Consider the following 60,948-nt stretch of genomic DNA (forward strand, 5'->3'; position numbering starts at 1 on the left):
GTTGTGTATTTCCCACTTGGCAGCTGCAAAACAGGTTGAGCCAGACCATGCAACATCTGCATACTCGACCTTGGCAACACACACGCGGTATGCTTTTCCATTTCCAGCGCCTAAAACTCCTGCTTTGCTTGTCTTGTGTCCGTTCAGCGTCTGTTCTTCATGCAAGTGAAGGAGGGAATCCTTAATGACGAGGTATATTGTCCTCCAGAGACAGCCGTGTTGCTGGCATCCTATGCGGTGAGTGACCACCTAGAACTGTATGTGTGTGTGTGTGAGTTTTGATGCTGGATGCTACTCCGAAGCTCGTGTAGCCTCGTACTTGGCCACCGATACGTAACTTCAGCCAGCATGGTCACTCACAATTCACTTGGAGTGCACCCTGATGAAATGTATTGGCAGTACAATGTGGTTATTGTTGAGCATTTTTACTTGTCGAATGCTGGCTAGGTCTGGCTAGAGCTTAGTGGGTTCTTGCCACAGATTGATCACTTTTTGATATCATATGCAATCTGCGGACAGAACTGTTTCGTCCTTTGTGGACTCATCAGCACAGCACACGGTATCATATTCATGATCTTCTTGCGCTTGCTTCCTTTGTGTGTGTGTGTGTGCATCCAGGTGCATGTGAAATACGGAGACCATGATACGGTGAAACACCCATCAGGTTTCCTGGCCAATGACCGCCTGCTCCCACAGCGGTAAGTTGCTTTTCTCTTTCTGTCAGACTCAGTGGAGGGGTCTGGAGTGCTACTGGCCTTGTATGCGGTGTGCAGTATTTGTGATCAGCACTCTCGCACAGTACGCGTGGTGCAATTGCTACAAAGAGAAATTCTAGCTTGTACATCATTGCGTATCTTCACCTGCAAGGTGCGATTCGTTTTGCACTCTATGCTGGATGTGTATTGCTAGTATTGGGTATGTGCTGTTGCTTTTCTGAAGCGCTGTTTTATAATCGTTCACAAAAGTTGCTAGCCAGCACCAGCCCCGCCGGTGACCTGCCGGTTAGGCTACCATCTGCTGGTTTCGTCCCAAGCATCTAGTTGCACGCATGGCTCAGTTGGCGGAAGTCTGCATTCAACACCTGGTTGATCGGACCTATGCCATGGTTTTGAGTCCGCTGATTTCTCTGTGATTGCTTGCATTCCTGTGTATGATCTGTGAACTGTGTATGCAGTGTAATGGACCAGCACAAGATGACACGGGAGCAGTGGGAGGAGAGAATAGTCAACTGGTACGCTGAGCATAAAGGCATGATGAGGTAAGTGAAGTCTGCTCCGCCGGAACTTCGAACTCAGTACTCATGGCACAGGTACTGGCTGGTGGCATGAACCACCGATGGCGAAACAACTGGTAATAGTGTGTTGACTTTGTGTACTTGTACTGAACCTTCGTCTTCTTGCCACACTTCTAATTCTACGGCGAGCATGTTAGTCATGCAAGGTATGGTCATCGCAGACTTCAGTTACAATGGCTGTCATTTGGTGTCGTGCTTGGCCTGCAGAGACGAAGCAATGCTGGAGTATCTAAAGATCGCCCAGGACCTTGAAATGTACGGCGTCAACTACTTTGACATCAAGAACAAGAAAGGCACGGACTTGTGGCTCGGCGTGGATGCTCTAGGCCTGAACGTATACGAGCAAGATGACAAGTGAGTATTGTTCACGGCATGAATATCTTATGTGCCTTGTGCATACCTAGTGTGATCAAGTCGCTACGTGAGCTATTTTGTAGGGAACCTTTCTACCGGAAGAGCCTTTTGCACAAACGAGTGATCGGCTCTCCTTGGCTTGAGTTTGGCCGGATAGTAGGTGTTGTGGAATGAACATGAATTCCCAGCTTTGTGCCCATACGTGCATGGTGTTCCACAGGGGCATAGAACAACCGTGCCCAGTCACCAGAGTGTGATCTTGTGCTGTGTTATCATGGTTGTCTATGTGTCTATTTGTGCAGATTGACACCTAAAATCGGCTTTCCGTGGAGTGAAATCCGGAACATTTCGTTCAACGATAGGAAATTCGTCATCAAGCCAATCGACAAGAAGGCACCGGTAAGCCTCGGGTTAACCTAAAAAGGTGGCGGCAGCTAGGTACATTACCTAGAGATTTAGTACATTGCACATGTCGATGTTCCCTTTACAGGGCGTTAACCAGTGCCAGTACTAACTCAGAGGTTGCTGTGCACACATCTAGCTGTTCTGAATTGAATTGCACTGAACCACGGCCACAGTGAATCTGGGTACAATGCTGCGGGTGGTTGACTGCTTGTCCACTTTCCCTTCTTTTTGCCAAACTGCACAGGACTTCATCTTCTACGTACCCCGGCTAAGAATCAACAAGCGTATCCTGGCACTGTGCATGGGTAACCACGAGCTGTACATGCGCAGACGCAAGCCGGACACCATCGAGGTGCAGCAGATGAAGGCGCAGGCGCGGGAGGAGAAGTCACAGAAGGTCCAGGAGAGGTACGTTGGAACTGAACCGCCTTGTAGAGGATAAACACGAGTCGTGCTTGCATAGTATTAGTAAGGTAGCTGGCAATGATGCTTGCCAACAGCTGCTGGAGGCAATGGGTACCGTTGGCTTGACATCCCCCCCCCCCCCCCCCCCGCCAACTGTGCTAGTGACATGATCGACATGCGGGTGTTGCATGCTCTGCTGAGCTCTCCTCGAGTAGTGCTTCATCCTGCCTCGTGCATGACCAGGCCACAGGAAATTAGGCTGAACTTGCAAATCTCCTTCAGTGTGAAGCCATGCCTCTGGATTTCAGCATTCACAATATCCACTTCGTTGGCTCATACGACTATAGCTGTAAATCTCTTCTCATTCTCATTCTGACTAACCAGATCAGAAGGACTATGTAATTTTGAATTACTTGGACACATCCGGAAAAGTGTCATGCATCCTTCGGTGTATCGAGTGCCCCGGCGGTGGAGTGTCCCATGACACACTATAATATGCTGTTTTCTAGCTCATGAACGCCGCATCACATGTAATTACGTGTATTGTCCATGCTGTGTTTTGGTTTGGCTTGCGCCGAGTGCAGGCAGAGGCTTCAGCTGGAAAAGCAGGCACGTGAAGATGCTGAAAGGCAGCAGAAGGATCTCCTGGAACGCCTGAAGAGATTCGAGGAGGAGGCACTGCAGGCCCAGGATGGTTAGTTGCTTATCTCACGAGTTGGTCACAATTGTCCATCTCTTGTTTTTGAAATGTATCCACTCTATGTCCTTAAAAAAACCGCCATTCCCGCAACAGGCTCTCAGCTGCACCAAATAGATAAATAAATACTTTGCCAAAATTTCGCCCATTGGTCTCCACTCTATGTCCCACACTTATAATTGAGTTATAATCAACAACACTTAGCTGTCCTGGAATAGAATGAAATATGAAACATGAAGTGAAGTCCAAGAGTACTGACCATTCCAGTTGCGCACAGAGGCACGCTTTTTCATGGAACTAAAGTTCTAAGACACACAATGAAAGGCAACGGGGTACCGGAGGCTGGCACTGATTTTTCAAAGTGTTTGCATGGATTCAGATGTCTTTGGCCACAGCTGTACGGTATTTTGATACACGGCGTATGTGTTATACATGAGCTTTATTGGATCCTTATTCAAGTGGCACATGTGTTGAGGCTGATTTGCTAATTTTTCTCGCTTCTGCACAGCTCTGAAGAAGTCCGAGGAGCAAGCCCAGGCGATTGAAGAGAAGGCGCGCCGAGCGGAGGAGGAGGCCAAGGAGTTTGCGCAGTTGAAGAACGAGGCCGAGGAAGAGCGCCAGCGCGTAGAAGCCCAGATGAAGGAGGAGCAGAGAACCAAGGAACAGATGGTAAGGCCGGGCGGAGAAGCAACATGGGCCGGCTACGGGGCCGCTGCTTCACATTGCTTTTAGTGGAACATGTGACTATGCTGTAGAATCCAACAAAGTACCAGTTCAGTCGCCTGTGTTGCTGCGGACTTACTCAGAAAGTACTAGTAATATAATAAAGTAGTATATGTTATTCATGTCATAGTCTCGGTATGCATTTTTTTACTAGGCCATGTCACGAAACAGCATGCATCATTCAATGTGAAAAATGGCATGGCAGTATCCAATCTCGTAGGGCCCCGGAATGTCATTATACTTATAGTCATTTGAGCATAAATATCACCCAATGTTGCACCTCTTGCCGTCTGTCCTCATCGTTTCACTCTCGTCCCTCTCTCCCGTTGATGATTTTAATGATTTCTTCCAATTACTTAGGCGGAAGAAGCAGCGAGACGAGAAGTGATGGCTCAGAAGGCTGAGGAGGAGGCCCGCTTGAAGGCCGTTGAGGCTGCTCGGCTACAGGAAGAGGTCAGTGAAATTTGCATTGCCACAGTCAAAATTGCCGCAACATTTATATCATTGTTTTTATTTTGCATTGGTGCACCCTTTGCAAACGGATTGTCATGTTTCTATTTATGTCTAGACGTGACTTTGCCGGTATGCTCAGCGAACCGTATCACAGCCGCGGGGGGGGGGGGGGGGGGGGGCAGGCAGTGCGACTGTAATGGTGTAGTGCGGCCAGTGGGCTGTTGCTACCACCATGGTCCAGTGCGACTGTAATGGCCCATGGTTCTAATAATAATAATGATTATAGTTACAGTTTGCATGTCACTCATGGCAGGATCCATGGGCTTAGCACATCTGTCAATGAAATACAGGCAGAAGAGCCAACAAAAGGCATCTCAATATTGCGGCTCTATAACCACAACAAACCGATCCCAGATAATTATATTTCCATGGCTGCAGTGCAATGCTCTAAATGTAGCATTCATCATGCTACGCATGGCCAGCAATCGAGGACATCTGAGAGTTGTAATTTTTGTACTCCTCCCAGGTGTGATTTTTGGCATGCTGGGCCAAGCACAAGGAAGCCATCTGCAAAAAAACTGCAGAAAATGGTTGTTGTTTGATCCTTTGGTGTAATCTTTGTTTCTAGTCGAAGCTAGTTGCTGTTTGGAGCAGAAACGCTGAAATTGACTATTTTCTGCATGTACTCATACATGTACTCATGTACTCAGGCATGCAGTCTCACTCGTATTTTAGCTATTTTTCTGGAATGGATGCTGCTCTGCGCCCCTTGGTGAACCTTTCCTGCGCTCGTGGAGCAGCTGAAAAGGACCACTGGTCTGTCTGGTTCCTGGTTTGAAAGTGGAGAGTCGACTTTTGTGCCTTGAAAAAGGAGTAGAGAGCGAGTAAGGTACGTCTGTGGCTTATTTTTGAGTGCTCCTTGTACATTTTTGATCGTGATAGAAATTCTCAGACCAAAGTCAGACCAAAGTCAGCGCGATGATGGCCGTACAGTTTTCTTGTGGATTTTTTAGTTGTTTCATTTCGTATCTATGTCAGTATCGTGATGGTGAAGTGGAGAGGGTGATTTTCTTCCTCTAGGCTTCGTTCGGCCGACTTTGCTTCGTCCTCGTTGAAAAGTGATCCTGAAAAAAGGTCGATTCGCAAAATTATGTTGATTTTCAATGTACGTGGTGACATGCGATTGCTGGCTATGGTATTGTTGCTGTGTCTGTGCCGCACACACAGCTGGAGGCAGCCAAGAAGCAGCAGGAGGAGAACCGCATCGCCCTTCTGCAGGTGACAAGCACACCGGCGGCTGTCATGGTCAAGCAAGGACACGACGATCACGACGAGCAGGAGGACGAGAGGAAGGAAGGCCAGGGTGAGCTGAGCCTGGCGGCCGATGTCGACATGGCTGCCCTGCAGAAGGCCGACGATGACCGGTTGAGCCTCGCCGAGAAGAACAAGAGAATGCAGCAGCAGCTTCGTGTAAGTTTGCCATGCATGACCGGCCGGTGGGGGGGGGGGGGGGGGGAGGCACCAGCTACTGTTCTGCATTTGTGTACATAGGCTGCATGCGCAATAATGAAGTGTGTGCCCGTCCATAGGATAGGACAGGTCTCAGGATGGCTTCGGCGCACTGTTTTTAGATCCGTACTGCATGAATTCCAGCCTGCGAAATGTGTTTAAATGACATCACACACACACGCACTGTGTTACTATTACTTTGACTGCAGGCTACCCAGCTAGTGTGTGTGACTATGGCACTGTGATCGTGTGAAGCTGCATAATGTTATACAGGAAATAGCCAGTTACACACAAGCCTAAAGTTCATTCAGGCATACTTTAGATCTGGGCATTTCCATTCCGGCCTAATTTGGGTCGCTCCTCTTTCCATTTTATCTTTGAATGGACCATTGCACAATTGTATGCACCAAATACAAATTTGCATACGTGTGGAAGACTGCTTGGAGTGGACAACACAATTGCGTTCATGTACAAAAGTCTCACTGTTACGACTCGTATTGTTCCACTCATCAAGAGGATTGATGTTCAAGTAGGGCTTCGCATGATCATCAGGCTTGCTATGACACGCTGCACATGCAGTGGGAAATCACCTTCCAGAAATGCTGACTTAGAAATGGGTGGTAACGTTGCCGGGCATGTTTTCTCTACTTTTGTTTCCTCTTCCAGGAACTGGGAAGCCAACTGGCATCCACCAAGGATGCTACCAAGCTGACCAAGGAAGACAAGCTCCACCAGGAGAACCAGAAGGCTGGCCGTGACAAGTACAAGACCCTCCGTCAGATTCGCCAGGGCAACACCAAGACCCGCATTGAAGAGTTCGAGAACATGTAAAGAAAACACAACAAAAACATATATTCAACCACATCTAGGTGAGTCTCGTGTTGTTTACGGTGTTCACAGGACTGTGCGTATATGGACCTATGTGCCCGTAAGTGGGATCATTTCCAAGTCCACCCAGAGTTTGGGGATTTCAGGGGGGTTCGGGCGTTGGGCGGTTCAATAGCCGCTGATTGAGTCATCTTTCCAAGATTCGTGTTGGGTCTCTCTCCCCTCTCCTACGTGACCAGTTTTGGCAGTGAGCAAGTACGCTGAATGTGCACTGTGGATTGACACTGGTATGTCTGTGGTGCTGTGTCCCAGCTCATCTTATAATGGGTCATGGGACTGAGTAGCCTTGTATATGTACGACGAGATGAAGAGCTATCGAAAAAAAATGTAACATATCTGCCTGCATACATCAAGTACTTTGAGAAACTGCAAGCAAGACTATACCTCATGAGCCTGCATTTTCGCATTGAAATCCCAAAGTTTTCAAGTGAGACATCATTGACGGAGGTCATCAATTTGGTTGAACTTAGGTTGTGATTTGCCGTATTACATCCATGACGAGCTTTGTTCCAAACGTGGAATATCCAGGCATTAAAAAAAAACTTTTTTAATAATAAATTTACTTGGGGGGGGGGGGAGGGGCAGCAAAAAAAAAACAGGTTCATGTTAGGGGCCATCCGTAATTATCGATCTTTTTCACGAAACGAAAAAGTTTAGTTATGACCCACCCCCACCCACCCACCCCCCTGAAACGAGAAAATTAATTGACTGGAGACTTTGTGCAGAAAATGATCTTGATTGGCTGTTACAACACAGTGAGGCCACATTTTAATTTTGTGTGATTGTGCAAGTAAGTATTTAGTTACAAGTTTGTTTTCTTGGAAGTCTGGTACTACTTCTTGACCATGGAAACATTTTATTTTCACCTACCACAAAATGAGCACCTCTACGTCTAAACACGGGAATTGTACACTTGCAAATCGTCAGAGTTCCGACATTGACATGATGCTGCCAAAACAAGTCGACTTCGGAGCGGAAATAAACGCCATAGCTATCACAGACTTCAGTGGTCGTGCCTCGTTCGCAAATGAGAGCAGCATCGCCCCAGAATCGCTGTCGGAAAGCTCCGTAAGGTCGCACGCACGCCGCGCTGCGCTGCCGTCAATCAGGTACTTGCAGTACGTAGAAAGTCGATGGCCTAAATTTCCGTGTCTGGAAGACTGTCGACACGGGGATCACTCTCCATGGCTTCCCCACCATAAGCACGATCAGATTCTTCCAGGTACATTACGACGACATCGTCTTCAGCGGCTGGCGCTCCCCATATTTGCGTGAGAGTTTACTTGGCGTGCGCCCCGCTCCGTAATTTGAAGTTCTCTTGCATCGGCGGCTGGAACGAAATATTTATCTATCCGTCGTCGGTCCCAGAGTGAATGACCATGATGACTGCTTGGTCCTCGTCGGAGAAGTCATCCGAGGACGGGGACGAAAGGAACTCACTGCACTGAGTACAGAGTGGTATGCATGGGATCAGTGCATCCGCGCGACGTACTGAGTCTGTCGATCTACTTCAATGTAGATCAGGGAGTCGTAAAATATTTTACGACTCCCTGATGTAGATCTACATCCAGTCAGCGTTGATTTTTTCCGCTTTCGATGTTTTTTCGAAACGAAACCGGTCGCTACCCACCCACCCATAAACGAAACTTTTTCGTTTCGTGAAAAAGATCGATAATTACGGATGGCCCCTTATCATGTTATGATATTGGGCTTGCATCGAATATTATTTTGATAGTTTTGAGCATATTACACAGTGTTTTAGGTCCAGACATGTTGTGCCCACAGACAGCTTGTAGATTCAATTAAAAAAAAGGAAAAAAGGAAACAGGAAACAGATATGAAAATGAGGCATGTGAAAATCTTGAACGCCACAGACATCACCACGCAAGATAACTTGTCATGTTGCGCAATGATGTCTGCAGCTTTCCTACCTTTTCATAGCTCTAGTTAATTGTCCCTTGTTGCCTTGTATATGTACGACGAGATGAAGAGCTATCGAAAAAATGTAACATATCTGCCTGCATACATAAAGTACTTTGAGAAACGTAGGGTATATGGAACTTTGGTCCAATACAAGCAGTGTTTTGCAAGCAAACTGTTCATCTTCCCCATGTATGATGTACTGATTGCAATCTTGTGGTTGGATGTGCTGTTTGTGCCTGCAGACCAACTACCGCTGTGATTTTCATTCTCCCTAGCACTGCGGCGTTCTTGCATCCTCAGTTACTACTTGTCTTTAGGAGCTCTCTTTTTTTCATTACGACCCCCCCCCCCCCCCCACACACACCCACCCTTTGCACCATATGCCCAGCACTGTATCTCGGGTGCCAGAGCCTCCCCGGGCTGTTCACGACGGCCTGCTTTCAGCTTCAGATGTTCCTTTCTTTCCTATCTACCTGCTGCGCTTGTTTTGCTACCGTTCTGCCTCTGCTCCCCTCTTGAAAGGTCTTGTTGGCCTAGGCAATGCATGTAGGAAATTTGCTTCCTGTGAAGTGAATAATGTATAACAACTATTCTTTCATTTTTTTTGTTCTATTTTTACACGTAAATGCGCATGGCCCAAGGAAATTGCTTATGATTGTTTATGCTATTGACTCATGTGACTTTTCCACTGCGCTCCTAGTCAGCATATCTGTTTCCCTTTGTCTATACGAGATTCCTATCATTTACGTTTTCGAGGCTGCTGCATCCATTTTTATGGGCTTTCTCTGTATTTTTTTAATGACTAGTACTTGTTTTGTACTTGTTGCTTGCTGCTGAGAATGGAAGATGGGATAGATGATGATGAAGTGCGGAATGGCACAATCTTTTGGAATTTTCAGTACACCACACACACACACGCACGCACGCACGCACGCACGCACACACACACACACACACCTACTACTACTACTACTGCAGCACATAATTATATGTCGTAGGTAGGCAACAACAGTTTTAGTGGTGAACTGACATCATCACGGATATGCGTGTGTACGGAACTGTGCCTGTGGGGCGGGGATACTGCTGACGTTGGCTTTTCACACTCAAGGCTCCCAGGCCTGCAGGATGATCCGCGACGCTGTGACCCGACCAGAGCAAGTCGAAATAATAATCATCTAAAATGTCGGATTCTCCCATCGCAAGTATTGAAACTACTGTTGTGGACATGGAAATCCGTTCTCACGTCTAGCGGCCCCAGGGCGCTGGCCATGCAGCCGTGGGTAAGCAGTACACACATGCATTAATCCATTATGCGCTGTTGTTAGTGTTGCAGTTCTGGTCACATCGGATCAACAAGTTAGTTACATGACTGTGCACTGCATGCAACGAGTTACGTTCTGTACGCGCTGATGAGGGCGCTGGCCCCGGCCAATCGACAGGATTTCCATGTCCGTGACAGTAATTGCTTCGTGTTTTTTCGTGTGTGTACATTCATGTACATGTAAAGTGTATGAGAAATCAGGGCACTACTACTAGTACTACTAGTACAGACAGTGCAGAACTGAAGGGTCTACTGGTAGGTAGGCGTGGGAAGCTGGAATTCCGGAAGTGAAGCGGGGTTATGTCATCATGCATTTGCGTGGTGTAGCGTTGGGAAGGAAGGAAGAGAGCTTGTAAGTGCCACTGTGGGTATCAGGTCCTAGTCAGTCTCAGTGGAGCCAGGACTAGGAGCCAAGGCTCTTTTCAGCGGCTGAGCCTACATGCTTGACGCTCACGCGGGGCCGTGTTGAACGCTACAATCATCATGCAGTGCCGGAGATAGATAGGCTGAGTGAGGGCGCGTGTGGACTGTGGAGTCTCAGTCATAGTCCATAGGTGCAATGACCGAATGACGTGATAAGATTACTATACTTGTTATCATTTCTCACGCAATGAATGCCTCAACCTCCACTACATATACACAGGATCTACTATCATCTAGGACTAGGAGTGCAGGTGCAGTACTAGTAACAATGACTCAAGAGGCCGATGCTTGAAAGACCGACTGTTGCAAGTAAATGGCGACTGGGAGACTCTCCAGCGACTACCGTCCCTTGTTACTTTACTTCCGCGCATCAAGAAAACGTTTGGGATGTCCACTGTCGATTGTCATGTACGACAGAGGCGGAATCATCCAGTGCCCAGTGGCGTAGTGAACGCGCCAGTAGAGAGGGAACGAAGGCCTTGTCTACTGACTGATACTTACTCGCAGATGTGACAGAGCGGGTTGGCTGCTTACCATCGACGCCAAGCACTTGTTAGGGGGACGGACGACTGGCAGCCTTCACTAGACAGAATCAGATTCATCCATCAAAGTGTGGAAGATGATTGTCACGCACAGCTACAGCGCCGCGGAGAGTCGTTGTTTTCAGAAACAATCGCCGTCTCCGGTGTACAGTCATGACATTAGTTTGACAGCATGAAACAAGGTGGAGGGCACTGTGTTCGGAAACAGTGACCTTACTACAACCACCCACGGTTGGTAGAGCCCCGGTCCGTTGGGACCATCTGAACCATAATATGGTTATAATTATGGGTGTTGAACCCGGTTCTGACCCTCATTATGCTAGGGGAGTTTTAGACTTCTCCTAACGTCAATCGTGTATTCTCTGATTGCTCCTGGATGTCCATTGAATGCAATGAATTGAAAATATGGCCGAAAGCTCTGTCGCAATATTTAGCTCCTGGATGTCGTCCTGATAAAAATATTTAAGAAAAACAGGTTAAAGTAGCTACATGTACATGACTATCATGCTGGCTAATTGCTGGTCCAACCGTTTACGTCTCTTTCTTTTACAGCCACACAATACCGGCGTAGATCTACTAGCACCCGTACCCTGATGATGTCGCTTTAGACCTTCCTAACATTAGACGAACCAGAGGTCCTCAGGCTCAGATGATGGTGTGCATGTGACGTTGGCTTCGACGGTGACGTGTTTGCTTGGCTGCCGTCATTAGTGCTGTGGCTTGTGACACAAGCCACAGCACTAATGACGGCAGCCAAGCAAACACGTCACCGTCGAAGCCAACGTCACATGCACACCATGTGAGTTGTGCCTCGAACTGCATGTAACTAATACCAAGAGTACTGGGGTTATATACTCTTGCTAATATACCTACTTTAATTCAAGCAGAGCCACTTGTACAATGCATTCATGACATCAAGAGTACATGGGGGTTATGTACTCTTGATGACATGTAGTGATGTACCGGTACACGTAGATCAAGCACATGTGCACAGCAGACAGAGCAGCCAGCAGAAAGCGTGGCATGCGGGTACGTACTACACTACTACAAGGTAGTACAAGTATCTTATAAGTGCCACTGGCAACCACGCGGCCTTCACGTCTTTGTAATCATGAATTGTAGTGGACATCCCTGCGACACTATGTCCGGACCGTTTTAGAATCACAGTCATTCATTCCCAGTCGTTCTGGCCACATGTTTAGCTTGGTGTATATCCTGCGGGCAGACTAGAGCACTCACAGACTTCGCTCGTTGACTATGAATTATGATAATGCTCGGCAGGTCTACTAGTCTCTAGGTTTCGATTCGTTCGGCTGGACACGTAGCAGGTGAATCAGGACTAGATGTTGGCAAATAATGGGCAACTACTACATGTATACTAGTACTCCGAGTCCTTGCCCTGGATCATAGACTAGTACAGTAGTAGTAGATCTGTAGTAGTGGATGTACGGTCACACAGACGTCTTGGTGTCCCTTTTCACATTCTGAAATGGAACTACAGTATTACTAGTATAATAGTACTTATTTGTTTGGCCAGCTGTACGCCCTATGGAGTATGGTACATGGATGCGATCATTACTTGGAATCCGATACTACCCTGACAATCGAACGACGACCCGTAGAACCAAGAGCAGCCCTGTATCAGATACATGTACTGTAGTCGGTAAGACAGTAAAGACTTTTAAGTGTAGACGACTACGAATGACCGGTCATGTGGTACGGATGGACACGGAGTCCTAGTGCTGACCCGAATTTGCTAGCAATTCTTCTAGCAAAATATCGAAGAATTTTGAAAGGGAATTTGCTGGCAAAATGGAGCAAAATATCGGTGTGTTGGCTGGGAATTGGGAGATTTTACACATATACGGTGCACATGACTCATTTCGGCACAATTTTACCAACACGTGACTCACTTTTTCTCATTTTTGCCAACACGTAACCCACTTTCGGTCAGTTTTCTCACACGTGACACAAATTTTGGAGCAAAAAGGGAGCAAAATATCGAGTGGCCTAGCAAAATGAAAGCAAAATTTCGACGATGCACGAGCAAAATTATGCCGCAAAATATCGAGATTCAGCTGGCAAATTCGGGTCAGCACTAACACGGACATGACTGTCGACACGCCACCGCAAGTAGCCATGACATGAGCGGCTATTTTTGACAAGGGCAACAAAGCAACTCGGGGACGGCCAAAGTAAAAGTTGTCAGGTCGCTCACTAGTCACTGACGCTCAGCTGAATAAGCTGGGTGTGTCCATGATGAAGTCCATGCAAGACCTTTCCAGGTGCCGAAAGCAAGCAGCGGACGAGACGAACTGGAAGAAACTGTGCAGCTCGACACCCGAGGACTAATCACTTATCAGTATCATGGCTGATGATGTTCACAAGACAGAAGCGGAAAAAAACACTGAACTACATCATGACTGTACTAGTACTTGTTTGTTCTACCAAAAGGGGGTTATGTAATATGTACTCTTCTACTACGCGAAATGTGTAATTATTCATACCGGTATGATTATTCTCCCACTCAGGCCCAGTCTAGAACTACAGTGCTGGCAACTGAAATCCAACCCCCTTGGCGGCGCGGCGCTCCGCCAAGGGGCCGCCAAGGGGGTCGGATTTCAGTTGCCTGCACTGGAGTACTAAAAGAGCACGTCATCAGAGCTCAGCTCGACCAAGCTGGAACTGGCCATACAAAGACAAGCGTGAACTGAACTGACGAAGAAGCTGGATAAGGTAAGGAGTATGAGTTGTGTTTGGCATCTTGTCATTATGATGTATTTTTCCAATCTCTCTAGTCTTGTGTATTTGCAAAGTATGATGTCACTTCCAGTAACACTTGACTGGCGAAAGTGGCCAGATGCTTTCCGGAATTCAGGTCAGCATTCCTTCGTTGTTGTCTCTAGTCTACGAGTACGAGTCTCTCGTGCGACTACGAGTAGACCTACATGTACGTACACGCGTACTGCGACGGAGTAATGTACTTACAACAAGCGAGAGTGCTCTTGCTACAAGTACAATGTACAAGTATGCCGCAAAAGAAATGGCATGGATTGTATGATGAGCGCAGCATAGCACCACTGTAACAAGCACAGTACATGAACTGAGTGAGTAATCACTGAGTATGCTCCGCGTGCTGCGTGTAAACACTAAAAAAAGTCTTTGCGTGGAATTCCCGGCACCGTCAGACTGACCCTGTTCGTTCAGACGAACATCGACATAATCGTCATCACTCAATATGCATACTGAGTCATAGCATCACTATCAGCTGACTGTCGACGGTGGTCAGCTGAGTTTGATGTAGAAAGTAGAAACTGAAGCCGACCCCACAATGGCACTTATGCCGAGTTATGGGGATCAGGCTGCATTGATTCTTACATTGCTCAATATTCACCACTTACATGACATTGTACAGTTGCAATGTGGCCTAGGCCGCCCTAGCCTAGGTCTGTACTGTCCTTTGCCCATAATAGGATAACTGTCCCAAGAGCATGACATGATTGTGCTTTTAATAGACATGTTTGTTCAAACATGTTACGGAGTACAATCATGTAGTCTTGTAGTTCACATATCTGTCATCACCACTTGGTGACTCCCAGCATATGGCGGTGAGGTGCAAAGAAGTTACTTCTCTGGACTGAAGTGAGACGATAGTTGAGACTGACCACGAAGGAACATGGGAGTATATTGTACACGTCAGCTCTGCTGTTCTGTCCTTCCAGTTCGTCATCCCACGAAACAGTACTGAGGACGGTTCGCTAAACTGAAGCGGTACTCAACGGGGAATTCTCTTTGATTCCATTCGTACTCGGGAAAAGCGCACATTTCCTACTAGTTAGTTCTCTCTTCTTTCCATACATGTAACGTTACTTGGGAAACTTAGTATTCGCCGATACATGTACATGACGATTGTACATGTATATCAACCCTATGATATACTACTCGTATCGCATCACAAATGATCGGCGATTGGCACATCCTGGCGATAATACTTCCACCCGTAACTGTAGTCGTAGATCTACAGTACAGCGCTATCAGCGCTATCAGGGTGGCAACGATGATCAAAGCAAGTAGTTAGTTGCAGCTCAAATAGACCATAGCAGACAGCCTAGCTGACACGACAAGGCCTTAGCCTGGGTAGAGGACACTTTTACCAATGTTTACTTGCGACTTCAAGCAAGTTCAACAGAGTATCATCCACTGTACCGTAGTCGACTACAGTCTGTGGGAGTTCATGAGAACACCGAGCAAAGCCACTTCGCCAGTCACAGTTACGTTCTGGTGCGAACTGCATACTCATGTAGTAGCACAACGCGACTACGCCTAAAATGTAAAACTAAAGAAATATCAAATTGAAATACTAGTCAGTCTTGGTACGCTGGTCGCCGGGACAGGTGAGGCAAACAGAAATGCGATAGGACTATCACTATCACTCAATAATCAGGGCTATGTGCTGCAGTCTTCAGATGTCCACCAACGGCATTCACCCAGGAACCGAGCGAGCAATCAGCAGCAGCAGACTGCAGAGACGGCCAAGCTGGGAGGGAGGGAGAGAATTAGCCTACTACTCGTCTACAGTAAAGTGTTCAGGTACATGTAGTTCAAAGTAGGACACTACACTCTACACAAAGAGTACAACTACCACAGGCACAGGAGACTGGATTAGTGGATACCCGGCGAGATGAATCGCATAAATAGTAGTAGTAGTAGTAGTAGAATTTATTATTTTGATAGGGAAGGCCCTACAGACGTACTGGGCCTGAGGTCAGGGGGCGGTTCAAGAACCACACACACGTAGTGACGTAGCACACGCAGCTACAGTGTATAAAGAAATAATAACTTCAAAGAAGCCTTGCTTGGTAGTTCACACGTAGCTAGCTCGAACAAGCGTTGACCGTGACCTGGTGACAGCTTCTTGACCAGTGTTGACTGTTCTAGAAAGTGCGCTTTGCATAAATTATAAAGCGCAATCAGGTCTTGCCAGGTACATATACTACCGGTAGGTGGGTGCGCCAACATGCAACAAGCGAGGTAGACCTACTAATAAATAATTAAGCACTACTCGTAGATCTACCGACTGTCGACATGTCGGCGTACCCTGGAACTCCCTTCAATTTAGACTACGTCTTTGGGAAATCCTCAAATATATTATATAATAATAAACCCGTCGTAGTCCATCCCTGGTAGAGCGTAGCAAAGCGACCGCCTCGTGCTGGCCCAGACCAGGGAGCACACTGCAGTGACTGCACCCGTACACGGTTAACCGGTTATGATGACCCACCATGTTCAAGATCACGGAGATCCGACGATTGAAATTTTAGGTCTCCGCTGTAACCTGCGGAATAAAGATATTGAGCATCTAAAATTTCTGAAATTAGAGTAAACCAAAACACCTAGATTCAGCTCGGACTGATAGGCTATGCCTTTGGCCCCTTGGCTTGGGTTTGGGATATCCTTTAGATAATAATACTGTACAAATACAATGTATGGCGACTGCACAGACTGCATTCGATTTTCTACTGTAGATCGATCTGACTTGTAGGCGCAGTCTGTTCAGGCTTTTATTTGTCCACCATCGACCTGGCCTGCTGCTGGTGTAGTGGTGATAGTAGTAGAGTAGTACTGTAGCAAGCCAAGAGTAGATAAACAAGAGTGTGCAACTCCAGCTATGGGGTCTGCGACGGCAGAACTTCACATCACGTGATGAACCCGTGCACTCTAGTGCATGATAGATATTACTGGGTTGCATGTACGCAGCCCAGCTTTGGGTACAACTCTCTTGTGGTCACTTTGCACTGTTTGCCAGCATAACCTTTTGAACCATGTCACGTGATGTGAAGTTCTGCCGTCGCAGCACAGCATAGAGGTTGTGCAGGCAGTTGCACACTCTTGTTTATCTACTCTTGGTAGTACTAGTAGTAGTAGTACATGTAGTAGTAGAATTTATTTATTTTTGATACATGTAGTAGTATTACTACTACCAGGGAGTCGTAAAATACTATGTTCACGACTCCCTGCTAGCATGCTACTACTAGTACTAGTAGTACTACTACTAGTAGTACTAAGTACTGTACTAGTCAAAATGATTGTGTGAAGATGACGTGATGGTGATCGTGCAGGCGTCAAGCAGCTTGTATGGGCCCCGCGGGCCGGGCCGCGACTCCGCGAGCTGACATCACGTGATATCGACACGTCGACAGCAGCGAGTTGTATACTGAAAGCCCGATCAATCATGTTTTTGCAGGCCCGAGTCCATTTTGCCAAATCAAGTGGGTTGTACGGGTTCACGGTGGACGCGATCGCGAGCCGCCGTTGCCGTAGATCTACGAATGAGTACAAACTACATGCATCAACTCCGTTATCTCCACAACCAAACCTGTGCTGGCATGTTCCAAAAGCGGTTGTCACTCTTTCAAAGATCATCATTTCCAACTACTTTCTCTATCGTCGTATCGAAGTGCAGTGTAGATCAACGTCGTCGAGCTGCTCTCAAATTTGTTGCTGCACTGCTAGACGCAGCAGAAATAATTACCTGTGATTGCCTGAAGAGGTGTAGTGGAACTTGGGTTGTCTTTTTTGCTTTGACTCGTACTTCAACCGTTCTCAAGTGGTAACCTGGAACTCGCTCTGTTCCTTGCTTCTCGTGTTGCTGAATACTGCACCCGGAGCAGCAACCGTGTCTGTGGTGCTCGGAGGTGTGAATACTCGATCCCATCCCCTACCCCCGCCATTGCCGCTGTTACATGCGTGCCTGCGTGCATTCGCCACCCAAGCAGAAGTGGTACCTTTCTGTTTTGCATCTTCGTTTGGACAGTCTAGAGCCGAGGGAACAGAGGTGGAGGGCAGGCGTTCAAGCACTTATTTGATTATTAGCCATTTTTGTCAGTGTGAAGTCGCACTTTTGGCTCTGTGTGTGGCATGGCAAGTGTAGCTGCGCATGTCGCATGATACAGCTTGGTGGTCTACTGCAGTACTGTGATACTGATAGCAGTACGCACAGGTGATGAGTGTGTCAACAAACTTTACCATTCCCAAGAAAAGGGCAAAGGACCTCTTCGAACCCGTTGAAAATGAATCTCGAGAGGGCAAAGAAGTTTTGCGTCAAATCCATCTTTCCTTTTCTGACCCAGACTACTCAAGCCGATTTCAATTTTCTAGTATTCGACAGGTCCATAGCCCACGCCTTGACCAGTATTCTGCCTGGAGGAAAGAGAAACGCAACGAGGGCTACGGTACAGTGGAGATGGAGGAGAAGTACTGCTTCCTGGCTGTACGGTCCGAGTCTGAAAGCAAATCACTTTGTGAACGAGGGTTGGAAGTGTCCAAGTCGTCCTACCGTGGCCAGACGTGTTTGGGCGACCCCGTGTATGGAGTGTATCTACACAGTACAGTAGCTGCGGCCGTTGATGCTATTGGAATTCGCCATGGGAAATGCATGCTGATCATCTTCAAAGCTAGCCGAGGCCGTGTCAAGGCTGTTGCAGCAACTCTCGATGACTCAGGTAGATACCAGCGTAGTAGGCGGGCGCATACGGATCTGCTGCAGCCTGCTCCGAATTTCGACACTCACATTGCCCGTGCTGGAAGCAAGTTTGTACAGAACCTGCTGTACATGTACGAGTTTGACGACGAAGGTCTGCCGTCAAAGCGACCGCGGCAGTGCTGCCCTTTTGCGATAGTAGACTTAACTCTTTCGCCCGCTCCTGCTCCAGCTGAATCAGGGATGGCAGCAGCATCTCCCACTGGTCACACCACAAGACGCTTATCCTCTCACAGTCGACTGTCACAAGTATCAGCAGCAGCGACGCCAGTAGCACCACTGCCTCCATCAACGTGGACAGGCGGGGTAATATTCACCAGTGACAATCAGACCACTGCTGAAATCACTGTGCTGGATGTTGCCAGAGATCGCTTTTGCAAGCACCCGAATTTCGGCGAGGAGCTGAAGTTGACATGTGTTTTGCCACGTGCATCTCTAGCAGCTGTTATTCCGCTGGATGTCTTGGATCAGTATAGCGATTCGAGTGAGCCGCTAACGGTGGCCGGTGGTCTGACAGCGCAATGGCTTCATGTGTCGTTGGGTGTGCCGCACGAGTATGCTCGCCAGGTTTTGTGTAGCCTGCAATGCGTGCAGCTGGGAGCTGTGGGTGTTAGTGATGAGCTGCTCGTGCTCCTCACCGGTCACGGAGACAAGGCCGACCGCCCAATGGTGCTCTGGCTGATCGTCGACGCGGACGCCACCGTCAATGCACGTGCAATCCTGCAGAAGTGCTATGAGCACTGCTACCTGTTTCGAGAGGAGCTGTCCCGGACATCCGCTCCTGCGGAGTCGCCATCCTCTGCGGTGGACCCAAGTGGTGTGCAGTTCAGTGAACAGGCGACGTTGCCAGTAGCTGCAGGAGCAGCTCAAGAAACAGGTGATGCAAGAGTGATCTCCGAAACACCACCGGATAGTCACTATGCTGGAAGTGTGTGCGATACTAATGACGTACGATCCAGGAGAAACTCTTTAGAGCCTACACAGCATCTGTATGAGAGCCCCGGCTGCATCATGAAAGGGCCATACGTAGAGGAAGACGACTTCTCCTGCACCAACATGTACACCCCGCCGGATGACGAAGAGAACACAGGAAACCTTGGCTTGCAGCAGGGCTCACCATCTGTTCAGTCACACCACGAGTATCAGTATCAGCGAGACCAAGAAGAGCAGCAGTACTGCTCGGATGACAGCTACACTTTCCCAGAGCGGCCTCGGGACCAATACATGGCGCCAGTCTGTGAGGTGGAAAACCACCAGGTGTATCAACAGCATGAACACGAGCACGAGCTGCAGCAGTACTGCTCGGATGACAGCTACACTTTCCCAGAGCGGCCTCAGGACCAGTACATGGCGCCAGTCTGTGAGGTGGAAAACCACCAGGTGTATCAACAGCATGAACACGAGCACGAGCTGCAGCAGTTGCAAGAAGCTGACGATATCAGTGCGCTGATTTGCCGCAGTCCGGATATGGACTCATCTCTTGGTGACGCATTTGTCATCGATGAGTATGGCGATGCGTGTACAGATGACTATCAGGGCAATGAAGGCAATGACGCAGTGGATGATTGGCCGCTGCCACCGCCACAGCAGTCCGTTGTGTTCAATGAAGAGACTGGACAGTGGAATGATGTTGCCTTTGACCACGAGCAGGGTTTCGTTGCATCGGCATCAGCTGCCGAGGCACAGTTGTCACCGTCTTGTCTTTATGAGGAGTGGTACAGTGAACAGTCTGGACCGAATGCCTCGCTGTCCCCGGGCGAGCTCAATAGGAGGTCTTTATACCTTTCATCATGTGAGTCTGACTCGGGTCATGCTCAGGGTTATGTTGCCTCACCATCACCGCATCCCACATGCCCGTTGTCACCAGGCAACGATCTTGATGGTTTGCCTCTGGAATCGCCTGCTCCTACTGCTGTCTACTTCGAACCAAGTCTTGCTGTAGAGTTAGAACCGCCACCACCGCCTCCATCAAGACCGCCATTGCCGCAGCCATTGTCTCCTCCTCCTCCGCCACCGCCAGTGGCACAGTCGTCATCAGCAACTTCAATCTGTTCTGCACAGTACACTGCTGTTTCCCCAGTGTTGTCCCCGGTCACGCCGCCTGCTCTTGACTATCAAACGTTGTCATCAGCGGGATCTTCACAGCTCGACCTGGATCTTGATGATCAGCAGCCGTTAGACTTCCGCACCCAGTTGCCCAAGGAGCTTCCCATGGCCGTCAGCAACGGATTCATGCCACACGACCCGTTTGTGGGTATCCACGCACCATCTCCACTAGAGGTGCATGCTATCAGTCCGGTGCACCCATCCGCAAGTGGTGCCTACACCGATGGTCATGCTAGCAGCACGAATACCCAATGCATTGCAGTACTGGATGCAGCTACACTGGCAAATATCACGGACATTACCCCATCACACGAAATTGTGGACATGGATATTGACTCGAATGAGGATGAGCCTGTTGCTTCAGCGCAGTCGTTCAATGCGGTTCCTAGCGAGCCTCTATCCGAGCAGAATGCGCAAGCGTACTACAGTGATGTAGTGGCACGTCATCCCCATGCCAGCTTTGAGTTCAAGCTGGCATTCCTCAAGCAAACTGGAATACTAAGTGGGCTTGTTGGTGAGGACGTGGTCAGTGATCTGGTATCTGCGACGACTGCTGCTGTTGTGGATGCTGATCTGCTCGGTCAGTTCTCTCCAGAGGAAAAGGAGCGTTTCACCTTCCTGGTCAACAAGTTATGGGCCGGCTTGTATCGCTCCAGTAGCGCGGACACACCGGGCACTGACCTTGCTGCTGCTGCTACTGCTGCACCTGCATTAGCTGCTGGGATATTTCTCCCGGGATTCTTGCTACCTGCTGCTGCTGCTGCTGCTACACCGGTGTTGTCTGACTGCTCGCCAGTGATTGCCCCGTTGCCGAGCTCTCCTCCGCCTGTTACCCCACCATTGCCCAGCTCGCCCACCTGCGATGGCAGCAAACACCCCAGGCAATTCTTTCAGCTGCGACAATCCAGGCTAGCCAGTCTGGATGCTTCGTCCGCGTCAATGCCAGGCTCCCAGCAAGAGTGTGTTGTTAGCCCACCATCGGCAACACATGTAGAGACTGTAGCATCTTCACCTGAAAAACAGCACACCGTAGCCAGCGTATGTACAGTCGGCGAAGTGCCATCGCTGTCCACAAACACAGGGAGCTCTGCTCGCTGGCAGCCTGTCGCAACACTTGACAAAGACAGCAGGGAGCATGCCAGTTCTGCTAGTGCTGCTGCCACAACCCAGTGTGGAAGCTCTGCTAATCGAAACAGTACAGACCAGCCGGCTGCTGCTGCTGGCCAGCATGGTGCACATAGTGACAGTTGCAGTTCTAAGCGTGCTTCTCCGACCAGCAGCAGCGCTGACCGGTGTCGCTCACCACTAGCTGCACGCCGCCACTCACCAGTAGCCATTGCTGTTCCTAAGTCTGTAGTAGGTAACAGCCAGTCCAGTAAACCTGATAGTCAACACCGTAGCACTACGACTGCACGTGCACATCCGCCAAATTCTGCATCCAGTAACCATGGCAACAATGGTAGTCCGCTCTTAGGAAAGTCACGGCGCATACGAATAGCTGCACCATCGCCATCGTCAGTAGTGATGTCATTACTGACATCATCTACAGTGTCGTCATCTTCAATGACATCATCGACAGTGACAACATCGACAGTGACATCCGGTGGGACAGAATTGTCATCACTCACTAATGCAGTGCAGTCACAGTGCAGTGATACTCCAGCAGGAGCACCAGCCAGCAGCAAGCCAGCCACTGCGGGTTCCTGTGAGCCAAGTGAACTGTCTAGTGCCATATCCAGTGTATCATCTGCTTCTTCTGGCATCAGCAAATCCACGAGTGCAACGCCATCACCAAGTAGTGATGGTAGTTCAAGTATCAGTAATAGCGGCGTTTCCCAGACATCTGCTAAGAATGCGTCCATGCCTCACGTAGCAGCTTCCAGCTCAGCTACTGGCCGTAACAGGACTGAGACAACGACTACCGCTACATGTGTCACCATGGCGACGGCGGTCTCCGCAGCTTCTGAGCCCAGTTTGGCACAGCGTGGAGGTAAGTCGGCATCAAGTGGCAGCAAAAGCATCTTGGATCAGGGCCATACTGTGTCATGCAAGTCACGCGTACAGACAAAAACGCCATCAACCACCGGCAGTTGCCAAACACCTCCGAAAGCCAGCTCAAGTGCAAAGGAGACGGAACAGCAAACTAGCGGCCATGCTGCATCCCTCACCAGTTCAAAGACACTGGTTCCTGTCCTTGGAAGCCGAACTAAGTCAACGCCCACTCCTAGTTCTCTACCCACCACATCAACCAGCAAGGCAACGTTGCCGGAGAAGTCCACCGCCTCTCCCACAAAGACAGTGCATGCAAGCAGTAAGAGCACAGCAGCTTGCACAGCCGCCACTACTGTGTCGGTCACACCGAGCAGCACGGCAGCTGGCCGCAGTAAAGCGAACGTTAAACCCATCAACTCCAAGGTGACATCAGCTGTGTCACCTCCTCTTCCTGCTGGAACGAAGCCAATCACCGTCAAGCTCAACACCAGCAAAGTGGGACAATCCCAATCGCCAGCAGCATCCACTCCGACCTCTAGATCCAGTCCACGCCGGTCAGCCAATACCAGTAGTAGGACTGCTTCTTGCAGTGACTCACCCACTAGCAACCTCAGACCGCTCATGACTGAAACCACCAAATGGTCCTCAAAGTCTCAATCATCTGCAGGCCAGAAAGCACCGGCGAATAGACCACAGCCATCACGGCCAGCAACTAGTCAGGCAGGTAGCGCAAAAGTGACAACGTCAGCGCGAACTACTGATCGTACTGAGTCAACTAGACCTACAACTCTTGCTCAAGCACCTGTTTCTTCTACTGCCAATACTGCTGCTAGTACAAGGAGAGTGGCCACACCAGTCAACTGTTCTACTACTACTACTACAGTCAACAGTGAAAATGTTTCAATCCCTGCGTCGAAGAATAAACCTGCGGCAGCGTCATCAATTGCTAGGCGTACAGATGGTTCTGGACCCACTACAAGTACTCCAGTTGCCACCGCAGCCACTGGTGTGAGATCCTCTGGTGCTACTTTGAAACCTGCTAGACTCGTCTTCACAATGAAACCAGTTAATGGGCCTGCTAGCAAAGGAGAATCTGTGCCTGTTCCTTCATCCCAAGTGAGTGAGTGTAGTGCTTCTGCTGATGGAGGTGGTGATGGTGGTGGTGGTGGTAAGAACAACAAGGATTCGCCCTCGAACACGAACTCTAGCAGTGGTGCAAGTCATCGTACTGCAAAGGTGTCTGCTGACAGTAATGGCCGTGCTGGTGGTGAAACTGCACCTGCAGCCAGTAACTGTCCTATTCAAGTGGTTCGCTCTTCGCACTCTGACACAAGAACAGTGTACAGCTCTGCAGGACAATCTGCTTCGGGTGCGAGCAAGAAGTGTTGCGATCGTCCTCAACAGGACCGGCAATCTGTTGCTGGTAGTGAGAGCAATTCCTGCAAGTCCAATTCCTCGGAGCCACCGGACCTGGACGTGGAGATTGTGGCCGATTCAGCAAAGGGCAGACGCCGCCTGCGTTCACGCAACCGCGCTCTCAACTACAAAATCAATGGTCGTGGTGGTGGCAGTGGTGGTGGTGGTGGCAGTGGTGGTGGTGGTGGTCGTCGTCATGGTGGTGGTGATGTGTTCTCTGCTGGTGCTGGTTGGCCTGGTCTGAAATCTCTGATGGAGCCAGTGTCAACTAGTAAGCCACTACGCAGGTCCCACTCGCCTAGAGGCGTGCTTGAAGATCGGCCCAGCAGCCCCTACTTGCACGTTGACAGACACAATGACTATTCTGATCATCGAAGTAGTCCCGCGAGAGACACTGTACATCATCGACCTTGTACCATTCGCATTGATGGTGGATATTATGATATGCCGGTGGATAGCCGGCTGGAGCGCTCTCCCTCTCCCTCTCCCTACAGCAAACGACGCAGCGTTTTCGTCCACGAGAGAACTGTGTCAGGCAGCTCGCCTGCTAGGGGCAATATGTATTTGTCACCGAACTGCAGCCCAGCTGTGAGCCGTTTCTCATCCCCTGGTAACAGTCTCCAGCCTAGGCCAGACTGGCACTTTGACCATGGTCGCGATATGAGAAGTGTGTCACCACAATGCCATGCTGACAATACTTGGGAGAGGAGTAGCAGCAGTGAACCCATGCATCGTCCAGACGATTATGCACATGGCCGTGACATGCGCGACTTACAGCGTTCACCTTTTCAAGACGTCTCAGCGGAGTCCAGTCGTTCCGTATCTCCTCTGGAGCCTCCCTGGCCGTACAATGGACAGCAATCGTTGAGAACTGTTAGTCGAGGTGTTTCTGCTGGTGATGCTAAGCGTGCAGTAGTGCGCAATCCGTTTGAGGAAGACCCTGTGCGCCAACACCATCACCATGTGCGAGTGATTGATGTCAACAAGGATTACCGCCATAGCGTGAGCGCTCCGGTGATATATGACGATATCGACAGACAAGAGTTTGTGCCCTTGCAACGCACTGTGAACAATAACCGTTGGCTGTAAGTGCGTCTACAGTACATCCACGCCTATCCGCGCCGACGTAGTCCGATCAGTATTTGTTCTTCGACTAGGCAGTGTGTTTGGTCGTACGTAGCGGAGCTACGATCAGCACCCCACTCACTTTCATTGTAGATCGTCCATTCCAAGTCCGGAACTTTAAATCCTTTCGTTTGTCTTTGTTTGGTGCATTGTCATCTGGCCCGTCTCTTCCAATGCCAGCCACTTACCCTTGGCTACTTGGCTACTTTGTTTCGAAATCCACCCTGTGGATCTATGCCACTGACTTTCTTACCTTTTTTTTATTCACACAAAAGTAGCGCTCTCTACGTGTGTGTGTGTGTGTGTGTGTGTGTGTGTGTGTGTATGCTGCATGAACGTTGAATACAGTACTATTCCAAATAGGCTTACTTGAACTTGACACGAACATACTTATACTGAGATATAGTTGTTTTGCCAGAGTCAACAGGTTTTGAGAATATTTTTTATCTATTGCTTATCCATTCAGCTGGTTGTGTTTCTTAACGCAATTGTATAGCCGGTGGTAACGCGGACGTGCAAACTTTACTTTTTTTTTATCCATTCAGCCATCCCCTTGCTGGCTTAGGTCTGATATTTTGTGTGTGTGTGTGTGTGTGTGTGTGTGTGTGTTGGTGTGTGTGTTGGTGTGTGTGTTGGTGTGTGTGTGTGTGTGTGTGTGTGTGTGTGTGTGTGTGTGTGTGTGTGTGTGTGTGCGGGTGTGTGTGTGGTGTGTGTGTGGTGTGTGTGCGGGTGTGCGGGTGTGTGTGCGTGTGTGTGTGTGTGTGCGTACATGTGCGGGTGTGTCTGCCGCGTTGTGCATGCATGTACAGTAAAACCTGTCAAGGCGACCACTCCGATAAGCCGACCACCTATCCCAGAAGACCACTACAATCAGGACGAAGGGATGCTACTAGTATTTCCAGTCAAACAACCCTGGATAAGGAGACCACCTGGTAACGGAGACCACGTTTTGAAGGTCCCTCGAGCGGTCGTCCTGGACAGTTTTCACTGTATGTTCGTGCGCCCAGGTGTGGGTGTGGGTGCATACATGTGTGTGTGTGTGGAGTGTGTGCATGCATATCCATGTATGTATGTGTGTGTGTGTGTGGGTGGGTGGTGCAGTACCTGGCTGAATAATGGTGGCCAATTCCTCAGCCTTGCAAGCTGTTGAATGGTGCAACCCCAGCACAAGTTGCTATGGCTAGCATAGATTGTGCGCTGCCAGCCATAGGTGCGTGTGGGTTGTGTGTGCGTGTGTGTGTGTGTGTAACTAACTAACACGCGGCCCCGCCATGGACCCAAGCGTCGTTGGAGAGCTGTGGCAGCTTCAGACCTCCGTGCGACCGGTATCCCGGAGGCGCAATGGTACCACCTTGCTCAGGACTGGAGGGACTGGCGTGAGTGTAGCCGTCGGTAGCCACCAAGCCAGCCCCAACCAAGAGTGTTTGTCTGCGTCTGCGACTTTCGCCGTCCGAATGATTTATCCCGACACAAGAACTTCTGCCTCGCCTAATAGCTATCATCGCCTTCGGCTATGGGCTTTCTAATGGTCCAAAGGTGTGTGTGTGTGTGTGTGTATGTCACATCGTCCTGGCTGGCGGAGTTCCAGACCGCCGGATGGAGTGCCTTGGCCATCTCTGCAGAATGGAGGAAGAGCGCAGTCCGCGTCAGCTGCTGTTTGGTTGCTGCTTGCCGACCCCTCCTGCCTGTGGCCCTCGGAAGAAGACTGAGGTGGCGTGACACCATTCGAGCGGATGTTCGCTGCCTCGACCTGGGCGATGAGGTCTGGTTTGATCTGGCGAAGGAGCACGATGAATGGCGGGGGGGGGGGGGGGGGGTCCCGGGTTCCAGTCCTGGTGGGTTTGTCATTTTTTCTCTTTTCAGGCAGTTCACTTTCCCGACTGATCTTTTGAAATTACAAGTATTATAAGACTTTTCGTGTTAACATCACCAAGCAGGTTTGGCTATTTTTCGCTTAGGTTGTCCCTGTTTATTCTTTGCAAGAAGAAAAACAAAAATGTGGCGTTTCGAACAGTGAGAAGTGCCAGTTGTGTAAGGCCACCTAACCATGAGGCTGGCCGGATGATGCTGAGCTTCCGGCACGCATCTATTCTTTCCCTGCTGCTATGCGTACGCATACTCCCTGGCGCCTACAAGTCTCTCTGCAGTCGAGACTGGCACTCAGCCACAGATGCCCTCTGAACCCTCCCTGAACACCCTCTCCGCTTGCACCCTGGCTCCCCCCCCCCCTTTTTCTTTTTTTTACTCTATCACATGTATCATCTTTCCATTTTCTTTCCTCTATACAAATGTACTCCCCCCTCCCCTCCCCCTGTGCCTACTCCTCCCCACTTTTTGGTGCAATGAAGTGTTGCTGAAGCCGAGACCTCAGGTCGGCAGAGATGCTCCAGTTTCATCACCACAGTTGCGTCTGCAACCACCTCTATCATGCAGTATTCTGTTCTCGAGGTTCGTGGTTTCTCGGAAAAAATACTGTCTCTATACGGTACGCCTGCGGGCTGCCTGAGTCCCAGACTAGCCTCCCTGATGCGACACGGGGTGAGGCCAAGGCGCGCCTGTGTCGCTTCCGTGATCCAAATGCAAATGCTGCCTTGCCGGTCGTGCGCCGGGCTGCCACGTCAGCGACCAGCCTGGGGCTGACCCTGCCGCCTTGAGCGCCTCTAGTACAGTCGTCCCTCTCTAATCCGGCCCCTTTTGCAACGGCATTTTCTGCTGGATAAACAAGGTTGCTGGATTATCAAATCCTGCCCTCCAACCCGGCCCACATGTTATCATACATGTTTGTGTCATACGTCAAAACGTAGGGATTTTCTGTGTCAATCCAAGTACTTTGTTGAATGCATGTCTATAACATACACCAAGAGTACATAACCCAAGAGTGTGCAACTGCCTGCACAACCTCTATGCTGTGCTGCGACGGCAGAACTTCACATCACGTGACATGGTTCAAAAGGTTATGCTGGCAAACAGTGCAAAGTGACCACAAGAGAGTTGTACCCAAAGCTGGGCTGCGTACAACCCAGTATCTATCATGCACTAGAGTGCACGGGTTCATCACGTGATGTGAAGTTCTGCCGTCGCAGACCCCATAGCTGGAGTTGCACACTCTTGTTTATCTACTCTTGCATACACTTAGGAATATCCTATGTACTGGCATAGGATATTCCCAAGTGTATGTTGCATGTGTTGTGTATCTTACAATGGTCCCTGACAGTCTGCGATGTACAGTTGTACATCGCAGACTGTCAGGGATTAGAAAATCGACTTATGTATAGCTTGAGTGGTTTGTTGCAGAAAATCGCTGCTGGAGGCGGAATTCAAGTGCCGGATTAAAGCGTAGAAAATGAACTGAAGAAATCCGTTTTGCCAGAAAGTGTGCTGGTTTGCAAGGGTGCTGGATAAAAACGTGCCGGATTAGAGAGGGACGCATGTAACTGTAATCCCATGGACAGCCCACTGGGCTGCCGAATACGCCACTGGCCTGAGGACAGCCCCTCATACCATGCCGCGCTGCCGGGAGCCCAGCTCAGGTCGTACTTGGCAGCGGCGTGAGCTGGGCGCGGTGAGGGTTGGTGATAACTACAGTTTCCTCCTCCGGAAGCTTCCATTTTATCACTCTCCCCACATGACAGCGAACACCCTCCAGTACCCAGTACCCACACAGAATACTGTGTGTAACAATACATGAAGCAGTGCCTCCCGAAATCATGGGGGCAGCCTCACCGCTCGCAACTCCCTATTCCTGGCTTCCGTCGGCTGCTTGTAGGCCTGGAATGGCATGCCTGATTTGGTGTGCACGTATCTCTCGCAGGCTGAGCTTGGCCACCTTCCGGCGACCTGGAGCTGCCATTCTGGCACCCTCCTGCCTGCTAGCCCTGTAGCGCCGCCCTTCCGCAGCAAGTGGCTCCGAAGGGCCGGGTTCCACTGCGGCTTGAAACGTCATAATTACCATAGTGACCGCGGCTCGAGCTGGAGCAGCTGTTGCAAAAGAAGGATTCACGAGCCGGATTCGAACCCAGCACCCCTGTCTTTCCGGGACAGTGCCCTACCGATTAGGCTACCGGGGATCACACTCTCGAGCTCATGGGTCCTTCTTGCTACACTGCTCCCCCGCCCCAACAGGCTGTGTCTTCGCGCCATACCTACTCGCGGCGTCACGATGGGTCAAGGGTTCGAGTTCCTTATTGGGCGCCAATGTTGCAAAATAAGGATCCACGAGCGGGATTCGAACCCAGCACCCCTGTCTTTCCGGGAATTAGGCTACCAGGGATCACACACACTCATGGGTCCTTCTTGCTACACAGCGAGGCCGCGGCTCGCCGCGAGCTTTCGCTACGATACTTGATCAAAAACTGCGAGCCGCGGTCGCGGTTCAACCTGCCACCCGTACTTTGCATTGCTTTGTACGCGAGAATTTTAAAATTCAAATTTTAATTCGTTGAGCTGGCCAGAACACGGGGATTTTTTGATTTCGCTCGCGCGCAGGCAGGTAAAACGTCATCAAAAAACGTGGAGCACGACCGCGGTACCGCGAATGTCAGTGGAACCGCGCTGCTCCGCTGCATGCAGCCAAGTGCCGCGGCGCAGCGGAGCCGCAGTGGAACGCGGCCCTAACACTCCGGGGGAGAGCCCTCTCCAGCCAGGCATTCACGTCCCGGTTGGTCAGCTGATCGCCGTTGTCGAACATATAGAATGCGCTCTCTTCAGCTGACCAGGAGCGACCAGCGACATAGCGCGTGATGGCCTCCACTGGGCAGATTTCTAGGTCTACTCTGCGATGGAGGACAACTGTGCCTGCACTGCCGGACTGGGTTGTCTTGGTTACTCCGAGGATAATTCGGACCTCGTTTTCCGAGACAGACACATTGCTCCTACTCAGTGACCCGTGCCTTGCTTGGGCGACAAATGCCGTGACGTGTGCAGCTCAGATGGGTTGCTATCACGGCGGAATTCCGTGATTATATCATTTTAGTGATGTAGTGCGTACAAGCAGGATTCAAGCAAGTCTCTTTCTGCACAACTGCAGCTCAGTTGTACGCACTATACCACTTCCCGCCTCAAATCAGCACCAAATATGATGTAATCACGGAATTCCGCCGTGACAGACACCCATAGTGGAAAAAGCCCCAAGCTGCACCCTTGTTTTTCATGTACTCTTGCCGCAAGGTATACCATGACTGTATCCTTCTCTGCCGTTGGCTGCGCCGCCCCTGGGTTGTCTCAGTCAATGGGAGTGGGGGCTCCGCCGCACTTCTGGGGATGCTGGGCCCCGATGGCGCTCTCTCAGGACAATCGCCTGTAGGCGGTGGGACATCTGGCCGGTAGGTTTGATATGGGCGCAGAAACCTTCTATTGCGCCAGTACACACGGCCGCTGGTCAGTTTGACATAGTAGTTGCGTCACCTTCCAATGGTGACAACTTGCCCTCGCAGTGTCCACCGCTTGGAACGTGGGTCCTGAATGTCCACCGTCTCGCCGATCTTCAGGTTGCCCAGCGGGCTCGCGGAGGCGTTATACCGCGCATCGCTCTGCTCTCGGGTAGCCGAACGTTTTCCGTCAACGTTGTCGGCTTTGGCCTGCCACTTCCGTAGCAAACGTGCGGTGGTTGGTGACCACAAAGGAATTTAGTGGTCGGACAAACAATATCTGCGAGGGGCTGCGGTCGTTACATTGAATTTGGGGTGTATTCCTCCACTCTAGCAGTCCCCTCCTCAACTCGTCCACGTTCAGGTCTCCTTCGGTGGTAGTCTTGTACACCAGGTGCTTCATGGCTTTGACAGCCGCCTCTGCAGTCCCGTTCGCCTGCGAATAGTGGGGGTTGACTGGACATGACGTACTTGCCATCGTTTACAGAACGCACTGAATTCCCTGGAGGTGAACTGTGGGCCACAGCCTGCGGCACTTTGACGTCAGAAAACCACTAGCAAAACGGCCGGATCATGTCCTTTGATCTGGTGCCCGGTGCTAGACTATCAATACACGGCCAACCGGATAAATGATCCGTGTAGACGATATAGCTGTTTCCGCTGCAGCTGAAAATATCTACGCTGGCACGTTGGTAGGGCAGGGTTGGCACTGGGTCATGCAGCAGGGGATCCTTTTGTTGCAACGGTCGGTAGCGGTGGCACTGGGGGCAGTTTCTGATCATATTGTCAATATCGTTTGGCACGGTCCTGGTCAGTGCACCACTTGACGTGCCCTCTGCTTCGTTCGTTCTTGGCCCTGGTGTGATGCGTGTAGATCCTGCAGCACAGCGTGGCAGAGTGGCTTTTGGTATCACTATCTGGTAACCCTTCAGGATGATGCTGCTGTCCTCAACAGACAGAGAATGCCTTACGGACCAATACGGCTGGATGCATTCCGGCAGCGGGTTCTTTACGTTTGGGAACCCCCACTCCACAGTTTCAATGAGCTGTTGGTAGGCATTGTTGGCCCGCGCTGCTTTCTGGAGCTGCGTTTCCTTGCAGCTTGAGAGAACAGGTTGCTGGTCATCGCCACAGAGGGTAGTGACCGACGCCACTCCTCGTAGGGCAGCTCCCCGATGGCAGTGTCCTCCTTGGATGGCTGATTAATCGGCGAGCTGAACAGTGCATCTGCTAAAAAAAGTGGGCTTTCCCCTTCTCTCGGATCAGTTCGACTTCACTCCACGGCTCGGAGTTGGGCATTTGGCCGGGAGCAGGACGCAACAGAGATAGCACACTTCTTGGCCAATCTGCCGGAGGTATGCCGAGTCTCTTCAGACTCTGCCTCGATAGCAGTGGGCATTGCAACCCCTCATACACGTGGATCTGTGTTGCGAGCTGGCGATCACCGACTGACAGCAAAGCCGTGACCGTGCCTAAGTTCGTAAGGCGACCTCCATTGGCATTCAGAACGACACTGGGGTCCGGGACAAGGTCACATGCCTTACCTCCCAGTTTCCGAAGTCCATCGAAGTTTATTGCATCGACGTCGCTGCCTGTATCGGGAAGCCATCTGAGCTTCGCTGGCGACCTTGCGTCATGGTCATCCAGGCATGTTGGTATCTCGATGCGACCATTGTTGTCGCTGAAGTTTGCGACTTGCAGCCTCCAGTGATCAAGCTGGGGCGCATCCGCTGGGCATCTTCTCTGGAAATGTCCCTTCTCTCCGCACGAATTGCAGTTCTTCTCTCGGGCGGGACAGCGGGAGAGTGGGTGGGAGTCATATCCACACTAAGGACACTTTGCTGTATGTCGGTTGTCTCCTTCCTGACTTCGAACGGGCGGTTTGCCACTCGATTGTGATTCATGACTGCGAGAAGAAGACGCCTGGCTGCTCGACTGTGACTGCTTGCTCCGCTGGTGCCGAGTTTTGCGCAATGCCTGTGCACGGCCGACTTGCGCTTCTGGCATATCTTGCTGGGTGGCTTTGGCAGCTTCCTCAGCCCTACATATCTGAACGGCATCCTCCAGCGTCAGAGGTGGGGTGGACAGACTGAGCTTATGCCTCGTGTCGTCATCACGAATGCCAATCACAAGCCTGTCGCGCAATGTCTCCTGGCCTCTCCTCTGGACGCTCGACCAGCATTGGCCACATCGACAGAGGCTACGTGTGCAAGTAGAGCAGAACTCTCTAACTGTGAAGTCACAAGCCTTGTAACGCTCCTTCAACACCGTCAGGAAGGAGTCGAGCAACTCATTGCCGTCTTGTTTCAAATTGTAGAACTCCAATCTGTTCAGTAAAGGATTGCGACGACGTCTTACAAACGCCTCGATGGCCCCGATGATAGCGTCATCATCCTCCTCCTCGGAAATACAGATTATGTCTTGGCGGATATACGGGTACCGCCAGAGTTCCTCGTCTAAGGACTGTCTCAGTGCTGCCATTCTGGTTTCTCGGTCCTGGGACCCGAGGTGCTGACAGCGTACAAAGTCCTCACACGATTCTTTCCACGTCGTGAAATCTGCCAAGATGGCGGTAACAGACCAAAACTGGGCGTTCAACTTTGATGGAGGCCTTTTTTGTGGGCTGACTTGCCCTCTGGGATTCTCTTGAACCATGGCTCAGCGCAGCGTCTAGCAGAGCCAGCATTCGGTCATCCCGGGCAGAAGCCTGCTGTGCTTGATTAGCGATCAGTTGCACCAGTCAAGCGAGGGTGTGGTTGTGCCTTGAAACTGCTTCACCTTCGCTGTGGGTCAAGTCGCCGTCCATCTTGATTGCTTCTCCACCTTCCGCATCCATTGCTGCAACAGCACGTTGGTTTGGGTCACTGCGCCATGTTATGTTTCCACCAACTTGGATAGAATGACCCAACGCACATAACTGAGGAAGTGCCTTATGTACAGCCTACATACTAGCGCTGGCTAACTGAGCGTGCAACTTGTACTAACAATGCAATACAATTGATCCATGTACTCTGAAGTACATACGAAATCACACCACCACTCTCCATCAAATGTAATGTTTGATAGTGCAGTAAGGCATCCTTGATCATACATGTGTCTACACTGTATTTCCCACAAAACCGCAAACTGCACTTCAACGTTAGTAACTTATTGCCATTCTTCTGATGCCGCGGCAGTACCCACACTTGCAACACACTTTAAAGAAATTTTCTTTGCCTTTCCGCAACCTCCAACGCGACCGCTCAACGGCCAGAACTAGCGCGAACAAACTACTGCATGTATGTCTGCCACGTGTGTTTTCCATGGACCATGTTGCTACTTCTACCCGGCATGGCGTGTTTGTATGATTCTTTGCTTGGAGAGTGTGATAACTCTGGAGAAAGTAGCATCTAGGGGTACGCTCATCATGGCATTAGTTGCAAGCAGGGAGAAGTAAATATTACTACTACAGTACCTGGTTGGAGGTTTGCCATTCGGCACGGATTGATTTTCAGCGTCAAATGTGGGCCTAGTTTTGCCCCCCCCCCCCCCCGCCGCATATCGCGGGTCAAAAAACTTGAGTGCATGTACTTTTGTGTGGGGAAAGTCGTGGCACCACCACATCCGCCCCCCCCCCCCCCCAGATCACTATCCTGACTACGCCCCTGCCTTATACCATGCCGCGCTGCAGGGAGCCCAGCTCGGTTCGCACGAGGCAGTGGCGTGAGCTGGGCGCGGTGAGGGTTGGTGATAACTACGGTTTCCTCCTCCGGAAACTTCCATGATTGGGAAACAGGGGGTACCAGGTTCAAGTCCTGCTTGGAAGCGGAAGGACTTTTTCCAGTCGTGCTGCGACCCACAGTTAATTGGGAACTCGTGGCCTTGCATGAGGAAAGCATGGATGCAAGGAATCCGGGGATTTTCGGTCTTTGACCACTTTGTGGTGGGTCTCATCTACTCACGTCCCTAGAGGGTGGTAGTGTTCCAACGGATGATGAAAACTCGGCTTCGCCGACGCTCATGCGAAGTGATTGTTTTAATCAAATTATATTTCTCACATTGCAGTAAATTGAAACTCGGATGGTGAGCCAATTAAATTATGGTGAACTAGGAGAAGGACAAAATGTTACGAGTTATGACTAACTGTCCACCAACGAACCAGATCTTATACAGTCATCGGGTTGGTTTGCGCCTTGGAGAAGTGTTGGAGCTACATGTAAATGTACATGTAGCCTTGTAGGTGTCAGGTCGCCGAATGTCTCAGTGCTCCTTGTCAGTTTTGTGCCATTCATCATCCAGTAACTTTCGGCATTCTTTGTTGCGTAGCTCGTGCTCTTCTTCGTTGCGCTTTCCTTCCCCTCTTGGACCTTTCCGAACCTGAGCCTTCCAAGTTGGAAGGTAGTTGGTTTGCACCTTGGAGAAGTGTTGGAGCTAGGTGTCAGGTCGCCGAATGTCTCAGTACTCCTTGTCAGTTTTGTGCCATTTTGTCGCACTCGCTGACTGTATAAGATCTGGTTACGTTGGTGGACAGTTAGTCATACCTCGTATCATTTTGTCCTTCTCCTATTTCACCATAATTGCAGTAAATGTTCACTTACATTGTACGTCCTTGACATAGAGACATTGTTGGAATGATTAAATGTTGCAACTGTTACTTACATCTACTATCGTTTTCTTCCGAAAAGCGAGGCCAGCCGACTTCTGTGCAAGAAATTAAATAATTATTTCGTCCAAATCAGGGAGTCGCATCACTCGCTGGTGAAAATGGCTTTGCTGACTGTAGCTATCATTCAGACGCTAGCGGATGCTGCAGAGTACGAGGGCAGTGGTGAAGTCTGAAGAGGACGAGCGCCACAGTCCGACTCTGTAGACCATGGCAGACAGACCTAACTATCCAATTCCACGCCAACATGGCAAGGAGAAAGGCACACCGTGACACGTGCGTTGTCAATCGCTTCTCCTCCCGACAGCGTCCTTGTACGACTGAAATACATGTACATGTACAACGACACGGAACAACTAACTCAGTAACTGGCATCCTCCTAAAACCAAGGTAAACGGGACCACGGCGATCGGAAACCCCAACCACCGACGTATCGCCATCAAGTGTAGCCTACGATTCCGAAGCAGCAGATCACCACAGGCTCTTAGTCTTACCGTAGTGACGCGCATACACACCATTGTGCCTATAGGCTATACCCAGGCATACATGTAAGTGCACCCTCACAAATAAGCGCATGGGCTTATTATAAGTGAACCTAAATGCAGTCCATCTTGACTTGGGACACGTAGATCTACACACAGACACCACAAAAACACCATGTAACTATTGTTCACATAGTTCAATGTGCATTGCGGTATACCGGTACTGCACTATGACTATGTCACAGTATGTAAGGACCGGTACACCAGCTAGCAACTGATCAAGCACATGCGCCTGGCTATGGCTATGTCACTGTGTGAGGCAAAACGACCCGCAAAAAATAGCAAATACAGTAAAACCTGTGACTACCGACCACCCCTTGGTGCCAGCAAAAGCGGTCTTTAGTAGCAGGTGGTCTTTAGTTGGAGGTTTGCACCGCGCGACCATATTATGGATCCCATTATATGATATGTACACATGGTAGATCTACATGTAAAATATTATGAAAATACAGCTAAAACAATTCCCCAAGACTTGCGCAATGCCATTCTCTTTGGGTAATCCTGAAATAAAGATTATTATTATAATATAATATAATTTACGAAGTAGTGGTTGCGACTTCGGCGATAATTTGTAAGAAAGGCAGAATAGCGCGAGCTCCGGTGTGGGGAGCAAACCCTTTCTTACTATAATTTAATTATTATTCTTATCTCAGGTCAAACAACACTTGGAGAGAAAGACGAAGAGATGGAGAGAGACAGAGAGCTAGAGAGAGAGAAGATTAATATTTTTTGCGGACATCAAATTCAGCTCCTACTTCTGAAGCCAGGAGTCAAACGTTCCCTGTGGAAGTTTCGTTTTGCGCTGGGCTTCAAATTTGTTCATGCGATCAATCGTACCGACTGTCCTTGTTGCGACTTCTCGATTGCTTGAACGCGATCCTTCAGCATCAGGACCTTGCGGTGCTGCTTTGTTTCTGGATTCCTTGATGCCATCGTCGATTCGTGTGTATTACTGGGATGACAGAGCCGCTTAGTCTTCGTTTCTCCTCCGAGTAGTAACATCAATCAGAGAGCGCTTTCGATGCGCTCTCCAAGCTTGCAAGACGTTTCCTATCATGTTTATTCTAGACAGCGCTTGAAATTCTGACAGGTGTAGTGCAGTCCACACCGACTCCACAGACAAAATGACCTGCGTTCATTTCTTCAGCTGTAGTATCGAAAGATTCCTTTCAGGACCACGGAAAATCATCAAAATTTCAAGAAGGAGCTTCAAGCAACATTAATTTTGATTTCCTACAGCGCGGTCGCTAGTTACGGGTCAAAAATCATCTTTGGGACAAGAAAAGGCGGTCGCTGGTCGCGTTCAGCAGGTAGTCGCTAGTCACAGTGCATTTTAAATGTGAGACCGTCCGTGCCTGGCGAAGTGGTCGGTAGTACCAGGCTGGTCGCTAGTCACGGTGGTCTTTAGTTACAGGTTTTACTGTAACGCAAAAACTCACTCATATTCATAAGCGCATGTGCCTTTTTCAAGTTTATGTGCGTCACTACGGTACAGGCCAAACTGCGCGTTACACATAGTACCTGTCAGTGTCAGCAAAAGTTACGATTCTTGTTTTCTTTTTCCCTTCCGGTTTTAGTATTACTAGTACATGACGGTATTAAAATTTTATTATTATTTGGTGCAATATTACTTATTAGCGCCCCTAGCCCTTTCTCACACCAAACTGACTGATCTAGGCCTAGGGCTCGTTGAGTCCTTGACCTTGTTGCTTGCCCGTGTTGCTACTTCTTGTACTACTACTACCGTACTGGCAATATATGTTGCCGCAGTGAGGCCATGAAGCGTTACATTGGCACATGTTTACCGCACGCAGGGCGTTACATGCAAAGTCGCACAGGAGCCGTTACACAGGTTTCTATATTGCCGCAGTCCTTTTTTTTGCTATTGCCGCATCACTTTTTTGCTATTGCCGCATCATTTTTTTGCTTTTGCCGCATCATTTTTCTTGTGCAGTGCAAACTGCAATGAAAAGATCGCCGCACCCCGCCGGACGCGCGTTACGAACTCAACGAAAATTTGTCGCACTAGCCTGGTCGCGCGTTACGCCGCACCCCCCTGCGTTACGCGTTACGCGGCAACATATATTGCCAGTACGGTAGTAGTACTGCTAGCTCAGTGTAGACTGTAGGAGACCTACTACTAGTGCTAGTAGTAGTCTCAAGTACAGTACAATCATGCAGTAGCTGTGCAGCAACTGCTTCGGTACTCTGGTACACACACACACTGTGCAAGTGCTGGACTCCACGTACATCATGTACTTGATGCAGTGATGCCTGAGTGATGGGGTCGACTCCATTCGTGCATGAAAGCATGCACCACCACAGTCATGATCCACTCAAACCGCAGGCACAGCCATAGCCATAGCCTCTGCCTGACCTCGACTCGAGCCTCCTGATCCTGCACTGCATGCTGCTATGCAGTCATATTATTCGTGCGGACGCTCCGCGTAGATCTACTACACGTATAGTACCTCGAAACTAACGTGTTACTTGTACTACAACACTCAACAGTGCACTAGTGCAAGTAGTGACAGTATATTTTTTGTATTTGACCACAACTGCCATTGGAAGGCCAGCAATAGAGTAGAAGGTTGCGTTGCCCGCTGAGTTAGCGGTTGTTCTAGGAAGAATATAAAGGTCTTTGCGAGTCAGTTGGGGTTTTCTTGTGGTCTTGGTAGCTTAGTGGCCTTTTCGAGCGCTGCTCTGAGGAAATTTGTGATTTGGCGGCTTTATCTTCACCTGTATTGGTAGTGGCGACCATTGTGTGTGCATCCAGCAATCAATATCGAAGGCCATCTTTGGAGCTGAGCTGATCTTTGATTCGATCAATGCGAGGCTGTGCTAACCAGAAGCAAACGATATATGCTGAGAGATTCCTAAAGCCTGAGCGTGTCGTTTTGAAGTAACAGCCGGCTAGCTCTCTTCACTCTTGCTTTGTAGTGGTAAAAAAATATTGCTGTGCGGTTGTGCTAGAAATGAGTCATAACATACCGCCGACCCAGCATGGCCCACCGAGGAGCTCTCATGGCCTTGCTTCTTCTAGCGGAATGAACATGACCACATCGCCAGGGACAGCAGCGGGAAGAGTGGATGGCCAGAGCTGCGCAGCGTCGTCACATCGCTCTCCAGATGAGCTCGATAGTGGTGAGTTGCTCGCCACTGACAGCCCGAACATATACTGCTCTCCTCTACCAGATCACTGGCGAGTCAACAAGTCTTTACCGCAAGCCTTCAAAGTTGTATTACGAAGTGAAACACCGGACGGAGTAGAGGTGACGCTCAAGGCAGGCAACGACGAGAATCCAGGCCCTGAGCTGCGCAACAATATCGCCGTCATCCAAAATAATCAAGCGAGATTTCACGATTTGAGATTTGTGGGCAGATCGGGCAGAGGTAAGTTTAGTTCGTAAAGTGCTTTGCTCCTGGCAAAGCACAAAACTGACTTTCAACAAGTCGCGTGTACATGTTTAGTGCCTACAGTAGTACAGCCAGTTCCAGTCGTGCTTGAGGTTTGTGACTGTGCGTGTTTCTTTCCGGGAGATGTTGTGAAACTGCTGCATACTGTCGTATTCGTCGGTTGGGCATTTGTACGGTTGCATGTACATGTATGATGTGAACAGAATGATCTGAGGGCATGTCTTTCTAAATGAAACGGCATGCGTGCGGATCGGTGAGCAGTGCAGGCACGGTTCGGCTGTGTTTCATTTACTGTGATTTAGGATTTTTCTTATCATCGTTCGCGTTGGGCCGGTCCTAGAAAGTAGAAGCCTCAGCGAACATCCAGCACTAGCAGGCGTTAAAATAATATTATTACCTTGTGGTCGATGTTTGTCTTCCGTTAGCCCTGACTGTGCTTACAAATCTAGTGAACTGATGTGTATGGTATACTAGTATCATGGTATATGCCGCTGATTAGCGAAAAGTGAAAGACCGAAGAACAGGCCAGGAAGGAGTATCATAGTTTGGTGTAAATCACATTCGCAAAAAAGATTGTTTTTCGTGTTGATATTGTCGAGGATCTAGGAAGTGACCGCCGCGCGCTCACACGAGATAAGAAGCTGTCGAAGCTTTCAGCCGTTCCGATCCCAGGTCGTGGTACATGGTGGGTGTCGTTGCGCTTGCGGACTGCATACATCGACTTGACAGGTCTTTGGTTGTGGTCAGTCTTGCCTCTCAAGTCTCCTCTCTCTCTGTGGATGACCAAGTCAGGGCCCAAAGACTGTCACAGTATACAGTTTCAGTGCACAGACATCTGTTCCCTATGCTAGTATGCAGCTGTGTGTGTGAAAATCTACCTGAGAAATACTAGTATTAAAATCGACAAATGTCCACATCAAGGCTGAGGTGTATTAATTATTTTATAGTGTACATGTAGTGGATTGCAGAACGTAGAGAAATACTGTAAAAGCCATTATTCTAACGAGGCGCATACATGCATATAACGATTTCCCAAAATTGACTGGTTTACGTGTACCAAAGGTAACGATTCTAACGCATTCTCAACGCTCAATAGAACAGTATATGGATCGATTTCTGTATAACGATTTCTATGAAGAAAGCATGTGCCGTAAAATCCCGCCAGAGCGCCCCATCTCTCCGCGCCCTTCCCTGACTTTCTGTCAGGGAAGTGTATCATCACATGACTGTGAAGTGTGATACCGCACTGCACTGCACTGCACCGCACTGCACCGCACTGCACTGCACTGCACTGCACTGCGGACGCGTGCTCGGCTCGTTTGGAAATGTATGCAGCAGTTCGCACGCTCTTGCCCAGGAATCGTACAACGCCTGGGTTTTGACGGGTTTGTCCGACTCCCTGCTCTTGACCTTTGGTCGGTGTACGAGACACACGAACAGTTTTCGCAGGGTGAATACTTGTCCATGGAGTACTGAACGCGGCAAGTAGAGCTCGCCCATTCGCCCCTCTCCACCTGGACCTACTAGGACGGTCGTGGAGGTTGGGGTGTCCAGGCTGGACTTCACAGTACTACTACAGTGAACATATTGCTGTGCATGGCATTCATGCTCTCCTTGCTGGCATCACAGGCTGGGGCAGGAATGTTTTTAATTTGACTTCCAAGCAGATGTAACACATACACTTGTTGTTCTTCGAATCAAATTTTCTGATGCGTTTTTTTTATCCTTCAGGGAAGAAGTTCACGATTACGATAATCGTGGGGACCAAGCCGGTGGTGCAGGTTGGCACCATTCGCGATGCAATCAAGATTACCGTTGACGGGCCCCGCGAACCACGCCGAAAATCAACTTGTAAGTGCCCGGGCATGTTCGGTATTCGGTGATTTATGAACACTCGGCGGCTGTCGTAGATCCGAGTGATCAGTGACGTCCACATAGCGGTGTGTATCGTGCGGCGGTGTGCTGTACGAAAAAATACACGCGTGCCATGGTTGTATTACTGGCCGGCTCTGTCCGCTGGACATAGAGCACTAGACGCGGCAGACAACTGTTGTGTGAGTATTGGGCCATAGCATGGAGAACTCCTGGCCGAGTTTTGCTTGCAGTGCCAAAGGCCATGAACCAGCGTCGCCGCACCCGTAGATAATGTTGCCAAAGTCGGTTTGAAGTGCTACTGTAAAACTCGTCGTTGGTCTCACAAATGTAGTTTTTATAGTGTGTGTGTGTGGTGGTGGGGGGGGGGGGGGGGGGGGGTACGTCTTGAACTACCCCCGCCGCGAACTTCCTGGTCTCCTGTGCCATGATGATGTGGGCTGAGGGCTTAGCTTGCTCTGATCGCTAACTTGCGGGACCTACCACTGCTCGAGTACACAGTTTGAGACCCACTGGAGCTGACAAGGTAGTGTTGACTTCTGATGGTCATGCAGCTGTCCGAATCAATATGCATGACTGTATTCCAGGGTCACATGATGTTTTCAGTATACATTATCCAGGACATAAAGCACAGAAGCCAATAGAACTCCGATGAGGCCTTTCAGGTGGACAGGTGGACAGGTGCAGGGGCGCTGCGTTTGAATCCCGCTCATGGATACTTGTTTTGCAACATTGGCATTGCCCAATTTGGGGCTCGAACCCACAACCCATTGTGCCCCTCAACCCCCCCCCCCCCACGTGAGTAACAGTTTATTTATTTATTTCACTCAACTCGTGGTCCATGACCCCACGTGAGTAACAGTTTATTTATGTATTTATTTCACTCAACTCGTGGTCCATGACCAATTGGCACGCAAAGTGCGAGAGAGGGGTGATAGCCAACCACGGCAAGAAAAGAAAAGAGTCACGTACGGCGTGAGGACACAGCCCGTTGGGGCGAGGGACTAGTGTTGCAAGAAGGAGCCACGGGTGTGTGTGATTCCCGGTAACATAACTGGTAGGGCGCTGCCCCGGAAAGACAGGGGTGCTGGGTTTGAATCCCGCTTGTGGATCCTTCTTTTTCAACGCTTTAGCACCATTACTCGTCAAAGTCAGTACATTTGTGATATGATCAACAGCAAACAAGTCCTCCTATCTGGCTTTCTAGGTGGCGGTCCAAGCAGTGACAAAGATTGAGCCTACGTCAGAATTTCCAGTTGCTTCTGTGCTTCGTGTGCTAATATTTAATATGTTGTCCTTTTTGCAAAAATCTATACTCAATCTCTGGACAGCTAGGTACATCGACCTTGTTAGAGGTCGAGGTGGATTGAAACTGAGGTGGCACTTGAGCCATGCTTGCATTCAGACTGCAGGTCCAGTTCAGTGCAAGAGGTGGCCAGCTCTCATTTCTAAGTAGCGCAACATTGCCCCGCCACATGCATGATGCTCCAACAAACTGCGCTTTCCTCAAGTTCTCCAACCTATGCAGCTGTTCATGTTCATCTTCTCATGTGTCTATTGTTGACTGCTGTAGCCAATCGAGAAGGAGGAGACGGGTTCATGACTGGTGGGTACTATGGCGTGTTTTCAAACAGCCAGTACCCCGACGACGGCGGCCTTGGGCTGCACACGTCCAACGGGCGCCAGGCGTTTCCGGTTGTGCAACCGCCACCACTGCGCCCCGTGTACTCAACATCCGCAGCACAACACCAGATGAGCAGCGGTGCATTCGGCGCCATTCAGCAGCCGGAGTCGGCCAGCATGAGCAGCGGCACATTCGCCACGCGTATGCCCAGACACGATGGTGCGCAGCGGCAGAGTCGCTCCCCGCCCACGGACGGCCATTTCTCGGCGGCAATCCTGAGTAATGGTCACATGCGGCGTCATGGCTCACAGCTGTTGACCTCCCCTAATGGCTCTGAAGACATTCGCTTCGGCCAAGAAGGTAGCAACATGCTTGGCTCAGCCACGGCTGGCCACTACGCGGTGTCAAATTCGTCCCGGTCAAATACGCCTAGTTACCCTACTTCGCCGCCGAACGAGGGTAAGCTATAGGCACTCACATAGTACATATGCACCTCGCCAGCTGTCCACTGCAACAGTGTGCCACATTGATACGATACAGTGAAACCGGTCTAAGCCGACTGCTCAGGGGACCTTCAGAATGTAGTCCCCGTGTACAGGTAGTCTCCTTATCCAGTGTCATGTGACTGCAGGTTATCTCCTTATCCAGTGTCATGTGACTGCAGGTTATCTCCTTATCCAGTGTCATGTGCTTGCAGGTTATCTCCTTATCCAGTGTCATGTGACTGGAAACTACTAGTACACCCCTTGCCCTTGGTCCTAGTTGTAGTGGTCCTCTAGGACAGGTGGTCGCCTTGTCAGAGTGGTCACCTTGACAGGTTATACCAAGAGTAGATAAACAAGAGTGTGCAACTCGCGGATGGGTTGGCCCACGGCGGAATTTTTTGTCGACGTTATCTTTTCGACGATGCACGCGCTGCGAGTCTTTTGGAAAGTTTTGCCTCGTGCACTTGGCCGGGCTTTACATTACAAAGCCGGTGCCCAGCATGTGCTCTCATACTGCTCTGGGGCAAAATGCGCGTTCTTCTGAAAAAAAGGTGTCGTCAACAAAAAAATCCGCCGCGGGTGGGGGTATCTGCAGATTGTGCAGAAGAGATGCGGAGTTGTACACTCTTGTTTATCTACTCTTGCTTTTACTGTATGACTGTGTAGGCACCTATAATAATAATGTATTATGTTGCTGACCTGCGGATTTTAATTGTTTAATTTTTTTATTTTAGCACTGTCGTCAGCGCTGTCGCCATCGCTATCGTCTTCATCGTCATCTTTGGAAAAGGCGGTGCAACACAAACTGTGAAAACCCACAGAATGAAGAAAAAAGGATCGGAAAGGAAGTTCAAAATATACCGAGACGAAGGTGATAAATAATTACAACCAAAATTAATTGATTCTGCTCATCATCACCATCATCATCCAAACAGCCTTTTTGTACGGACAACCAAATGCGCTCATCATCATAATCATTCAAAAAAAGAAGAAAAAAAAGAAAAATCATTAACATTATGATCATCATCATCATCCAGCAAGCTAGCAAGCTTGCTCGTGTGGGCTGTTCGTTCTACTGTAAAAGCCATTATTCTAACGAGGCGCGTATATAACGACTTCCCAAAATTGACTGGTTTACGTGTACCAAAGGTGACGATTCTCACAGATTTCTCCTCGTTAACTCGTTAGAATTAGCACTTCGTTATATTATAATTATGGCTTTTACAGTAGTTCATATTCTCAGCGTGCTGGCACTGGGAAGCATGGAAGCCTCCGGGCTGCCCCTGCTTGGGCGGTTCTCTTATTCCTCGGTCGGCTCAGCCTTTGCCGTTTGATGTTGGGTCTCTTTGATAGTTTTCTTTCGCTTATTATTATCCAAACATTTTAACTCGCGCAAGTATCTCTCCCAACTAGCTAGCTATTTATTTAGCTATTTCCGATTCGTGACCTTTTCAGTAGTGAATGCCGATTGATTTGTGTTGCATGGTGTGTTCTGCATTGTCAAACAACTGATTTGCCCTTGGTAACTGCCAGTTTGTATTACTGTGGTGACTTGCTGATTGCTGTCGAGTGCTCTTTTGAGTGCTTGAGTCGCTGTTTAGTCGCTCCATTATTTCTTTTGACCAAAACTACACCGTTCAGCCGCTTAGATACCCACCGTAGCTAACGTTCTCGTTTGCTTCATACCGTGCCTTTAGCTGCCCTAGCGCCGCGCATTGTCGATTAACTGCTGCCGTCGATAGGTTTGTGTGTTTCTGAACCGCATTCAAACGATGCGGACGCAGATCCCACGAGTATTGCTATTACATGGGTATCCGATGAATACACAGACTCATTCTACTCAGGGTCAGGATACTGAGCCTGGGCATACATGTACGTGCTACTACGGCGTTTGCGCTCTCGGACATTGGCAAGTGAGGTTGAAACTGCTGAAGTCTCCGATGCGTGCAATGGGTTAGCGGACGGCGCTTCGGTTAATCCCAGCCCTTCTTCGTTCTCCAATGACCTTAACGTACCCGGTTTATGTTGGTGCTGTGACGCAGAATCTGTACTTTGCGGGCACACTGCTTCACATGGATGTGTAACTATCAATCAACTACATACATCAGATCCTATTTACGCTCCCTTGCGGTCTCAGTGGCCGAGTGGCAGGAATGGAGGTACCGACTCAGCTTGTGAGTTCAGGACTCGAATGGCCGCGGGAAAAGTGCACAGTGACGGGACTTTGTTACCTCGATGAGACAATAGAGAGGTTCCGCATAACGTTAATTACGTTAGTAAAAAACGTAATCGAACTACGGAAAGTCTTACGTAAACTGCATGCGCATCTGGGTTCCGCCATACGGAGTTTTCAAATCACGTAGCTGCCCTTGGCAACTCCGAACGCGGCAGTGTACGACCAGATCGACCTGGGGAGAGAGTCATAAATTTGTACCCCAATCCACTTACGGACCAGCTACGTTATCAGAGCTCTATCTACGTACTGTCCGTAGACAACTTTCCGTAAGTGGAGTGCAAACTCGCGAAATCACGGGTTTTTCCCGCCCACTAACGTAAAGTTGCTCAACTTTACGTAGTGCGGAACCTCTCTAATGGCTGGGACCGGACAGCGGGGTGTTTTACAGATTACTGATGAAATTGAGATTGGTGGCAACGCTGTGTCCGTTGGCACGATACTTTGGAGCAAGCACCCCCCACCCCCACCCCCACGTTGCACGGTTCCCCCAGACAACAGTGCTCTTCCCAGGGTTATCACCCCAAGGCGATAAACCTGGTTGGTACGAGCGTACACTTCAATCAGGGAGTCGTAAAATGAATGTCACATAGTTTACGGCACGTGCAATGTCGTACCAACTGGCCCAGCTAATCCGGCTCTGTCGCTCCCTATCAGCTGGACAGGAGCGCTCCCGGCCAAGCTGAGTACGTGCTCAGGCGCGCGTGTGTGTGTATGTGTTTTAACTCTGGCTGTGAAACACATGCGCTCCGGAACGCTAAACATAGAAAAAAACCAGCGTGACCTATTAAAGAGTTGTTCTGGTTGGTGTTTGTCTGCAGGCTCGATCCTGATGCGAGGTCATCATCGACTCAGTCATGGCACGTCGGGGTCAGTGTCGGATATTCACCGATCCACGCCCGGCGCCAGCAGCGTGTCCATCGATGGCCTGGCAAGCATAACTAATGAGAGTGCCGAGGACAGGACTGCGCATAGCCTCACCAATCACAGCGAAGTGGCCGAGCGTGGCTCGTCGAGCAACGCTGACAGCTTGGTTCAGTTTGCGGCTCCGGCGAGCCTGACCAACCACAGCGAACTCGCCGAGCATGGGTCATCCAGCAATGCAGACAGCATGTACTATCATCATCAGCACGATCACGACAATGGCGGCAGTATACACGTGTCCGCGTTTGCCCCCAGTAATCACGTAATGGTCACAAGCGCAGCAAGCGGTGAGCTAGTTGCACCTGCAAGCATCGGCACATTGCCTGCCGCCAGCACGGTGGCCATGTCAGCAGCGCACACTCGCGCGTTCCCGTTGCCACCAGCTCTGCCCGATGCCGCCACACGAGCGGCAAACCAGCTTGCCACTAACACCACCTTCCTTCAGCATGGACTACCGTCGTCGCCTATCATCATATCACCGCTGCCTGTGCTGACCATACCAAGGCCTGTAGCTAGCAGCCCTTTCCTATACAATGGACCATTCTCGCCAATGATCCCTTACAGTTTGTCACCAAGTCGCCACACGGGTCAATCGCCGGCCTTCGTATTCCCGCCGTCTGTTAACCATCAGCAGCTGGAGCAATAAATGGGGGTTGTAGAACTCGCATGAAAAAAACCCTGTATGTGCCTGATGTCTACGTGTCCAATAGGTCGTCCCTTGTTGGTCACGAGCACCAGGCGTGTTGTCAGTGTTGTGTACTTGGCGTTGCCTTTACTGTCTTTGTTGTTAGGCCGTCGGCAAACAAAGTACAATTAATTGTTCTACTGAAGTTTTTAACCCCCCCCCCCCTTCCGTGCGGCCTTGTTTGGTCGCACTTAGACTGTTGCAGCGTAATGTGAACACTACACATTGGAACTGCTTGTCTAAGTGGCTGGCAGTCATTGTGCTAATGACAACCGAACCCACGGATCAGGTAGTTAGTTGCTGTATTCGTAGTAGCTTGTATGTCTCTCCCTGTCGTGTTATTTGTCTTGACTGCCTGGTCGAACGAGCTGTTTCAGTTACATGCATAATCAAGTTGAGACTTGAAAGTTTCTGCATGAGCTATCTGGTCGCTGCTCTATTTTGCGTGTTTGTCTTGCCCTGTCTTGGTGCAGATGGTGCTTTTCTATTCTTCAGTTTGCTGAGTTGGTCTTCCCTATGCTGATTTGCTAGTCACGTCTCTTTGCTGACTTTTGTCGCCTGCTGTCGTGATACGGGGCAGGGAGGGAAATGTCGTGCATGCTGATAAACAAACGCCACTAGCTGGCAGGAAAGGACTGAAGTTGGGTGCATCACTGCCCGTCACCTGGTCTCCGGTGACATGCAAGACTTGGACTGCTTGAGACCAAATGCATGCCCAAAAATCAACTCTGTACGAAAGAATCGGCGTTCACGACAGAAGAGAGCTGGAGTTTTTCCTTGCCAGACATGTGCTACTGTAACTAAAAGTTACTTTAGATGCATGCATGTCTGCACAGGTAACATTATTACATGTATCATGCAGACAAACCATATCAGTGGCAACACTGTCCTGACTGTAGAAAAACTGATTTTAAAAAGCCAGATTGTGGAAGACAGCTGCAGTTAGCCTACAGCCTAGTACAGGGGAGTTCCCCTTTCCGTTAAAACTGTTTGAGAAAGAGTCATTGTGCATGGTAATCAATATACTCACTGGCAACACTATTATTGGCTTTGGAATGCACCTTGTTCACTCTTACTTCCGATGGGCTCTTGGCTTGAAGACAGTTGATTTATACTTGTAATAGACTGTCGCAAATTCATTGCTCTGAAACGAAAAGTACATGAGTGATAAAGAGGGAGTCGTAAAATACGGTATTTTACGACTCCCTGCTGATGAATTAATCATTTGAAGTAGGAGACTGGCTGATGAGGAATTCTACTGCAGTATTACGTGTAGTGGATGATGTGCACCAATACCATGCAGCTCTAGCCAGAGGGCCTCACAGGCCCTGACCATATCAGCAAGTAAACGTTTGTATAGTACATGTATGGAAAGAAGTGAGTTTGTGTAGTATACACACCCATCACTGATACACTTACCCTATCTAGCACCTGTGTCAGACACAAAGCCACAGGGACTTGCACGGTGACCACAAGAATACAACTGCAGGCAAGCTGTGCCTGACAGTGTCATGCATCACTTGGCCACAGTCCACAGTGCAGCCAACACAATTACTATGAATTAGTACAACCTGTAGCCTGGCAGGTGCTTCCCATACTGTACCAGTCACCAAGACACAAGTGGACGGTGTCAGGACTTTCAAGACACCCAAGCTGTCAGTACCACCACCAGACCTGGATCTTTATAATTTATATCCTTGCAAAAGCTGCGCCCAAGCAGACCATTTGCACTTCTGCACAAAGCGTAACCACACACCAGTCACAGGTGAGCAACTTCTAAATTTGATACCAGTACCCATATGTTTATCAGAACACAACGCTATGACATCAGTAGCAGCAGCAACAACAGCAGCAACGAGTACTGATTAGAAAATGACAATCAGCCTACTGCAATTCTCAGATTGAGACACAAGCAGGACACGCACACACAGACACACATATGCATGCATTGAGACAATAAAACAGCAGTGGAAAGAACAGAGGACAAGGAAGAAGAAGAAGAAGAAGAAGAAGAGAGAAAGAGAGAGAGAGAGAGAGAGAGAGAGAGAGAGAGAGAGAGAGAGAGAGAGAGAGAGAGAGAGAGAGAGAGAAAGCGAGAGCTGCCCAGCAGGAACGAAACAATAGTTTCCGCCTAAGACGAAGGCACCACTAGTGTTGGATTGTGACACGGCCTAAACAAGAGCAGAATATTGATGAAGCATGAGGAATAGATGATCAGGCAAACGCTTGTATTTATATTTTTGTGTGAATAAGGCGGGCAGGAATGCTTCTCATACAGTATGTGATCATGACAGGTGGCAGTGGCAATGAACAGCACAGCAGTGTCTAGGTTTTCATTATTATTTTTTAGGTTGTTTGTGATTTTACAATGTCAAGGTGTTTATTTTCTCATTATCGAAAGACCCCCCCCCCAACCCTTGTTGTTCAGTGCTTTTGTTTTGTTTCTCTTGTCAAGTATTTATGTACATATTTGAGTGGTGAGACAGCAGCATTAATAGACGCACAGTGCGAGTACATGTAGCACACAGCAGCCGTCTAGTCCTGGATCCACTTGTGCCCGCAGTTCGGAGACGTGCATACGTAGTAGAGCTTCATACCATCCTGCAAGAAAACATACGAACATGTGCACACACACGCACGCACACACACACACACACACGAGCACACACACACACACACACACACACACACACACACACACACACACACACACACACACACACACACACACACGAGCACATACATAAACACACAGAGAGTACAGGTAAGTACATGTACTTGTGCATTTACATGTAGACCTACTAAACGCACAGACTCGCCTCACATACACTCCCTTGATAATACTGTGATTCCAGCAAGTTGTGTGCAGTTGAAATCCTTGTGTAACCTTACCACTCCATGCATCCAAAACACTTTACCTGCTGCCAGACGAACCAACACAACTACTCATGTACCAATTACCAAAGATAAAAACCAAAAAGGAAATTGAAGGAAAGCGGCAATAGAGGAAGGCAGAGGACCCTAAAGCTGTTTTCAGAACTGGCGCCTGTACGGCAGAGTGCACGCAGGATGTTTTCGCAGTGCATGCGTGCATTTAGCCTTTCACAGAAATCAGCAATTCAAGTCTTATTTAGGTTGTGTCACGCCATCAGTGCACGCCTGAACATGCTGAAAAATACATGTTGGGGTTTCTATTTCAACACGTTTCTATACACATGGCACCCCAAAGCCAGTAAAACACATACAGTCAGACCTCGCTTAACGGCACACATCTGTTTTCCACAAAAATATCCAGATAGGCGGGGGAACCGGATAACTGAACACACATACTGTATATGCATGTGGCATGTCAAAAGCAGTGACATTGTACATACATGTAGACGGGTCCTATGCAGTACAACTAGCGTGCACAGTATGTAAAACAAGCGAGAAAAATGACAAGTGCATGCAACCAAGAGTCCATAACCCCCCAGAGTGTGCAACTCGTGATCCTTCTCAGCACAAATCAGTGCCGCAACGAAATCCAAACTTCATACGTCATGTAGTGAGTAGCTATGACGAAATGGGAAGTTTGGCCCGGACCTACTTCGCCCGTTTGCCCAATTTGGGGTCTTTCTTTACGAATCCACGGCCAGGTATTGTACGTAACACGCCTGGAAAGGCTCAAGTACACGAAGAATTAGAGTTGTCGAACAGTTTTCTCTTTTGAGTGTCTCTCCGATAAGAGAAGAACAATGGCCACTGTTGAACCTAAAGCAAAGCGCTCCCCATTGTCGCCGGAGTGCAGTGTCTCTGTGGACGATATTCGTCAGTTTTTGCTCGATCTGGGCTCCTCATTTTCTTCTCTCGATTGTCGAGTGTTGGAAATTGTTAATTCTTCCAGCACCTGGCTAGAGATTTATTGCTCGAAGTCTGTAAATCTATATTCATGCCTATCCATGCCTATTCTTGCTATCCCGGAGTCACGAACTCTCCCAATACAAGCTTTTCAGACAACGAGCAGAGAAACTCTCTTCAAATAAAAAAATTCTGTGACTGTGAAATCAAAGCCGTTCTGCTGACAAGTGACATTGCATAGCCCGTGGAGCAAACGTTTTACGTGACACTTCCGTGGCTTGCTTCAAAGCAACCTTCAACTAAATTACTTGGAACCCCCGCCGGATGTACCAGATATGCACATGGCCCCATCCGCCCATGCTAGCCCGGGGACCGGATGACGCAATGTTTGGATTTCGTTGCGCCAGACCCCAACCTGGAGTTGCACACTCTGGGGGGTTATGGACTCTTGATGCAACTGAGTGCTGTCCGCATGCACCCAGCAGGTCAAGGACCTCATTTGTTTGTGCAACTCCCTGATTCTAGCTTCTGCAAGCCACATGCAACCGGATACGACGAAGCTTTTTATACACATTTTAACCAGTTTGTACACAAAATCATGCACCGGTATGCGGATAGCGAGGTCCGGCTATGTTGTATGCATAACATATGCTGCACATCGGTAACCAGCGATTTTCTTCCGGATGGCGAGGGATCCGGATAAACGAGGACCGGATAAGCGAGGTCTGACTGTACAAACACTGGGTTCCGGGCGCACACGCGCCAGCAAATGAACACAGCTTTACATACCATAAGCACAGTCTCTATTAGTAGCACGGTATTGGTGGAAATCAATGCTGCACGCATGATATCCAGCATGTATTTCTTCTTGCTCTGTATGGATGTATTGGTTGAAAAAATATAAGCACGGTCTCCAATATAAGCACGGGGTAGAGGGGTGTTGAAAAAATATAAGCACGGCGCTTATAATAGAGAATATAATATACGGTATAACATCAGGGCCTGCTCTAGACATTCAACACAGCCCGGTCAGAGTGTACCTGGCGCAGGCAGGCCAGCCGGGTCAAGCCGGGTCAGATCATCCGGCAGAAAACAACCAAAAAGCCTGCTCAAAACACAGGAAAACAGAAAAGGCGAATTTATTACCGGTAATTGGAAATTTTAGAGAACAAGGCGAACTATCAAAGTCCGCAAACGTAGAAGGTAAACGACATTACGTGAAGAATGCAAAGCAGTTCCATTGGATTCTGATTTAACAATTTGAAAAAAGGAATTCTGTTTTCTAATTAGTGCTAGTAGCAGGACGAACATGTTCACATAATAGAGCACTGGTGTGTGTGTGTGTGTGTGTGTGTCACGTGTACGGGGCCCGCATGGAGTGGGTGAGATGAACTCTGCAGGACGTGAGCTGTTGGATTTTCTTGCAACTATTCAGGCGATGGTGTGTAACACATGGTTCTGCAAGACAGAGGATAGGAAGTGGACCTGGCAACATCCAAGGTCAAAGAGATTTCATTGTATTGATTTTGTCATCACGTCACAAGCTGACTACCACCAATGTATTGATGCTCAAGTTATAAGAAGTGCGGAATGTGGGAGCGATCACAACCTGGTGGCTGCGCGTTTTGTAGTAGGCCGTCTGCAGCGCCGCTCGCGTTGTGTGCAAACGAAGAAATGTAAGCGGTTTGATGTTCCACGTTTGAAGGATGTCCACAGCACTGACTCATCTGGAAACATCACACGAGTTGCTGATAACTATCGTGAATGCCTCACAAACAGTCTGCAACAGCCGAATGAAAATACCACCGTTGAATGCAAATGGTCGAGGTTGCGCACCGCGGTCACCGAGTCTGCAGAGGAGACCCTCGGTTTTCAGAAACGTCGTCAACCAGATTGGTTTACTGAGAGCAAAGATACCCTCGAACCCTTGTTGAATGAAAGGAATCAGCGATATCAAGAATGGATTTCAAGTGGCAGGTCTGATGACACGTGGAACAGGTTCAAGGCTGCCAGGAGTAAGGCAAGAGCTGCTGTCCGCTCTGCCAAGAACTCCTGGTTCACCAACAAAGCCAAATCTCTTGATGGTGCACGGTTCAGTTCCTCACGGGTGTGGGCATGTGTTAAGGATATGCAGGCTGCCAAGCAGGGATTACGCCCTGTGTCTACTACCGCTATTAGGGATGCAAATGGCAACATCTGCAAATCTGTGGAGGAACAAGGTGGACGATGGTACCAACATTTCGATGGTGTACTCAACATCCCTAGCACATTTGATCCATGTGCCATTGACGAAATAGACCAGCAGCCTATCAACCAGAACATCGCTGGCAAGCCGGATGCAGCAGAGGTGGCGCGAGCTATTCGACAACTCAGCAACGGCAAGGCCGCTGGCGCCTCAGCTATCCTGCCTGAGTTGGTCAAAGCGGGTGGTGAGAGTTTCATGGAGGCACTGTTGGATCTGTTGCACCATGTCTGGGATGACGAGGCTGTTCCGCAGGAATGGGTAGACTGCAATCTTGTGCCAATCCCAAAGAAAGGTAACCTCTCATTGTGTGATAATTGGCGTGGCATATCACTCCTGGATGTTGTTGGGAAAGTTGCTGCTCGAGTACTTCAGTCCAGATTACAGATTATTGCGGAGAATATTCTACCCGACTCCCAATGCGGCTTTCGTAAGGGTCGATCTTGCACAGACATGGTGTTTGCAGTTTGCCAAGTCCTGGAGAAGTTGTACGAACATCGCTGCCCGGGATACGTTGTCTTTGTTGATTTACGTAAGGCGTACGACTCAGTAAACCGTGAATGCATGTGGCTGGTTCTCGCGAAGGCAGGGGTCCCTAGTAACATCGTAAACATCATCAAGTCGTTTCACACCTCCATGTCGGCTACTCTCTCCATCGGGTCAACACCCATCCAACCAAGAGTCCATAACCCCCCAGAGTGTGCAACTCGTGATCCTTCTCAGCACAAATCAGTGCCGCAACGAAATCCAAACTTCATACGTCATGTAGTGAGTAGCTATGACGAAATGGGAAGTTTGGCCCGGACCTACTTCGCCCGTTTGCCCAATTTGGGGTCTTTCTTTACGAATCCACGGCCAGGTATTGTACGTAACACGCCTGGAAAGGCTCAAAGTACACAAAGAATTATTTTAGAGTTGTCGAACAGTTTTCTCTTTTGAGTGTCTCTCCGATAAGAGAAGAACAATGGCCACTGTTGAACCTAAAGCAAAGCGCTCCCCATTGTCGCCGGAGTGCAGTGTCTCTGTGGACGATATTCGTCAGTTTTTGCTCGATCTGGGCTCCTCATTTTCTTCTCTCGATTGTCGAGTGTTGGAAATCGATCGGGTCTTCATGCCGTGTGCCAAGAGCTATTTCCATCAAATCTTGTAAATCTATATCCATGCCTATTCTAAATAAAAAATAGTATTCTTGCTATCCCGGAGTCACGAACTCTCCCAATACAAGCTTTTCAGACAACGAGCAGAGAAACTCTCTTCAAATAAAAAAATTCTGTGACTGTGAAATCAAAGCCGTTCTGGCTGACACTGCATAGCCCGTGGAGCAAACGTTTTACGTGACACTTCCGTGGCTTGCTTCAAAGCAACCTTCAACTTGGAACCCCCGCCGGATGTACCAGATATGCACATGGCCCCATCCACCCATGCTTGCCCGGGGACCGGATGACGCAATGTTTGGATTTCGTTGCGCCAGACCCCAACCTGGAGTTGCACACTCTGGGGGGTTATGACTCTTGATCCAACCCATTGCAGTGAAGAGTGGTTTGCGGCAGGGCTGTTGTATGGCACCAGTCTTATTCAACATATTCATGTGGGCTGTTTTCCAGAGATGGTCCAGAGTGGTTGAGCATGTGCCTGGTATCGGCGTCCCGTTGGCATTCAATCCTGGGGGCTCGCTTTATTTCAAGAGAAAGCGTACTGACGATCAGACTACCATCAACGACTGCCAGTTCGCTGACGACTCTGCACTGTTTGCCACTACCCGTATTGCTGCTGCTCTTGCTCTGGATATGTTCATCGATGTCTCGTCTGCATTTGGTCTGACCGTCAATCTGGACAAGACCAAATTTATGGCGGTTGGCTATGGTATCACGGATGATGACCGACTTCCTCTTCCTGTGAAGAATGGCACATTGGAATGTGTGCGTGAGTTCCGATACCTGGGTGCTGTTATCCATGATTCTGGCCGATCTCACAAAGATGTATCGACCCGTGTTTCATCTGCCTCCCGTGCTTTTGGAGCGCTCCGTCATGCTGTCTTCAATGACCACAATCTCTCTCTGCGCACCAAGCGTCTGGTTTTCGAGGCCTGTGTTCTGTCCTTACTGCTCTATTGTGCGGAGACGTGGGTACCGCTGCAAAGTGATGTGCAACGGATCACGACCTTCTACTACCGGTCGCTTCTTTCCATCATGAGTGTTGCACAGCGGGATGTGTGGGACTTGAAGATAGCCAAGGACACCATTCTGAAAACATGGAATGCAGCAAACCCACTGGATATCCCCGACCGCCTCATGCAGAGAAGACTGGAATGGCTTGGGCACGTGGTACGCATGCCTGAGGAGCGGATGCCGCGGATGTTGTTATTTGGCACATTGCTGCCACCACGCCCAGCGTGTGGCCCGCGGAAACGATGGCGAGACGCAATTAGAGTCGACCTGCGACGAATAAACATCGCCGACGAGTCATGGTTTGACACAGCGCAGGAACGATCTGAGTGGCGGCAAGCTTATCGAGCAATACAACCAGCTCAGAAACCGGCTCGGGAGATAGTCTGCGAGGTGTGCCGGCGTGCATTTGCTCGGCAGCAAGATATCGCCCGCCACAAGTGCATCATGGAACGGCGTAAACCAGTCCAGCAGCAAGCCAACAGCCGCCAGTGCTCCCAGTGTCACCGATGGTTTCGGAGTGCGGGTGGCATTGCAGTCCATCGCTGTGTCCAGTCCAATTCTGCCCCGAATGTTGCCAATGCCATAAGCTCTTCACCTGTACGCCTATGTATTCGGAAACCGTGCTGTACCGCTCACTGTCCCATTTGTGAACGCTGCTGTAAGTCGATCCGGGGCTTTGCTATTCACAACTGCAACCGATCCACCAAGCGCCCAACTGCTGATGAAAGGGACAAGTTCCAATTGCAATGTCAGAATTGCCAGAGGCGTTTCAAAAGGCGAAACGACTTATCCCGTCACCAACGCTCATGTCTCCTCTCGTCTCCGTCTCGCTCAACGAGAAACACGTGACCTACATGGCAGTGTATACCAGGACCTGGTGTGTGTGTGTGTGTGTGTGTGTGTGTGCCTGCAGCACCTTGTGGAGTGGCTGCTTGCTGCCACTGCATCACCTGCATGGGCAAGCCGACTGGCATCTGCTGCACCATCTGCTGAAAGGCTTCAGCAGACTGGAGAACTGATGGAGTTGCAACTGCTGCTGCTGCTGGCGCTGTTGCTGTTGTATTAAGTCCGGTGCAGACTAAACGATTACTTGAGCGGATGTCGAAAGCTAGGACGGAGCCGAGCAGCATGCCGATAATTCGAAGCAGTGAGTTCTTACCTTTCAACCACGCATCGCGACCAAATTCACCGCCGCTCGTCTTCCTTTGGAAATGCGTCTTGCACAAAGCGCATGACATGGATAGACTGGCATGGTCGTAGTCCAGCCAGGGTTGACCTTTCTTCCAAGAGTCTTGGAAAGCGTGAGTTCTTTTTCTCTTCGCTGCGGGCTCCATCGTCCAAATCACCAGTCGGCTGAAAACTTGCAACTGTGTCAAAAGCTATAGCCAAAGTTACGCTTTTGACAGCCTGCCCCATCGACTTTGAATGTCCTGACTTCCTGCTTGCCGCTGGCCAGATCGCGATCGAACCAGTTGATCCTACAATTGTAGCCGAGTTTCCGTCGCTTGTAGACTGTAGTGTGTACGGTTGCGCTAGATTTGCAACAGATGGGGTCCGCGAGTCGTAAAATACCGGTATTTTAGGAATCCATTGTCAGTTTGAGACATTTTTCAGCCGGGTCAGACAGGACCCGGTGTTATCTGTTCAGCCAGGTCGTGCAGTTCCCCAGCCGGGCGCGCGGCCCGGCTGACCCGGCTCTCCAGCAGGCCCTGCACATACTAAGTCGACTTAGCCTGAGCCGCAACTAACATCCAAACGCATTTGCCAGTGTGGTCCTTTACTCCAGCACTGGACATAATAACGGTTACACCCCACACATACACACGTGCACACACATACGTACCTCTGACCGCCGAGACTGGGACTGAAAGAACACTGCCTCCTTATGATGGCATCTAGATAACACACACACACACACACACACACACACACACACACACACACACACACACACACACACACACACACACACACACACACACACATGCATGCACACGCGAACACACACACACACACACACACACACACACACGCACACACAGAAAAATAAAATTAATCAAGTCGTACTTTGGCACACAGATTTGCAAAGACAAGCAAAATATCGGAGCAGAACAAAAGATTTGTCTGCAAAACAGATTCTAAAATATCATATCCAATTTCACAACTAACTGAGACTAAAACGAACAAACGAACAAAATAGTTATGTGGCTTTACAGAGACACTATTCCACTGAATATACCAACCAAACATATACAATGTAGAATACAATCACTCCTCCAAGGCTTGCCAAGATTGCCAGAGACCTCGTGTGTCCGGTGACAACGCAACGCAGGTACATGTATATTGCTACTGTACAATTGCGCGCTCTGAAATCCAAATCCGAAGTGCAAAACTGACGCCCTGGACCAGTTCCGATTACATCACTGTATGTGTACATGATTGTGTACATCCAGCCGCATTCGTACCACTTCCAGGGCGTCAAGAGCCGTGTAAATTGAGGGCTCCAAATAAGCCGTTTGGGTCGGATTTCACCGAGCGCAACTTTACTAAAAAAGTAAACACCGAAGAATTCCTGAAACCTTGTAAAACACATACTTTGGACATTCATGATCCGTGGTACGCGGTAGAGTAGGGTCTGCCACTACGTCAGCAATAATCTGTGTCAGCTCACTGCAGACAGAAGGAAACACACACACACACACACACACACACGCACACACACCAAGAACAGACACTCAACAAAAATGCAATCCACAACACTGCCGACATCATTATTTGCAAAGTACAACTATTGTCAAAGAAATCCGGCCTTGAGCTCGAGCAAGGCCCCGCAATCTGGTGCAGCCCTCGTGAACATGTACGAGTACACGTGCCGTTAATAATTCTCACAGACACCAAGCTGGTATGGTAAGGTGTTACTTCTAAGAATGGCAACGCACATGCATAAGAGATGTTGGACCTCACGTTTGCTGCCCTACTGCATTAAAAGTGACCAAATGCTTCTGAATGCATTCCTGCGCATGAACATGTCAACTCAGCCACAGCCACAGCTTGATATGTCCACATTCCGTCACCCGCTAGCTGCTCGAGAGCGTGGTGAACACAAGCCAGTGCTGACACTCCCACTCAAGAACACCTTGCATTGGTGCTGCATGACCCATAGCACACGCAGACTGAATGTCCCGTTTGAAAGTTTGCGTCACGATCGAGTACAGTACTGTCGGGCGCCGAAGAACGACCAGGCTAGAATTTTACCAAGCACAACATACCAATGTACTTGTCAAGTATACACAGTGACTCAACTGTGCATGGACTGTACGTACATGACAGAGAGAACGGTCCAGGCTACGAGGCTGATCCCCCAGTTCTTGGCCAGCCCACAGTACTGTACTGACTACTATAGGTACCGTATTTCCCCGTACGTTAGTACGTACTAACTTACGAACTTAGCAGCCACATGAGTACTAACTGTCGGGGGTGGTACTATCTTTCGGGGAGTACTTTTTTATCGGGGGTAAATGACACGCAGTGGGAAGCCTGCGCAACTCTAGTGTCCGTGCATATGATGTGTGTACTGTACGGTGTCTGTACATGTAGGACGGGTACGAACTTACTATCTTTCGGGGGGAACTGTCTTTCGGCGTGATAACGTCGGCAGTGGAAAGTGTATTTTTTATAGGGGGTACTAAGTCATTGGGGAGAACTAACTTACAGGGAAATACCGGGGGGGGGGGGGGGGGGGCAGTACACTCAAACGTCTCTTATCCGGACGCCTCAGATACGGGCACGTCTCTCTACCGGGCACCTTCAGCTTGGGTTCCTATGGCAAAATGCTTCGGATTTGTGGGTTTGAACTTTTTTCGTATGCACAAGTGCTTATTTTGTCACTATCAACCTGTGTAATCCACACGTCGTTATCGATCGATCATTTTGGTATCCTTAACATGTGCAATGGTTGCCAAATAAACGTCTTCAACGAATGATTATGATACATACCGGTAGTAGATGAGTTATTCTGAGATACGGGCAAATCTGAGATACGGGCAGTGCCCGGTCCCAAGGTGCCCGGATAAGAGACGTCCGAGTGTACTTACTCTACTATAGGTATTCCGGGGGGGGGGGGGGGGGGGGGGCAGTACTTACTCTACTTCGTGCTCTATTCTGTTGACGTAGATACAATTGTTATCTGCTTCCTGGTAGTAGTCACAGTTACGACACTGCAATGCGGACATGCCAATTGCACAGCACACAAACACACACACACAAGAGAGAGAGAGAGAGAGAGAGAGAGAGAGAGAGAGAGAGAGAGAGAGAGAGAGAGAGAGAGAGAGAGAGAGAGAGAGAGAGAGAGAGGGATAGTTGCAGCACTACACCTTCTTTACTGCTGCAAATGCATAGAGAATATTCAGAGGACAGCCAGACGCACGCTCGATGATGCAGGCAGACGCATAATCTTAACAGCCCAACAACACATGCTGCACACATACAGCAGCGTTTCATTGCAAACATGGGCCAGAAAACCACCTACCGAGTATAGTAAAGTCTTCCTTTCCTTGTCCTCCTTCGGGTATAACATGTTGTTGCTGAGCAGTGCAAAGGCAGCATAGGCCATAGCACACAACACAAGCATGCCCGCAGACGCATTCAAACAAAGACACAGACACACACACGCGTGCACACGTACATAGTCGTACACACATGCGTGCGCATGCACTCGCACCCATGCCCACACATACACACACATTAGCACAGACATGGACAGAGGCGCGCACACACACACACACACTATCTACTGCATCTCCAGTAGGGCTGCACATGATCGAGATCACATTGTGTGTACGTAACACATTTTTCAACGTGTATGAAACCTTACTTTGCCTAAACTGCCAACAGTTTCATGTGATACAAAGGTGAAGAATAATCAAATTCCGACGGATTTCACGCTGAAGAAGTTTCAAAATTGATTATGTGAGGTTGTTACAGTCAACGGGTCTGATATAAGCTGAACACAAACCATAGTATCATTATGATGTGTGCATAATACTGTCAATGGCAACAGAGATAGAGTCAGTGAGATCCGTGGTTCTTTCTCCAAATCGAAATGCTAGCAACTGCGATTTTCAGCATTAGTTTATTTCAACTTGAATCAAGGAGGGAAACCAGTCAAAACTACGCTGATGCACCTGAAGCAATCGTGACACGATTACCAGCAAATAAGCATAAACATCAAGCCTCTAGCTCTCCCTACCATTCCTGACAAAATTTGATTCCAACGAAGCCAGGTCCACTGGCAGACTTCCGACGTTGAGGTCGGGCTGACATTGTACTCAGTCGTAGCTGGAAAGTCTACTAACGGATTTACTTCATGAACAGCAAACAGCTGTGGGCAGTGGATCCCCCTGATTATCTCGCCGTTCTGACTTCAAAGCACACAAGTAACTAACTACTACTTACTTACAGTCCATTCATAAAAAGATGGGTCCTGGCTCTGGCGAGCTCCCGTATTTGGCGATTTTTCGTGATTTTATCGTACACAGTGCAGTGCTGCGAACTTTGAAATTTGAAAAAGGGTCCAAAAAGGGTGCCTGAACTGGGGTTCGAACCGCAGAATGCACTGTTGCAGGCGGGGTCAAACGGCCTGGATTTTGATGGTTTTTCCCAATTCAGTGCTTTTGGGGCAAAACCTGGCCGAAATCTTATTCTTGCTATGGCTTGCTTTTTGGACAAAAAAACTTCAGAAACATAATTATGATTCCATAATTATGGGATTGCAGAAAAAAATTCTAAAAAAACTC

At 49.3% G+C, this 60,948-nt stretch overlaps 4 protein-coding genes across 4 annotated transcripts in view; 3 read left to right on the forward strand and 1 right to left on the reverse strand.

Annotated features, from left to right (window-relative positions):
- LOC135815849 (radixin-like) overlaps nt 1-9,470 on the forward strand; it is a 15,428-nt gene extending 5,958 nt beyond the window's left edge. The window contains exons 5-16 of the mRNA XM_065329193.1: nt 148-237; nt 619-698; nt 1,175-1,258; nt 1,502-1,648; nt 1,951-2,047; nt 2,298-2,461; nt 3,043-3,152; nt 3,664-3,824; nt 4,239-4,331; nt 5,559-5,801; nt 6,507-6,709; nt 8,894-9,470. Of these exons, the coding sequence (XP_065185265.1) occupies nt 148-237; nt 619-698; nt 1,175-1,258; nt 1,502-1,648; nt 1,951-2,047; nt 2,298-2,461; nt 3,043-3,152; nt 3,664-3,824; nt 4,239-4,331; nt 5,559-5,801; nt 6,507-6,671 (1,434 nt within the window). The 3' untranslated portion in view covers nt 6,672-6,709; nt 8,894-9,470. The remainder of the gene's footprint in view (nt 1-147; nt 238-618; nt 699-1,174; nt 1,259-1,501; nt 1,649-1,950; nt 2,048-2,297; nt 2,462-3,042; nt 3,153-3,663; nt 3,825-4,238; nt 4,332-5,558; nt 5,802-6,506; nt 6,710-8,893) is intronic.
- Nucleotides 9,471-17,283: 7,813 nt separating this feature from the next.
- Nucleotides 17,284-25,672, forward strand: LOC135815851 (platelet binding protein GspB-like). The gene has a single exon (XM_065329194.1). The coding sequence runs from the start codon at nt 17,941-17,943 to the stop codon at nt 25,078-25,080; it is 7,140 nt and encodes a 2,379-aa protein (XP_065185266.1). The 5' UTR covers nt 17,284-17,940; the 3' UTR covers nt 25,081-25,672.
- Nucleotides 25,673-38,189: 12,517 nt separating this feature from the next.
- LOC135815852 (runt-related transcription factor 3-like) lies at nt 38,190-47,454 on the forward strand. The gene is made up of 4 exons (XM_065329196.1): nt 38,190-39,059; nt 40,815-40,934; nt 42,529-43,038; nt 46,119-47,454. Exons 1-4 carry the CDS (start codon nt 38,642-38,644, stop codon nt 46,865-46,867), a joined length of 1,797 nt encoding a protein of 598 aa, XP_065185268.1. The 5' UTR covers nt 38,190-38,641; the 3' UTR covers nt 46,868-47,454.
- Nucleotides 47,455-48,672: 1,218 nt separating this feature from the next.
- LOC135815853 (DNA-directed RNA polymerase II subunit RPB9-like) lies at nt 48,673-60,596 on the reverse strand. Its single transcript, XM_065329197.1, has 6 exons — nt 60,402-60,596; nt 59,682-59,736; nt 59,297-59,370; nt 57,749-57,823; nt 56,997-57,048; nt 48,673-49,507 (listed from the first exon to the last, which is right to left on the reverse strand). Exons 1-6 carry the CDS (start codon nt 60,473-60,475, stop codon nt 49,442-49,444), a joined length of 396 nt encoding a protein of 131 aa, XP_065185269.1. The 5' UTR covers nt 60,476-60,596; the 3' UTR covers nt 48,673-49,441.
- Between the last annotated feature and the right edge of the window lie 352 nt (nt 60,597-60,948).

This window comes from Sycon ciliatum, chromosome 4, assembly GCF_964019385.1.
Source record: "Sycon ciliatum chromosome 4, ocSycCili1.1, whole genome shotgun sequence".
Taxonomy (NCBI): domain Eukaryota; kingdom Metazoa; phylum Porifera; class Calcarea; order Leucosolenida; family Sycettidae; genus Sycon; species Sycon ciliatum.

Bases quoted from the DNA above. Each gene is read 5' to 3' on its own strand.
- LOC135815851 (XM_065329194.1), top strand. From the start codon at position 17,941: ATGAGTGTGTCAACAAACTTTACCATTCCCAAGAAAAGGGCAAAGGAC.
- LOC135815852 (XM_065329196.1), top strand. From the start codon at position 38,642: ATGAGTCATAACATACCGCCGACCCAGCATGGCCCACCGAGGAGCTCT. The intron at 40,935-42,528 runs GTAAGTGCCCGG...TGACTGCTGTAG, and splicing joins ACCACGCCGAAAATCAACTT to CCAATCGAGAAGGAGGAGAC. The intron at 43,039-46,118 runs GTAAGCTATAGG...GTTTGTCTGCAG, and splicing joins TACTTCGCCGCCGAACGAGG to GCTCGATCCTGATGCGAGGT.
- LOC135815853 (XM_065329197.1), bottom strand. From the start codon at position 60,475: ATGTCAGCCCGACCTCAACGTCGGAAGTCTGCCAGTGGACCTGGCTTC. The intron at 57,049-57,748 runs GTATGTGTTTTA...TGTGTTATCTAG, and splicing joins ACGGATCATGAATGTCCAAA to ATGCCATCATAAGGAGGCAG. The intron at 49,508-56,996 runs GTACGTATGTGT...GTTTTCTTGCAG, and splicing joins CCCAGTCTCGGCGGTCAGAG to GATGGTATGAAGCTCTACTA.